Genomic DNA, 71,414 nt, shown 5'->3' with positions numbered 1-71,414 from the left:
AAGAGAGAAGGGAGAATCTCTTCCACCTGCCACTGACCAGGAGCGGGGCAAAAAGAGAGGAAGTGAAAAGGGAGAGCGGAGCTGCGGGCCCAGACGAGGCAGTGCGCCTATGTCCACCCGCCTCTGACCAGACAGTCAGAAGAGCTCGGCCGTCCAGCCGCTGGGACATTTAAACCCCGGGCTGGGGAGGCATGATCGAAGGAATGGGTTGGCCCCATTGGCTGAATGAAGTCCACCTGGGTCTAGTTTGGACTGCCCAGGTGTCCGGGCCGTAATTGGACCATGCCCAGTGGTCTTTCCGGGTGACTCACCTGATTCCTTCCCAACCCCCTCTAGGAGGGGCCTGTACAGGCCTGGGAGGGACAACCCCCTGTCCCTATGCCGGCTACCTAACCCATGGGGATTTTGTTAGGAGGGATGCCATCCGGGTAGTTTCACGGAGGTCCCTGCAGCCAGGGAAGAGAGCCCTGGAGAGCGTGTGGCTTTACCGCCAGCGGAAAGACGGGTGTGGTGTGGGCTGGATATTTAAAAGACACCCAGCTCTTTCCCTCTTCTGTAAAAACTGGGGGGAAAGGGGTGTTCTTGCCCAATAAACAAGGTTAGCACAGGCTTACTTGTGCTTAGTTGCTAATCTGTTTTTTTTCCCACCCATGTTTAAAAAAATCTGCTTCAGGGTATGGCTAGCATCTCCCCCGCCCCCACCCCCCACCCCCCCACCCCCAGCATTTTCCTATAGGACCAAAGCCCCTTCTCAAATCAACCGTCCCTGATAGGGACCGAGTGAGCATCCCCAGCCAGGTAGGCACAGGCTTCTTTATGCTTACTTACGAAGCTGTCGTGTGCAGTCTCACAGGAGAAAGTGGTTTAGACCTATATCAATTGTTCACTGCGGATGAGTGAGCAGGCAAAGCTCACGTGTCCTTTTGCTTATTGGATGATCTGCCCCTGAGGAGATGCTCCCCTTAAGAATGACAGCTACCATCAAACCATGAGGTGTGGGACCTCCCACTGCGGCCCTGTCAACAGATGGTGCCTGTGTCTACAAAGGAGTGGTTGGCGCACTGAGACATGGTCTTCCAGAGCCACGTGGTGTCTTTGAGGTCAGAACCCGCTTTGACAGTAGACAGACACAGGATTGGCATGGCTCATGAGGAAGCCCGGGACTAGCTAGAGGTAAGGATCAACACAGACTCAGAGCCATGGCGGCTGCAGCAAGAAGAAAGCTACCTCTCTTTACAAAAGGGGAAAAAATGAACAGAACCAAGCAAGTTACAGAGAACACAGAGGCAACTATTGGTGCTTGCAAAAAGAGTGATTGGAGACTAGAAACACAGAGATGCCCTAACAAGGAAGGGACAAACCAGCCAAGGTGCCGTATAGCACTGACAAAACATACAACATTCCTCTAGTTCTTTCAGGCTCCCCCTCCCCTGCCCCCCACTATCATGACCCCAGTGCTGTCTTACAAATCTGGATAGACTGGAGCATGTACACTGTACGGATAAGAACTGGAAACACACGGGATCCAGGACAGATATCCTCAGGGCGATAATGGGAGTAGCAATATCACGAGGGTAGGGGGAGAAAGGGGGAGCCAATCATAATGAGTGACGTATACCCCCACACCTCAGGGGGCCAAACAACAGAAACATGGGTGAAGGGAGACAGTAGACAGTGTGAGATATGAAAATAATAATAATTGATAAATTATCAAGGATTCATAATGGAGGAAGGGAGGGGAAAGATGAGGAACTGATACCCAGGGCTCAAGTAGAAAATAAATGTTTTAGAAATGATGATGGCAACCTATGTACAAATGTGCTTGATACAATGGATGTATGGATTGCTCTAAGGGCTGTAAGAGTCCCCCATAAAATTATTTATTAAGAGAGAGAGAAAAAAAAGAAAGAGAGAGACATTGGACTATAACATGGCTATGTGTCATTCCTAGAGAAACGCCAGTGTTTCCCTGAAGATGGGTGAATTTTACAGGCAAGAAAATCCAGTGCAGGCTAATCAAGATGCCATTGGCAGCTGAGATTGTCTTAAAGATCGCCATTGGTCAGGTTGAGCACGGAACATTCTAGGGGCCACCACTTTATTACTGGCGTTGTTATTTATCACAGGTATTTATTGTAACAGTTTTCTTCAGATGGCATACAGGTGAGTAGCTGTCCTGGCCTCCCTGCCAGTCACCTTGGTTTCATAGACCTTTGCCCCATGATACCAGGTAGGGAAGACACACGTGTCCACCACCTGCCCCCAATACTAGGAACTCTCTTTCTTACCATTTGTTCACGCCTGCATTCTTGCATGCCTGCGCAGATGTTTACTGGGCCCCTGCTCTGAGCCATGCACTGAGTAGACCAGGGGTCCTCAAACCATGCCCTGCAGGCCACATGCGGCCCGCCAAGGACATTTATCCAGCCTGCCGGGTATTTTTGCCCTGTTTTGGTTTTTTACTTCAAAATAAGATATGTGCTCATAGTTTTTTTTTTTAACTCTAGTCCGGCCCTCCAATGGGTCTGAGGGACAGTGAACTGGCCCCCTGTTTACAAAGTTGAGGACCCCTGGTAGAGAAAACACAGACGTTGGCACCTGTGCTCAAGCAGCTTTTAATCCTGCATGGAGACATAGAGGACACACAGCCATCATACAAACACACAATGACAAATGCTCCTAGTTAGACTTGCTGTGAAATAAAAGGAAGGGAAATCATGGAGGGTGAGCTACAGGGACTCAATTGACCACGGGTGAGCAGGGGATGGCCAGTGAAAATTTCCTTGAGCAAGAAACATTTATATGGGGGCCTGAAGGATGGACAGGAGTTGGCCCTGTAAGAACAAAGGGAACACACAACAAAGGGAATGACATTGAGATCCTGAGGTAGTGAGTTTATTGTGCCAACCTGGCCGATAAACACATGTGGGGTTAATCGAAGGGCGGAGGGATAAATGGCTCGGTGAGCCTCGCCTTTCTAGTTCTCGAGTCTCTTGCTTTGTCATGGTCGCACCAGGGTGCAGCTGCCTTACCAGTTCCCTGCTTTAGTTTGCAAGGCTCACTTCCTGCAAGACATCCCTGAGGAGAAGCCACATGGACCTACCCCGATACAGCCCTGGATGCTGGAGCAGCCGTGTGGAGACCCCTGCCAGTGCTGAGATGCTTACACATTCACTGACTCGGCTTTCCTCCTGCAGTCGGCATCACTGCGTCTGTTTTGTGAGATGGAGGAGGACTTTGTGGATTGGTGTTGGGCATATGGGTTAATGTTGGACTTGTGAGCTTGAGCAGCACTGGGTTGGGATGTTTTCTTGATGTGCACTTAGCCTTTATATAAAACTCTCTCTTATACATGAATTTCTGTACATCTGTTTCTCTAAAATATCTAGACTAACACAGATCCTTGGAAGTAAAAGACTCCAGGACTTGTGAGATGTTGCCACAAGGCTGGCCTGTGGGCAGAAGGAGGCAGGTGAAGGTGGAGAGAGGGGCCGCAAGGTTAGGTGAAGTGGGTCAGTCTTGAAAGGTTTTCAGCAAAAGGGGCACAAGGAACATGTTGAGATTTGTTTTTAGATCTGCCAAGTTAAAAATAAATGGAAATAGTAGAGAAGAGATATGGGGACCCGGGGTTGGGGTTGCCATGGTGGAAGCGGAGGGAAGTGGGCAGATGGAAGTACATACTGGCAAGGCTTGGTGAAGGCTCGGCGTGGGAGACACGGAAGAGATTGGTTGATTCCTCATCTACAGGGGAGCCAGGTGAAGGCGCCCCTTCGTGAGAAGGGGAAAGTTGGAAGAGGAGCAGCTTTTGGTGGGAGGAAGGGTCAAAATGTCAGCGACAGCTAAATGGCGTTTGAGATCACAACGTTGGCTCCATTACTCTGTCGCAATATCAAGAGACACCAGTTTACGGGCTTCTCCCTTTTCCTCTCGGTGTTGTACCAAAAAGGGAAATGACAACATGTACTGACTGAGCGCCCGCCACACGTGTGCCGTGTCAGCTGCTGGCAGTTCGGCCGGGAACAGGATCACATGGAAGGCGGCAGTACAGACTGGCGGAAACCTGGCTCCGGAGTCTTGTCTATATTTTACTGGATCTGGACCAGTCCTTCAGCACTGTAAGATCGGAGGGTAGGAATCCACCTCAGAGTCAACGTTGGACAACGTAAGACAGATCTGCGGTTGGTGATTTTTAGAACTGTGGAATGGGGAGAACTTTAGTCACCAACTAAATAAACCAAACCAGTTGCCGGGAGTCGATTCTGACTCATGGCGACTCCATGGGTTTCCAAGAGAGCTGGCCCCTAAGGGCTTCCAGTGGCTGCGACCTTCCCACACCACCCCCCACAGTGCCCCCGGGTGTTTTCGAACTGCTAACCTTTGGGTTAGTAGTCGAGTCCAAAATCTGTGTGTCATCCGGGAACCTGGTGCCTGGTAAGCTCTACATAAATGCTAACATTTTGGGAGCAAATGTTGAATGCTTTATGCCCTACTGGAGAAGGTAGACGTTGAAACATCGTGTCCACAGCGACGAGCTGCTTCTCTGGTTCTCGGCTGTGGAGTTGGCTGGATGGTCCCGCGGAAGCTCCCGCTCCGTTCACGATGGCCTGAGGAGTCTGCAGGGGTGGAACATGGCGCTTTGCGTCTCACACTACTGATTTCTCCACTTTGCTCCAAGGTCTCTCTCTCCTAGCTGGCAAGCTCAACAGTCTGAAAAACAGGAAGAAGGCGCTCTAGCCAGAGCAGGCATCTGTGCCTGTTGTGGAAAAAGTGTTCTCGTAGGGTGAAACTCCATCCTCCACGCCTGCCACTTCGTGCTCCTCAAAGGCAGAGCATTTCAAGTGTCTTAGCTGCATTTTTTAGTTCCCCCCCCCCCAACCCCCGTGGTTTGTCAATTTGAGCTGGTTCAGAGTGAATGGATGGAGTCTAGCCTGTCAATCAGGTGATAGCCCATGATGACTGTGTGGGCATGGCCTTCACCTGAGGATTCTGGGAATTCCAGTTTTTCCTCTTTGGAGATGGGAGACGCTCTCTACGGACTCACTCCCTGCAAGACATCCATGAGGAGAAGCCTCACGGATCTACTCTAATGCAGCCCTGGGAGCTGGAGAAGCCATGTGGAGACTCCTGCCAGCACTGAGATGCTTACAACGCCACTGGATCCACAAGACTTCTCACCCACTGGCCTGTATAAAATGGCCTGTGATCTTCCTGCATTTGGCATCATTGCATGTGTTTCGTGTGTCTGAAGGGGACTTTATAAATTGGTGTCGGACATATGGGCTAATATCGGACTTATGAACTTGATCTGGACTGAGCTGGGATGTTTTTTCAATATTCAACTGTTCTTGTGTGTAAGGTTCTTTCTCATACATATATGCATGTCTGTGAATGTGTTTCTCTGGTCTACCGGAACTAACACGCTCCCTTATAAGATCCTAACAAGTGTTTATAACGATAGTTGATGATGATTTTTTCCATGTTAGGCATTAGTTGTTGCTTTCCCCACTCTAGATGATGAAGCTTTGGCTGTCTCCTCTCTGCCCCTCCACCCAGCCACACACAGGCATTTTCTCTCTTGCTCTATCATCCTGAACCAAACCCAAACCAAACTCACTGCCATCAAGTTGATTCTGACTCAAATTGACCATGTAGAATTGCCTTGATGGGTTTCGGAGACTATAAATCTTTATGAGACTAGAAAGCCTCTTCTTTCTTGCACAGAGTGGCTGGTGGTTTGGAACCACTGACCTTGAGGTTAGCAGCCTCACTTGTAACCCACTACGCCACCAGGGCTCCATTTCACCCTCCCAATAGATTTGGGTTTATTTTCAGTGTTTATGCTTGTATGACTATGTAGCGACCACTAAACTATGGGGTGTTCTGTGCTAACTTGTCTTTTTCTGTTCAACTCTTTGTGTTTTCATAGTATTCTTAATTGTCATATTTTCCCTTTACTTCATTTTTAATCAGTTTGACTTTTCATCCTTAAGCTCTCAGTTGGTCGTGTGAAACTCATACTAATTTCAGTTTCTGCCAGAGACTTGCTGGCCAACTTCAGCTGTTCAGGGGCTGGTTGCCTTTAGACCTAGTGGGCAGCGCTGGTTTTGGGATCTTCCTTCAACATGAAACCGGGAAGTTCCTCTGCCTTTCTCTTGTATTGGCTCCTCTGTTTCCTAAAACCAGTAACCAGTTGTCATCAGGTCGATTCTGACTCACAGTAACCCCATCCATGTGTGTCAGAGTAGAATTGGGGTCCGTAGGGTGTTCGGTGGTTGATGTCGTGGAAGTAGATCGGGAGAGCTTTCTCTAAAACAGAGTCTCTGGAGCCTCCAACCTTCTGGTGAGCAACCAAGCATGCTAGCCATCTGCACTCCCCAGGGCCGCCTTCTCTGGTTCCTGGATCCTTTGCTTGCCTTCCTCCTGCTTTACGATTTTGTTTGGAATATTTTTAGGTTCTTCACTCTCTCCCCAGTGGTTTGAAACTTGGAACTTTGGCTCACATTTTTTGGCATGATGGATCTTGTGGTCACTTTTCAACACGGTACTGGGTCTTCCCTTTTAATCTGGACTCTCGTGGCTTTCAGAGCTAAAGATTTTGTGGAATCATTTTGCTGATAGCTCACATTCTCTCTAGATGAAACACTAAATTTTGTTTACTGGATTTCTTGAACTGTTTATCCATTTAAAATATATTTCTTTTAATTAAACTTTGTCACTTTGCTCTACTTTCTGGAAGGTATCACTGACTTCATTCAACTCTCTTAGGTTTCTTTCTTTTTTTTAACCCGCTTAGTTTTATTTCCAAGGATTCTTTTTGGCTCCTTGACACTGTCTCTTTATAGTGCCTCATTTTTGTTCCACTGGTTCAATATCTTCTCTCTCTGGGGCCATTTGTGTTAGGTGACATATGTTCTTCTCCTCCCCAGTCTCTTTCTTACCAGACACTTTCTCCACATCCCCCACCCCCCCGCCTCCCTACCAGAGTGACAGTGACTTTCAAGTGTAGTGAATCTTGGCCTCCTGCTTATAGTTCCAAACCGGGTCCTAGAAGACTGCTATAAGCAGATGACTGTGAGGTTTGCTATACCGCGCTCCAGCAAATCCCTACTACTTTCGTGAGTTCTTTTCACTCGGCTGGTGAAAGCTTCCGAAAAGGCTTTTCTTTTCTTGCCCGGAGATGTAGTGTTTGCTGCTCTAGCGGAGGAAGAAGGCTTTGGGAATTCAGCATTAGACACACAAAAGTTCAGTAGTCCTTTTATTTTTAGGAAGGTACCCTCATCTTTAACTAGGTCTGTGTCGCATTCCCCAGACAAGAACTCTGCAGTGGAAGAGATGTCCGTGCTTCCAGTCTTTTTCTTTCTTTCTGTTTCCTTTCATAGCTTTCCAGCATCCCGCCTGCTCTGGACGCCGCCTCCACCTCTCTGTCCAGAGTGATCCAGCGTGTTTCTTGGCTCTTCCCACTGCCACTTTCTTGAGTCTTCTAAATTATTAGCCCCCTTTCACCTGCCAGCTTCCTATGCTTGTGGCTATATTCTTTTTTTTTTTTTAATTCTTTTTAAAAAATATCTCCAAAAAAAATCATCACTGTCATTTCAGTGGGATTTTGGAAAGGAATAAGATTCATTCATGTTCTGATCTGATATCTTTAACTGAAAGTTATCACTTATTTATTTATCACTTATAAATATTCCCTGACTCCTAGTAAAATGTAAGATGCTCTCACTTAGAATCCACGAGCTACAGCTGAATACACGATCTGGCAGGTTTGGCCATCTGGTCCCTCTGTTCACAAGACAATAAGATGTAACACAGTAGACGGAGACACTACTGAAGAATAGACTCACCAGGAACTTAAAGACATGTGAAGGAAGAGGGGAAAATCGTATCTAAAGGCAGGTACAAGTCAATTTCTCCACCAGGCGAGAAGAACAGTAGTATTGAGGGCAGAGAACCACCTGCTGAGTCCAGTGCTTTGGTGAAACCCAGATAGGAAGCATTCTGGGTAGGGCAGTGGACTGTGTGTTGGGCTGCTAACTACAAGGTCAGCAGTTGCAAACCACCAGCCACCCCTCAGGAGCAAGATCAGGCTTTCCACTCCCATTAAGAGTCCCAATCTCTGACACCCACAGGGCTAGTTCTACTCCGTCCTATCGGCTTGCTGCCGTCGAGTCAATGCTGACTCACGGACACACTTGTGGGTTTCTGAGACTGTAACTGTTTACTGGAGTCAAAAGCCCAGTCTTTCTCGGGAGGAGCTGCCAGTGATTTCAAAATGGCAACCTTGCAGATCCCAGCCCAACACGTAGCCACTACCCCAGGGCTCCTCCACAGGATGGCTGAACTTAAATCAGCTCTATGGCGGTGGCTTTGGTTGGGGCTCTGGTCAAGCTTTGGTGACTTCATACTGTTGTGGCATTCATATGCCCCTGGCGGTAGCTGTAGCTTGAACCAAGAAAAATGATATAGGTAGCTTCCGACAGAAAGTCTGGCTCCATGAAGGATGTTGTGGAAATGAAGAATGCTGGGACCTTTCAGAGCGGAAAGTGAGTTTGTAATGGAGAGAATCTCTTCGGATTGAGTTCCTTGCAAGTGGCCACTGAGCTATGTTCTTGAACTAGGAAACGTGTTTGTGTGGACGAAGGAATAGTTCCTCTCGACAAATAAACAATGAACAACAAAGAAAGCATGTATGAGCCAAACAGCCTGCAGTCATCTGACACAAGGTCAGACACTACCACCTAGCTGGGTGACATCACTAGAAAGAGTGGGGGTGCAATCGGGACACAAAATATGACACTAATAATCCTAAATCATCCATAAAAAGTCAAATTATGAACATTCACCCCGACCATAAAAAAATGTTTTTAAAAGATTCATTTATATTCCGCTGATTCTAAGAAGCAAGAGAGGGAAAACACTTTAGAAAATATTTGTGCAAAAAATGTTACTTATTCTATCTAGTCATTTTCCAGTTTTTTAAACCTTTTTACATAGCTTACTTCACACCCGCAAATGTACAAACTTTGTTGGGGGAAAACACAAACAGCAGGAGGCACATGGGAATTTTTCCTTTATTGCAGATAAACACCAAGGCTCATCGATGCTTAAAAAAACTGTCCAAAATTACACAGCAGTTCAGTAGAAGAGTCATCAGCTTCCATGCCTTTTCTGTTGGACAATGTCGAGTCACACCTGACAGAGGCCCCCTTTGGAGGGGGCTCTAGATACCAAAGGCCCCCTTTGGAGGGGGCTCCATTGTAAAAGCCAGAGGTTGACTCTGGAGGACGCTACCACTGCCTTGGTGCCATTTCATACTTCCTGTCAGCTCCTCCTGGGTCTCACCCTGCTTCAGTTCCCTGTCTCTGATCCTGTGACCAGGTAGGCATGTCCAGCCACTTCCCCTCTTTGTCTCTGCCCTAAGAGCGGAGCCAGAGAAGATTCTGCCCCTCAGGAACTCCAGCGCAGAGCCCACTGCCGTCAGCTGGCTCACCACACTCCTTGGCCAAGTCATGGGCTGCCATTCCCAGCCAGCTTTTAGAATGAAATGAGCTTCTGCTTCTAACCAAAGCATTTAGAAAGAAAAAAACGTTATCTTTAGCGTGGAGCTGGCATTTCAAAAGATCTTCAGATTATTTATTTTCAAAATTAGTGATTTGCTGTGTGAATCTGAATCTGGGTAGACTAAAGAAACAAGTCCAGAGACACTCATGTGAGTAATAGAGAACTTGATATCAGAGAGTAATTGTTTATTAAGAAAACATCCCAGCCCAGTCCAGATCAAGTCCATAAGTCCAATATTAGTCCATATGTCCAATACCAGTCTATAATTTCCTCTTCAGGCTCACATGACACATGCAATGATGCTGAATTCAGGAAGATCACAGGCCAGTGAGTGGAAAGTCTTCTGGATCAGTGGTGGTGGGAGCAGCTCAGTGCTGGTGTGGGTCTCCACGTGCCTCCTCCTGTTCCAGGGCTCTGGTTCCATCAGTGTAGCTCTTTGTGTCTTGTCAGCAGGAAGAAGAAGCAGAGAGAATGTAGGTCTGGCCTCCAGTGAGCTATTTATCTCTGTAGTGCCTCCAAATGAGTTCATCAAGCAGCAACCTGATTGACAGGCTAAATCCCACCCCTTCACTCTTAATAGTCTCAAGTTGACACCACATTATGTAACTGCCACATTTGCTTTTCTTCAGGAATTAAGGCTTTCTGCAGGACTCTTCAACTTTGCTCTTCCTTACTATTTCAGTGTTCTTTCTGATGCCTCTGACTTCTTAGAAATTAAATAACTCTAACATATGAAAATAATAATAATAATTTCTCATTTATCAAAGGGTCGTGATGGTGGGAGGGTGGTTGAAGGAGGACAAAAGAGATGCTGATACCAAGGACTCAAATAGAACGTAAATGTTTATAAAATGATGATGCAACAGATGCACAAATGTGCTTGACACAGTTGATGTGTGGATTGTTCTAAGGGCTGTAAGAGCCCCCAATAAAATCATCTTAACAAACCCAAACATTAAATAACCTTGAACTTTGGTATATTCTTGATGGAGAAAGTTCCAAATTCCTTTCTATTTTCGCCCTTTGAATGTCCTCCTTACATTTTTGAGAAGTTGGCGGCAAGGATCCCAGAAAGTCTGGAAGTCTAGGGGTTGGAGAACTGGAAGGGCAGTTTGGGAGTCAACTGGGAGACAGAAGATGGACTACAAGAGTGGGCCTGGGAGAGAGTCGCATGTGAGTCAAGTATAGAGACCGTGCATGTGTCCTAGAAGTTACAAGCGTAGTCTCCTCGCATTTCTTAATTTGCCTGGCCTGAATGACGTATCACAATACATCTTCCCGTCCCATCATTGTTGTTAGCTGTCACCGAGCCCTGCCAACTCAGGGGGACCCTACGAATGAGAAACAAACCGCGGCCAGGTCCTGTGCCCTTGTCACGCTCACTGGAGTGCGTGAGTCCATTGTCCCCGTGCTCATGTCTGTCCCTCTTGTTCCGATGGCCCTCTAGTGAACCAAAAGGGATGTCTTTTTTTCTAGCAATTGGTCTTTCCTGGCAACCTGTCCACAGTCAGTGACTGGGGTTTTTTGAGAAGTTCCCACCCAACAAGCAGTTTGCACATGTTCTTCATGTATTTTTCACACAGAGGCTGTGCAGAGCATACTTTTACGATCTCCATGTTCAGATCAAGAAATGGCAGTGTCCACAGGGTGTCCAGGGCCCCGTAGCTGGACAGGATAGGGGTGAAGCCAGGTGTGTCTCCAGCACCAGTGCTCTCAGACAATCTTGATTTCTGCCTGGTCATCGGGAGTTTTTTGTTTTTCTTTAAAAAAAAATTTATAGGGGCTCATACGACTCATCACAATCCATACATACATCAATTATGTAAAGCACATTTGTACATTCATTGCCCTCATCATTCTCAAAACATTTGCTCTCCACTTAAGTCCCTGGCATCAGCTCCTCATTTTTTTCCCTCCCTACCTGCTCTACGCTCCCTCATGAACCCTTCATAATTCATAAATTATTATTTTGTCATATCTTTCCCTGTCCGATGTCTCCCTTCACCCACTTTTCTGTTGTCCGTCCCCCAGGGAGGAGGTTATATGTAGATCCTTTTAATCAGTTCCCCCTTTCCAACACACCCTCCCGGTATCGCGGTATCGCCACTCTCAGCACTGGTCCTGAAGGGATCATCCGTCCTGGATTCCCTGTGTTTCCACTTCCTGTCTGTACCAGGGTACATCCTCTGGTCTAGCCAGATTTGTAAGGTAGAATTGGGATCATGATAGTAGGTGGGGGGGTGGAGGTAGGAAGCATTTAGGAACTAGAGGAAAGTTGTATGTTTCATCGTTGCTACATGGCACCCTGACTGACTCATCTCCTCTGCTCATTGGGTTGTGTCTGATCCTCTGTGTCCTCCTTCCCAAGCCCCACATCCCTGTGCTTTCTCTCTACATCACAGACATCTTACTGTGTCTCCCTTTTACCTTCTGTCCAGGGAGTCGCCCTCCCTTCCACAGCCACGGTTTAAGAAGGGGCGTACGTCCCACAGCTCATGAGTAGATTTTGGAGTGCCTATATATATGGACCTTACAAAGACACGACACACAAAGACACACAGAAACCATTCACACGCATATACCTTCACACACAAACCCATAAACTCACGCACACACACACATGCACAAACACGTGCATAAACCATCCCCCCGCCAAACAGCTAAGAACACACACATAACCTACCTGCAAGCACATACAGAAACACAGGGATTAATATATACAAGCATGTAAATAAACACACAAACAAGAAACCATAGACACCAACCCAAATGCTCACACACACAAACACATAACTCAAATACCGAAAACATATAATGAGCCTGCACACACACACACACACACACACACGCACAGTTCCTCTGCAAACACACAAGAGCACGCACCCAGCCACGCACCCTCCTCGGCCCTGTCGCTGGGCAGTCTGAGGAGGCGTAAAGTGAAACCAGTCGGGACAGGAAGTGCGGCAGGAGGGTGGGCTTTGCTGGTGCTTTGGAGCCGGCTGTTGAGGGGACTCAGCAAACAGTCTACAGCTTCCGGAGCGGCTCAGAGGTAACTGGGGTGCCCTGGGACAGCTGAAGCGTGGCTGTGGACGTCTGGGGGGAGCACCACGCTTGTGCGTGGACAGTTGGGAAGTTGGGGCCCTGGGCCCTGGGCTTTGTTTACTTGCCCATCCCAGCCCACTGCCTTCGGACGGAGGCTTCCCCACAGTAGGCTTCTGGAAATGGCTGCAGGCCCAAGGACAAGTCCCGTGGTCTAGCTCTTTGTTCCTGATCTATAAACAAACTAGTTGGGATCCATTCTCACACACTCCCTTTTAGGAGTAACAGTTTGTGGAGAAAGAAGATGAGGTGGGTAGAGCAATGCACGTTGATAACGGGACATCTTTCCTTTTGCATGGGGGGGGGGGCTAGTTCTGACCTCTGTCCCGTGCATTTTTGTCTGGCGGGTCACAGAAAGTCCCTGTGTGTTGTGCCACACATGATCCTGGACCAGCGATCCGCTCCCCTTCGGTTTTCCTACCTGGGGTCCTGTAGAGGGAGGACTGCGTTGGAAATTTCTAAAGGTGTGGCCTGGGCCAGGCTTCACTGGAAAGGGATTGGCGCTGAGGCTGGGGGCAGGTCAGCGCCAGGCAGGTGGGAGGGGAGGTGGATGTCCTGCGAGGTCCAGGGATTTAAGATGAGGATGGACACTTCTTTAGTTGTAGCCTGAGGACAGACACAAAGACAGAATGAAGTTGGAGTCTCTGTTCAAAAGTTCAATTGTCTCCCAGTAACAGAAATGTGGGAGAAGGGAGACAATGGACAGTGTAAGATACAAAATAATAATACCAATATATAATTGATCACGGATTTGCAAGGGCAGGGAAAGGAAAAAAGAGGAGCTGATACCAAGGGCTCAAGTAGAAAATGTTTTGGGAATGATGATGGCAACATAGGTACAGATGTGCTTGATACAACTGATGTATGGAATGGGATGAGCAATAAGAGCCCCGAATAAAATGATTTTTTTAAAAAGTCCAATTCTCTGACGCTCAGGGTTTAAGCCTGACCACACTGTGAGGCTGAGTTAAATAATCATCTAGTCCCCCCAAATTCCCTCTCAACATGGAATTCACCTTAGAGTAACTGGACACCACAGCAGGAAGGAACCTGCCTAATAATCTAGTCCAACACCACCATCTCCCTGGACCTCTAGTGAGTTAGTATTGTTATTTAAATGAACTTAAATATTTTAAGAATTCAATTTAAATAACAGTAGTCGTGATATACTAGGTTTGATGTATTCAAACATGTCTTAAAGCGATATACTTCTCAGAGTAACTTATAGTCATTGGTAAACCAGCTAGAATCATCTCCTGCTTTCCTGGTGGTACACAGTTCATCCTGTTCCCCAGTGCAGAAACTGACGCCTGCATCTACCAAGTAACTTGCCCTACACCTCACAGTTAAATACAAATACCCTTCCCCAAATTTTTTTAAATAAAAAAATGTTTTAATCAATACTGATATAAATTTGGTATTATGAAATCTCCTAATTGAGTTTCCGTCCATTCTATACCATCTTTTTGCTTTGAAGCATATATTTCTAAGTATTCAGAAATAATCCCTAAGTGTCAAATAGATCATTGAGACTTCAAAACGCTCGTGAGTTGACTCCTATGGGCGGCGAGCCTGTTGACTAAAGCAGAACTCCTCTATCGGCTTACAAGCCAGGAGCATTTGCTGGGAGCAGAAAGCCTCACTCTCCCCCGCTGAGTGGCTATGGGTTTAAACTACCAACTTCTCAGTTAGCAGTCCAAGGCTTAGCCCACTCTGTCAGCAAGGGCCTTATAATTAGTATCCAAACTAAAAGGCAAACTCATTGCCGCCAGTCCACTCTGACTTAGAAGGCTCATAACAACCCTGTAGAGAAGAGTCGAACTATGCCAGTGGGCTGCAGGACTAGAGAGCCTCATCTTTCTCCCTTGGAGGAGCTGGTGGCTTCAAACTGCTGATCTTGTGATTGAGCGTCCAATGCATAACCCACTATGCCACAATGATCAAATGATCAATGATCAAAGCTTTTAGGGGGAAGAAATAATAGCCATGTTCTGAAATATCATTGGAATATTTCTTCCTATCTGTTTCTTCTTTTCCCTTCTTATGAAATACCTATTATTTGAGTGCTGGATTTTCTGGACCAACAATCCTGTTGGTCATTTTATTTTCTCCTACTTTTTAGGTGTTTTCTACAGTTCCATCTTTCAATATTTCTATTTTTGTGCGAGCAAAACTTGCTGTCTGAAAAGCTTCGTGATAAGGAGGCCTCATATCTGGAAATCTTCTACCTTTGTATACCTGGAAATCTTTTATCTGAGGTTTCAGAGGGAAAAATCCTGTTTGCTAATAATTTAGGAGAGAGGTGAGAACTCCGAAGTTAAATGTGTAAATCCCCACCTATCCACTACCACCACCCCCTTTTTTATTCAAGTCCCTTGGAGTCTCCATTTGATCCATGTCCTCCTCCAGGAATCCCCATGCTGGCAGCTGGCTCATCTGGGCGGGCGGCCCTGCTCGCTCTGCTGTTGGCCGTGGCTTTGTCCTGCGTTTGCTCAGCTGTGTCCATAGATGAGGCGCGGAAGAAGCTGCTTACTAGAGAGAAGATGATGCGGCTGGGGGGGCAGCTCCTGCTGCGGAAAGAAGAAGAAGCCGCCAACGGGAAACTCATGACGCTCAAAAAGGCCGAGATGAGCAAGGCCATGGAGACCCAGAAGTTCCCACCCAGCATGCACTTCTTCTGGGCCAAGGAACTCATTGAGGAAAGTGCAGTGTTCCACATCCTGAAGAAGATGCCCAAAGGTAGGGCTCCGGCGAGGGGCAGGCTGGGGGCCCTGGGATGACCTGGGGAAACTGGGGCTGCTGATGGAACGTCCCTCCTCCCTGTTCTAACTAAGGACAACATCTAAGGAAGTCCTCAGGGAGTAGCTGAGAATGCCACTCTGACCGCCCTGCTCCATTGTTCTCGCTGGCAAACCAGGAAGGAGTGTTTGATGGTCGCTGCTGGTTCACCCTGGAAACCAAAACCCTTGCTTCTGAGGGGATTCCGTTTCAGGGAGAGAGAGACAGAGGGAGAGATAGAGAGAGAGAGAGAATGAACTAGTGGGAGGCCGCTGGATAATACTGGTCTTCCCTAACAGAGCTGGAAAAGACAGTGTCCAGGGACCAGGGCACATGATTATTCTTTCCACATCTTCTCTTTTATCCCACTCTCCTATCCTTATTGTGAGACCAAGCTACCAACCAGGATATACTCTGATACAGTATAAACAGGTTTCCACGAATAGGAATTATAATCTTGGACTTATAGATAGCAGTTTACAGCTTACTTGTCCTTACCGCCTCTTATTTAGAAGTCATCGATAGAGATTAAAACTTTAAAAAATGGTTCAGTAGACTTTCTCCCTCCCGGCTGACTGGGAACATCAATCTTAGAGACATTAATCCTGAGACAGCGGCCGCAGCTCCGGGTACGGTTCCATGTCGGGCTAGGTGATGGTGGACCGAGGCGAGTGAAGGGAGTGTAAGAGAGGGAGGCCTGGCCTCTGAATGGAGAGCGAGAAGCTGATAGAGCCCCAGTTTGAACCCCCATCTTCTGATTCCACATGTGATCCTCTCCCAACCCACCCCTGGTTTCTGACTAACAAGGGCAGAAGATAAGGAAGTTCCACTCTTGGCTTGAACCCCCCAAACAGTGGCCGCATTGGGGAGACAATGACAAGAAATAAGTCAGGTCTTAGAGCTGGAGAAAGACGTGTTCTGTTGTTTCCCCCAGATGCACAGGCCCAGATAAAAAGCCTTATGCTTTCCACTGCTTCTCCAACCCTAGATTCGGGACTTCACCTCCTGAGCTCTCCTCCCCTTCTCCCCTTCCAGGGGCTGCCTTGCACCTCCATGACTTTGGCACAGTGGATGTGGACTGGCTGGTGAAAAATGTCACCTACAGGCCCCACTGCCATATCTGTTTCACTCCAAGGGGGACCCTGCTGTTCACCTTTGCCTACCCAACTCCCTCCAGCCTTAAGCAGGACTACTGTTCGAAATGGATTCTGCTGAAGAATTATAGAAGAAACCTGAAGAATGTCACTGAGTTTGACAACAGGTGAGTGGTGGTCCAGGTGTTGCACACCTGTCATGGGTAATGTGTAGCATGCAGGTGCGCCTCACTTGGAACAAATGCCTATGTAAAAATATTTTTAAAATTTTATTAGGGGCTCATACAACTCTTATCACAATCCATACATTATATAAAAATCTTGCCTTAAAGAAAATCGAGAGGTATTTTCTTTTCAATTTTATAGATAGATATTTTGCTTCACAAAAATGTCTAGGAATCTTTAAAAAACAATCTAGTACATTTTCTCTCTTTCTTTTTTATGTATAAGAAAGAGCTTTATATAAAAGAGTACTTGTATATTAAAGAAAACATCCCAGCCCAGTCCAGATCGAACCCATAAGTTCCGTATTAGCCCATAAGTCTGATACTAGTCCCTAAATCCCTCTTCAGACTCACACAGCCACCTGCAATGATGCAGAATGCAGGAAGATCACAGCCCAGTGCGTCCAAAATCTCGTAGATCCAATAGCAGTGGATCCATTTCCAGGGCTTTGACTGACATCAGCATGGCTCATAGACAGGAAGGTGAAGCAGAGCGAGGGGTCAGCCTCCAGTGAGCCATTTATCTTGGTTGCCACCCAATCAAGCTGCAACCTGACTGACAGCCTAAACTCTGCTCACATGTTCCTATGGGAGTCACGTTGGCATGAATAAAACCTATCACATCTTGCTATGTGACACTGAGTGGGTTCTCACTCACACACAGGGACCTATTGGCAACAGAATGGTCCTGAGCCCATTGTTGCAGCCTCTGGGTCCATTCCTATTGTTGACGGTCTTCTCTCCCTCCACCGACCTCCCCTTTAACAAGCATGATGCTCGCTTAATGAAAACACATCCAAAATGTGCGAGGTGAAGTCTCACCGTCCTCACTGCCAAGGAGCCATCGGACTGGACTGCCTCCTAAATAGATTGGTCGGGCTTCTGGCGGTCCACTCAATATGCAGTAATATTCACCAATGCCAAAGTTCAGAGGTGCCCACCCTTTTCTGCTCTGCCTAATTCACTGACCGGCTTTCACATACAGAGGACGCGATCAAAAATATCATGACTTGGCACTAATATGGAGAAGTACTTCATATAAGATTCGTGGTTTCTTGGATGATTAAAGTAGCAAATATTTTCTTTCTATTTTGACTTTTTAAAAAAAATACATTTTCTTTTTAATAAGTGTCTGCTGCGTGTTAAATCTTGCCCAGTCAGCAGTACTGTTACTGCACAGAACAAGATTTGTGTTGATGTCAGCGAGGCCCGAAGAAAGAAAATGCCCAGCTCCCAGCATGATGACAGTTCAGCATTCATCATTCACCACAGGGGCTGCAACAATAATCCATCTGGTAGACTGCATGACTTAAAAACACCATAAAACAACGTCTTAACAGGCTTGCATGGTAATGCTCTAACCAAACACCCAACCCCACTGCCATCAAGTCGATACAACTCAGAGCAGCCCTGTCTAGGAGTTCCAAGGCTGTAAATCTTTGTGGGAATGGCAACCTCATCTTTCTCCTGAGAACTGACTGGTGGGTTTGAACCACCAACCTTGCGATAGTCGCCCAACACTCACCTGACAGCACCACCAAGGCTCCTAGTAATAATAGGCAATATTATTATAAGTAATAATATATGATGTAATGTAAAGAAGACCAACATCCTCACAACTGGACCAATAGGTCACAGCCTAGTAAATGGAGAAAAGTGTGAAGTTCTCAATGATTTCGTCTCGCCTGGATCCACAATCAATGCTCATGGAAGCAGCAGTCGACAGAGCAAAAGACTCATTGCACTGGGTAAATCTGCTGCACCAGACCTCTTTAGACTTTTGAAAAGCAAGCAGGTGCCTTTGAAGACTACGGTGTGCCTAACTCTAGCCATGGTATTTGCCATCGCTTCCCGAGCATGTGAAAGTTGGAGACTGACTAAGAAAGACAGCAGAAGAATCTATGATTTGAATTGTGGTGGTGGTGCTGGGGAAGAACACTGACAGTACCAGGGACTGTGAAAAGAAAAATAATTCTGTCTTGGAAGAAGTACGGTCAGCATATTCCGTAGAGACAAAGATGATGAGACTCTGTCTCATGTACTTTGGACACGTTGTCAGCAAAGAGCAGTCTTTGGAGAGGGGCATCGTGCTTGGTCACGCAGAGGGGCAGGGAAAGAGGAAGACCCTCGGCGAGAGGGACTGACACAGTGGCTGCAACAATGGGCTCCGGCACAGGGACGATTGGGAGGATGGCGCAAACTGGGCCGTGTCCCCTTCTGTTGTGCACAGGGTCACTGTGAATTGGAACGGACTTGGTGGCCCTTAACAATTACAGAAATAGAATTCAATAATATCCGAAAGTAATCATGTTATTGTATGTGTATAGTAGTATGATAAGTAACAACTTATTTTAATTATAGAACAGTGTATTAGGTAGTCTCATGAAGTTATTAATCTTTGAATAATAACGTGAATAAGAAACGAAGCTCAACGCAGTAAAGGTGGCCACCCGAGGTCTCAGCTCATCAATGGATGTGGGCCTGGGCTGTGTGGCTCCACATACAAAATGATGGCCATTGTGCCACCCACAGAAGGTCCCTGGGTGGCTCAAATGGCTTCTGTTCAACCACTAACCTGTAGGTTGGCAGTTCAAAAGCACCCGGTGGTACCAAGGCAGAACAGCCTGCCTGGCAATCTGCTCTGCAGCGATGACAGCCAAGAGAATGTTACGCGTCATTCTTTAACACATGGGATCGGTGTGGGTCAGAATCCAGGCTATAGTCGTGGGTTTGGGTGTGGTCTTTTACCACCCAAGGGGAGCTTGGTCTCCATGTATGTACAGTGGTGTCAGATAGGCTACATAGATACAGGGAGAACTGGAGAACAAGGCTCTCCCTCTTAGTGAGTTCAAAACTAGAGTCTGCGGTGGCCTGGCCGCATGGTGGAGAGCTGGGATGTGGGGGCTAGCCAGCTCCCCACAACTAATCACGGGTTCAGTAAGCACAATTGTACGGTTAAAAAATATATATATAAAGATTATAATAAAGTCATAGGGAATAGGGAGAGATGGGAGAGAGTAAAATAAAGAAGTCAGACACATTTCATAGTAGCATGCTCACCTCCTGGATGGCCATGAACTCAACAGCCAGGTTCACGCACAGTGTAGGCAGAGAGGGCAGGCAGGGAGATTTATAGCTAACCCAGGCTTCTATATCTTTGGGGGCATGAATGCCCACTAATTACAGGTAAAGACATAGGTCACAGGAAGGGGTTGAACTATAGGCATAAGCGTAACAGGAAGCGGATGAGCTACGGATGTACATGTAACAGGAAGGGGAGGGACTAAGGGTATACTTGTGACAAGAAGGGCAGACCCTAGACTCAATATGGCGGCCTAACCTTGGTCACCGTTGAGTGGGCTTGACCTCCCAGGGCTCTCCTTCAGGGAAACAATCTACTACTATCCTTATCAGAAAGAAGCGGGCCCTACATAGCGTGGGACAGACTATAGAGTGATTGCTCTGGATCGCTGAACCTCTGACCGACTTTCGTTGACCTCTAAGTGTATCCTCATTTACCGTGTGTAGCAAGCAGCTGGGGGAGACAACTTGGGAGAAATCTTTCTGTATCCCACACCAGGGTGCCCCTCTTTGTCTTCTCCATCTCACCTCCCTGTGGCACTTCCTAGTTTGCTTCTGTGTGGGAGAGGCAAGGCCTGTAGAAGCCCTACAGGTGTCTGTATAGGGTGGCCTGACGTGACCTTCACATCTTCTTTATGTCCCGACAGTCTGATAAGGAATTTCACACTGGTGACCAAGAACCCCGAGCTGACTTACCAAGACCAATCTGCCATCTGGGCGAGGTTTGACTCCATCTTCCAAACCATCTCTGGCCTGGTCCATTACGCACCAGTCTTTAGAGACTACATCTCCCGCAGCCTGGAGGAGTTCTACCTGGACAACGTGATCTACCTGGAGCTTAGAGTCCTGTTGTTGCCGGTAAGCCCACCTCTCCCCCCTCCTCTGGCCAGTCTTCTCTCCCCTGCTCCGTGCTTGGCTTTCAGATCTCACCTTGTTGGTCCACAGAGTCCCGCCCCCCCCCGCCCCCACAGGTGCTGGTCAGAGGCCTGGTGCCCATGTGCTTATCCCTGGGCTCTCAGACAGATGGAGCTGGCTGGCCCAAGTGAAACTGTCCACAGAACCTTGTTGCCATTCATCTTTGCCTGGGATGCCCCTGGGGCCTTGGGCTCCCCAGTCTTGGACTCTTAAGAGTGCCTTCTTTCATTCCTCTGAGTCCCATCAGATGATGCTCTTGATCAGGAGATGGATGATGAATCTGGCCATGCCTCTAGCCCCCTCTACTGCGGTGGGTGAGCGCCTCAGGAGGGTCTTCCTTTGAAACAAGCCTGGTTACATTCTAACTCCAGTCTACGGGCAGTCTGTGTTGGGGCTGAATTGACGGCACCAGGTTTGGGTTGGGCAAAGCTGGTCACAGAAGTTGCGCAGAATTCATGTGCACAAGCAGGTTTCACACAAGGACATTGGTGGTTAGAGGTAGGTGAGTGGGTGGGGGTAGGGAGGGCCTTCTAGCAGAAGGCAAAGTGTGGTTGGCTGTTGGGCAGTGCGGGCTGGGACGCCTGCAGGGAGGATGGCTGCCTCCCTCCGACTCCCACTTCCCTTTTCCCAGCCTGGGCCCCTCTCTTTCTACCAGTGTCAGCATTGAGGCCTTGGAAGCTCCCCGCAGGAAGTCTGCCCGGGCTCTTCCTGCCGAGAGCCCCCCCCCCCCCGCCCCCGCCAGGCCACTTGCAGAGCTGCTTCCTGTCCGTTGAACTATGGAGCTTCCTCCCTAGTGGCCAGGCAAGCCATTCTGGCAGCCACCTTCACCCTGCTCTTCCTGAAGCACCCTCTCTGTGGTCCCCCGAGTAGTGGAATCACGTTGGGACTCAGGCAAGAAGGCGGAGCCACCCCCCACAGTGTACTCACACCACCCAACGTTAGAATTCAACCTTGCTTCTTCCTGCCCTTCTCCCTCCAAGCATCCCTTCTGTCCAGGGTTCTAAGTACTCACCAGGAGGGGGCTGGGGGCCGGAAGACCAAGAGACTAAGAAATGAACATTCTTGTAATATTTAAGACCCAGGGATGGGGTACAGTGTGAATAACAAAGAAGGGGCCAATATTACCTTTTGGAGATGCTCATGAAATCCTTCTCCGGGGTGGGGGTGGGGGGGTGGCAGGGGCGAGGGTGAACTATAAAAAACTGTATTCAAGTCAGCTTTTCCCCCCAGTGTGTTTTTGTTTAATGCTAGCCAGTGGATAAGGGAGTCGAGGAAAATGTTTTGAGGCTCACTGAAGGAGGGCCGTGCCATAGATGGGGCTGCTCCTGTCATTTAACTTCTGTGGGCTCTGGGAACTAGAAAATGAATCTATGGTCATGGTAAAGTCAGCTTTTTTATGCTTACCCACATACCTCTGTAAAATCAGGCAAATGTTTCAGGAAACAGTGGTATAGGAAATGACACTGCATTTTTAATGCTGGTTTTCACTTACACACTTTCCCGCCATCGTGTCAATTCTTCTGACACATGGCCGGAGAGGCAGCTTCCTCCAGGGGGCCGCTGGTAGGGCGGCTCTTGAAGGCCAGGGAGCAGGGCAGCGAGGAAACCACTGGGGAGCTTTGGGGTTCGCTAGGTCGGCGTGAGGCCTGCGGCTTTCACATTGAGCCTGGTGGGCATGCATTTGGGGAAGCTGATTTGGAGGGAGAGAGAGGCTGGAGCAAGGGTTTCCGGCTCCACCCCTTCCCCTTCTGCCGGGGCCCGAGTGACCAGGCCCGGCTGTGGGGCAGACACAGCGCGGGGACCCTGCGCGCCGCCTGTCCACGCGCCCCACGCCGCACCTTCACCCCAGCAGCACGCCTGCCTGGAAGGTGGGGCGAGGCCGAGGGGGATGGGCCTGACGATTTGTTCTGGCCTGACCCCCGAACAAAGGCTTCTAGCAGAGTAGAGCCGGTGCCTTAATGCCCCCATTAGCCAGAGTAGGGGAGCCATCAACACATTAACAACTAAAAACGGTCTTCCTTGGAATTCTTTTGCTGAGCCGCTTGAGCCCACCACCCCCCTTCCAGGCCGAGGGCCTAATTCAGAGCCCGGGGATGATGTTGATGGACTATCCCGGCTGCTCAGCCTCCTATTGTGTCCCTAATGCTCTAGAACAAAGGCTACTTGCCCGTGGCAACAGTTGCTGGGCGGGTCTTATCGCCAGGGCTCCAGCCCCTGCCCCCCACTGCCCGAATCTGAGGCCCTGGCTGGGTCCCTGCTAGTCTGTGGCGGGAGCTCTTCCCAGACCCGCAAGGATTAGCAACCGGAGACTGCCCGGCAAGCTTGAGGGAGTCTGCCTTCCGTCGGGGCAAAGCACGCCACCTTGATGGCCCTTCCCAGACGTTTTCCATGGATGCTGTCACTTCCTGTTTGACCAGCACCCCTGACTCCACCACCGCCACTGCCGCCTCCATCAACCGTCTCCACCGGCCCTACACCACCTTCACCACCTCCATCTCCATCTTCACCACCACCACCAGGACCTCCTCCACCTCCATCACCATCTCCATCTTCACCACTACCACCAGGACCTCCTCCTCCTCTACCTTCACCTCCACCACCACCACCTCCACCACCATCTCCACCTCCCCCACCTCCCCCACCTCCATCTCCATCTTCACCACCACCACCAGGACCTCCTCCACCTCCACCACCATCTCCACCTCCCCCACCTCCCCCACCTCCATCTCCATCTTCACCACTACCACCAGGACCTCCTCCACCTCCACTCTCTCTACCACCTCCCACTTACACCACCTCCCACCTCCACCACTACCACCACCTCCACCATCTCCACCTCCACCACCTCCACCTCCACCATGTCTACCACCACACCACAATTACCACCACCTCCCCCACCACATACTCATGCTTTTTCCGTGGATCCCAGCAGACACTTTATTGATAATCTCCCCAGACGTACAGCTAAAGTGTTTTCGGTGTTCACAGTGTTGTTTGGCAAAAACACTGACTGTTAGGCTGGGCCCTCTGGGCTGCTCCAGTCACACATGTGTTATAGTGTAACCGTGGGGTTTACTTGTCTACTGGACCCACAGCGTGAGGTGACGCCCAAGCCTGCTTGATGTCAGAATTCCGTGGGGAGTTTAAACACACCAGGTTCTCCCCCAGCGGTCCACCATCTCCCACACCCCATCCTGATCCAGGGTGCAGTGGTGCAGACTGAGACGTGAGACCTCCTGGGCCGTCTAGACTAGAGGATGGAGATGGGTGGGGTGGGTGGGCAGTGGGCAGAGGCTATTGGCCCTCTGCAGATGGCCCCCCCAAGCCAAACTCACTGCCGTTGAGCCAATGCCAAATTCTGAGTGATCCACAGGGCAGAACTGCCCCCTGAGAGTTTCTGACGCATCTTCCTCTCACTGAGCAGCTGCTGGTTTCAAACTGCTGATCTTGCAGATAGGGGCCCAACACACAACCACTACGCTACCAGAGCTCCCCCCTTGGATGGCCAGCCTCCTTTAAATACACTGTTGAGTGGGCTGCATTCTTCACCTTTTAAAAAAAATAATTTTATTGGGGGCTCTTACAGTTCTTATCACAATCCATCCATCCATTGAGTCAAACACAGTTGTACATATGTTGCCGTCATCATTTTCAAAACATTTTCTTTCTACTTGAGCCCTGGTATCAGCTCATTCCCCACCCACCCCCACTCCTCCCTTCCTTTCCTCATGAACCCTCGATAATTTATTAATATATATATATCATGTCTTACACCAAGCGCTGTCTCCCTTTACTCACTTTTCTGGGAGGGGGTTCATATGTCGATCCTTGTGAAGGCCTCAAACTGGCATCTAGGAGACAGTGAACGTGGGGCTCCGGGCGTGCCTCTGGCCCACTGCAGCGGCTCAGCTAGTGCTTGTGGAATGCAGGACACTCTAGCAGTGAGCGTGGGTTGCCTTCAACGCAGGGAAAACACCCGACCCAGTCGCTGTTGCCTTGGTTCTGATTCATGACCCCCATGTGTTTCCCGGGTCCCACGGGGTCCCACGGGCTTCCAGGCTGTGCGCTTTCCAGAGCAGGTCACCAGACGTTTGGTCTGCCTCACCTCGGGGTTAGGGGTAGAGTTCCTAATGGTTTCCATCACCCAAGACTCTGTAGAGTGCACTGACAATGAGATCTTAGAGTTGTAGAGCATGGTCTGATTGAGGCCATGGTGGGGGGGGCGGGGTAGGGGTGGGCAGGGTGTGGGTTACGCATTGAACTGCCAACCACCATGCCAACAATTTGAGGGGGCAGCTACCCTGTGGGAGAAAGATGAGGTTTTCCATTCTCTATAAAGATGTTCAGCTCTGGGATCCCAAAGCGGCAGTTCCACTCTGTCCTGTCGGGTGGCTATGGGTGGGAATTGACTCAATCACCTTGGGAGAAGCTAACTGTAAACCTTTGAACAAGTCTTTGCCCCTAAGTTTCCCTCCAGTTCCTTCCAGTATGAAAAAATGAAAGATTCCTTGATATCCTAGACAATGAAACGAACGTATCCATTTATGTAAGTCACATGTGGTTTGAGTAATTTCCCCCACAGATGTATAGTTTCTCAGTTAAACTACCATGAAACGTGGAGTTAGTCAAAATTGAATTCAATGTACTCTTCATTGAAGACTTACCAAATAGACAGAGCCACTGTGTCCCTGTACTTATAAATCATCAAATTCTGAATCGCCCACTCAACGTCCTAAGACGACTACAAGTTTTGAGGGTTTTTTGAGACCTGATGATGTGATAGATCTAGAATAACCAGGATAGTTATTATTAATAATAGCGATCACCTCCCAAACATGAACTCATTCGATCCATGCAACAGCCCTGTGAGGGAGGATTGATTTCAGACAGAGCCGATTTCCACCGGAGCCGGCCTCAAGAAGGCTCTCCAGAGGCTCCAGATTCGCTGCTTGTCTGTCCACACGCACTGGGGGTCTGTGTGGACTTGCACACCTGTCCCGACTCAGAAGGAGAGGTCTCCCACTCCTTCACAGGGGTGCTCTTGAGCCTTCAGAGCTGGTTCTCGGTGCCTCTGCCCAGCCTGCTGTTTCTTTTAGGGGGAGCCAGGGTCGCAGGGGACACCAGTAGACTAGGAAACGTCTCTGAATGTGGCTGCAGCGTTTGCAGCCCCATGGCCAGATTCCGACTTCCTGCTGCTCCATGCCATGGGAACCGGCAGTGGCGTCTGAGCCCTGGAAGGCAGGGGTCCTAGACTTCTGAGATAGCTCTGGATTGACAGGACTGATGGCTTGGCACCACTACCCGTGTGCAAGCCTTCACCCTACCCTGGATGCATCATTTGCATATCTCTGCATACTTGATTAACCAAACAGGATTCTCCTCTTTGGCATAATTATCACTTGTTGGATTTTTCCCCCCTTTTCTCTAAACACCACCCCAACAATGATCATCTATTCATCCATCTTCTGGAAATATGCCACGAGCAAACCTAGGTGGACAACACTGTTCTGAAACTACTGGTTATTTATGACGTGCCTGCCCTGGCTCAAGAGGGGGAAGATGGGGAGATAAAAAACTCCATGAACTTCACCTCAGGGCCCTCATAACCCCACTGGAGTAGCTGGGCAGGTGACTCGTCTATTTCAAGTAGCAAGGCTGGGTGGGGTTACAGTACATATTCATTCCTATCATTTTTGGCCCCAGGACCCCAAAATGTTGAGGATGCCAGAGAGCTTTAGTTTATAGCTACTGATACGTAGGGCATATGACACCCTGGTGGCGCTGTGGGCTAGGCATTTGTCTGCTAACCACAAGGTCGGCTGTTCAAACCCACCGTGGGAGAAAGATGAGTCTGCTCCTGTAAAGACTGAATTGCTATGAGGTGGCATTGACCCGATGGCAGTGGGTGTGTTTTGTCGTTGGCTTGTTTGGGAACCGTTTTTAAAGTGAAAAGATTTTTCCAAAAACACACGAGCACATGCTCCATGAACGGTGACAACTGTGACATCAGCACACGTCCTGCAGCTCCTGGACCACAGCAGACGACAGCGACAAGGGCCTTGGGTTTTGTCGGTCTCTGAACAAGTCTAAAGACCCACACGTCCTTAGGCCACACTGAGAAGCGCTCAGTGGAAGCAGAGGGGCCTCCTTCGGCAGGGAAGTTTGAAGGTTCTAGCCGAGTGTCTGGATGTTGGTTGAAGAGATAGGGCCTTTCCGAAGCAGGGAGCAGATCACCTGACTTTTGGTCTTCCACACCTCAGGGTTAGGAGTGGAGTTCTTAATGGTTTCTACCACCCAAGACTCCATGAAATGCATTGACAATGAGATTTATAGTTCTAAAGCAGCAGTTCTCAACCTGTGGGTCGTGACCCCTTTGGGGGTTGAATGACCCTTTCACAGGGTCACCCAATTCATAACCATAGCAAAATGACAGTGATGAAATAGCAACGAAAATAATTTTATGGTTGGGGGGGTCACCACCACATGAGGAACAGTATGAAAGGGTCGAGGCATGAGGAAGGTTGAGACCCACTGTTCTAGCTTATGGGCTGATGGAGGGCATGGGCGGGGTGGTGGGTTATGCGGTGAATGCTAACCACCTGGCCAGCAATCCGAGGGGGCAGCTACCCCGTGGGAGAAAGATGAGGTTTTAAGTTCTCATCATCCTAAGACAACTATAATTTTGAGTTGAACAGGAAAAACTCATTTAATAATAGGCGGTCCCGATCCTCTGGCTCACCCTGTGAAAGGTCCTGCCTGGCAGCCTTCCTGTTCGGTCATTCTGAGCATGTTCTGCGCAGACCAAGCCATCAGACAAGCTCTTGCCCCTAATGGAGCCCAGGGTCTGAGGGGTGGAGGCAAGGAGGAGGGCCCTAGTCAGCTTGCTGAGGGTGGAGGTGGGGGGCCAGGAAAGGGGGAGTGTGTGAGGTGCCAGGCTTTGTCTGCTGTCTGCTCAGCCCACTTGCCCCAACCCAGGCAGCACAGCCCTGGGAGATCAGGCAGCTCCGAGGGCTTGGGAAAGGGGAGAAGCTACGGAGACACCCACAGAGTGTAGGGTGACCCTGGTGGAGGTGACCTGGGAGTGCGCCAAGACACAGCAGGAGAGTAGTGGGTCAGGGAGAGGGCTCAAAGCCACCTTCTGCTCCTCAAAAGGAAGATGAGGCTGCAGCTCCTGTAAGATTTGCAGCCTTGGAAGCCCTCAGGAACAGTTCTGTTCTGTCCTGTAGGATCACTCAGGAGTCTGGCTCCCTCAAGTGGGGGGTGGGGTGTTATTTCTTATAGAAACCTGAATGGTAACATGATAGTGGAAGAGGAGGAGAGTAAAGGAAAGAGAGGCAAGAACTAGAAGGTAGAAGACATTTATAAAGGCATAAATATAGGCATGTGTATATGTAAATATATTAATATTTAATAGGGATATAGTTCTATGTACATATAGTTATATGCCAAGTATCAAGGTAGCAGACAGGCATTGAGCCTCTACTTAAGACTTCCCTCAACGCAAGAACACTTTGTTCTAACAACCTGGGATTCTGTGAGGCTCACCTTCCCAACATGATCTCTGAAAACAGAATGGGTGCATAAGTAAATGTGGTAAAAGCTGATGGTGCCTGGCTATTAGAAGATATACCATCTGGGGTTTTAACAAGAGGCTTGACCTTTCTGGCACTGATGACCTCCCCTGCGATCACGCGTCTCGCAAAGGGTCTCCTTCATCCCTCTTCCAAAGAGGAGGAGAGCAAACATAAGAAGAAGTGCCTGGTGCAGAGCCCCAATTCCTACTTCATGGCTGTCAAATGTCCAGGCTGCTATAAAATCACCCCCGTCTTCAGCCATGCACAAACCGTAGTTTTGTGTATTGGCTGCTCTACTGTCCTCTGTCAGCCTGCAGGAGGGAAAGCCAGGCTCACAGAAGGATGCTCCTTCAGACGGAAGCAGCACTAAAAGACCCTGAGTTGAGATGAGTGGGAAGCCATTCTAATCCACCCATTTTGGATATAAACAAATAAGAGGCTTGAAGATAAACAGGCAGCTCTAGCAGGGAAGCAACAAAGCCCACATGGAAGAAGCACACCAGCCTGTGTGATCAGGAGGTGTCCACAGGATCAGGTATCAGGCATTAGAAGACCCCAACCAAATAATCATTTCAATGCGAACGAGGGAAGTTGGAGTGGCGACCCAATGCACATCTGCAATCGGAAGAGTCCCAAGGAAAGGACCAGGCAGCCAAGGTGCAGCATAGCACTGACGAAACATACGACTTTCCTCTAGTTCTTTAATGTTTCCTTCCCCCACAATCATGACCCCAGTTCTACCTTACAAATACAGCTAAACCGGAGCATGGGCACTGGTACAGGTAAGAGCTCTTGACACATGGGATCCAGGACAGATAAAGCCTTCAGGAACAGTCATGACAGTAGTGACACCGTGAGGGTAGGCAGAAGATGGGGGGGAAGGGGGGGGCCACTCACCATGAGTGACGTATTAGTGCCCCCCCCCACTCCCTGGGGAGGACCAACAGAAACGCGGGTGAAGGGAGACAGCAGTGTAAGATATAAAAATAATTTATAATTTATCAAGGGGTCATGAGGGTGGAAGGGTGGTGGAGGGAGGGGGGAAAAGAGCTGATACCAAGGGCTCAAGTGGAAAGGAAATGTTTTGAAAAGGATGCTGGCAACACAGGTACAGATGTGTCTGACCACTGGATGGATGGGTTGTGATAAGAGCTATAAGCGCCCCAATGAAGTGGCTGATACAAAAGAAGCCACGCACAGCATGGTGGTTAAGGGCACTGTTTGGACTGAGGAGAGACATAAAGGGAAAGGCCAAGAAACCCAGTCGTTCCCCCACTCTGCTCTGCTACATGGCGGCGGGCGGCGGGGGAGCAGGCGGTCCTCAGGGTCCAAATCAACTTAACAGCCACGGGTGTCCGTGCACCGAGCACCGTTCTAGGTCGGTGAGGGGCCCAGAAATGAACACGACAGACAGACAGACAGACACCCTGCCTCGGACATGCATCCTGTGGGTGGGTTAGGGCTTCCCATAAAGCATCCTAGATTGAGCAGGGAAAGCATAAAGCCCGCCTGGCCTTAGGGACTACGGGCAGTTGGGAAAGTTCTCCCCCTGCCCTGACGTCGGTTCCCCCCACCCCCTGCCTTCCTCACAGGTGTACGAGCTAAACGGGAAGACCCACGACCAAGAGTGGAGCGTGAGGGCGTACCAGGAAGCCGCCGAGCAATTTGCCAAGGACCATCCTGAGTTCGTGGGACTCAAACTCATCTACTCAGACCACAGGTGGGAGTGTGGGATGCAGGTGCAGGACAGGCTGAGAAGGCAGAGGAGGGGAGGGGGGCGCGGTCGGAGGCAGTCAACTTGCTAGCAGGCAGCCATGGTTTGGTGTGCATGTGCATCTGAAGACAGGGCTGACCGCCTTCCCCAGGCGCGTTCAGAAAGGTTTACAGGCTTTAGCTGCCTCCTTAGCTCACCCCGTGAAACTCGTTTCTCATGAACATGTCTGGAGACGATGGGCAGTAGCAGTCAAATGGGGTCACTCCAGATGGGGCAAGGGGGGGCGGTGTGCATCCCGGGCGGCAGGGCCTCCAGTCACTAGTGGCTTTGTGCAGCGAGGAGTCCCTGGTGGTGAGAACAGCAGCTCCAGACTGCTAACCCATGCCAACCCACTCACGCACACTTAGACTTGGCGATCTGCTCCCAGGGGGTCACACCACGGAAAGCCCAGGATGCAGCTGTACTTTCTACACAGGGGTGGGGGAAGGGGGTCGCCACGGAGTCAGAATGGAATCCCCAGAAACTGATTTTCCGTTTGGCTTGGTTTTCCCTGCAGCCTCCCTGGCCCTCCTTGACTCCTCTCCTGTCCTTGTGGGGACCTAGGGCTCTGCAGGAGTGGGACCCTGTCCTGGTGTTCTCACCGGCCCAGGAGGGAGCTTGCAGGAGGGGGGTCTAGCTGGTGCCACCTCCAGCTCCATGGCACCGGTTGCCACCTCCAGGGCTTGGGGCAGAGGGGGAGCTGTGCGGGCTGGGCACAGGACAGGGGACAGTCCCCACAGAATTGAGCAGAGATCTTCCTCCGTCCTGTCATGGAGTCTTGCCCACCGTTTGTCCTGTGGTGCTTTTGTATTGCCCCCTGTTCTGGACCTGGGAGGGCAGAGAGGGTGTCCAAGGAAGGTGAGACAGCTAGCTCCGTTCTGTGGCTCTGGAGGCCACTTTGCCGAGTGACCTGTGGCCTTTCACAGGTGTCTACTGAACAGGACCCACTTCCAGGACCCCAGGACCCTTTGAGGGCGGCAGGGAAAGGCCATGTTGCTTTATCCACATGGGGGCTGACGGAGCCAGGGTCCTAGATAGGGTTGGACTACAGAGGAATTTCTCACCCACAGTCACTTAAAGGGACCACCATAGGCTGGCGGCCGGCCGGGCGGGGCATGCCCACAGTGGTGTGGAACGTTTGGGGGATGGGCAAGCCCAGTGCCAGGAGGGAACTGCTCCCTGCCCCTCGCTCGCTGGCGTAACCCTTGGCCTGCTCGCTCTCTGCTTCTCTCTCTCTCAGAACCAAGGACCCAGCTCTCATCAAAGCATCTGTCCGAATGGCCATGGAGCTTCGCAGGGCCTTCCCCAACATGGTGGCAGGGTTTGACCTGGTAACCGGGCTCTGGGCTCTGGACTCTGTGCACAGGAAGGGCCCAGAGGGGGGCAGCTCTCCATGAAGGGGGCGTGGGTTCTGGGAAGCTCAGGGCTCACCACCTCTAGGAGCCTGCAGGGCAGCCAGCCACGGGAGCGAGGAGGGCAGAAAGGGCTGGAGGCAAAGGGGCAGGCAAGTTCTAGAATCAGGAAGGAATTTGGGGAGTTGGGACAATAAATCAGGGGGCGTTCTCCCTTCCCTTGCCTTCTGACCCCTTTTCTAGCCCAAAATGCCCACCTATGTCTGACTCCGAAAGTCACACCTTCCCCGCTCCTGAAATACCCAGAGGGGTCATGCCAGGGGGCAAGACTTGAGATCAAGCAAAAATGAAACTCAAAGCAAAGCCCACTGCTGGCAAAGTGGTCCCTCTTTCTTCTTCATCCCATTTCTGCCTCACTTGTGACCATTTTGATGGTAATATATGACAGCCCAGTGCCCCATCCCCCACCCCCACCAAAAAAACCCAAACCCAAACCAAAAACACTGCCATCAAGTCAATGTTGAGTCATAGTGACTCTTTCTGGAAACAGTAGAATTGTTCCTTCAAAAAGCATGTGGAGGAGCGGAATAAGACCTTGGAAATTTCCCAGGAAATTTCGAAGCCCCCTTGAATACGTGACCTAAAAGCTGTCACTTGAACTGTTGTTAAGTGTTCGGCGCAGTGACATTAATTACGGTCACGATGTTATGTACCCCCCCCCAAAGGTGACCTCCCAAACCTTCCTCATCATCCCACACAGCAACTCACTACACAATCTCCCTCCCTGCCCGCCTATTCTTGAAGCTGCCCACCCAGGGCTGCTGCTGCTGCTGCGGGAAGTTGATGGTTCAACCCCAGCAGCCTCTCCCTGGGAGACAGGTGAGGCTGTCTGTTGCCTTTGAAGAGTAACAGGCTCAGAAACCATGGAGCAGTCTGTCCTCTGGGTTGCTATGAATTGGAATCGATTTGGTGGCAATGGGTTTGGTACTTAAGCTCCAGCCTTCCAACCAACCGGAGCATGAGGGCGTAGGTATGGGGAATCACTTGCCATTCATTTGGGCGCAGGCGGACCTCCTGGGAGCCTGGTGCATGCTCAACGGAGAAAGGGACCAAGGTCCTCCAGCTCCTGTTTCGCTTCGTGTGGTTCTGACCCAGGCTGCAGTGGAGTTAGAACATAGAGGGTCTACCTTGTGAAATGGCCCGAGCCAGAGCATCAATGGGCAAGGACTCACCGCGCACCACGTTGGCGGGCCATAGGTGCAAGGGGCCCATTTGCAAACACTTAAGTTCCTTTCCAGTCTACCCTCCATCCAGCTCTATTGAGTATCCATGCTTGTTTTATTCTACAGATACATCCTTCACTTCCACCCCATACCTGCCTACTTCTATCAGCCACAATTGGGCTTCTGTTGGAGGCATGCTGTTTATCCAGATGGCCTGGTGGTGTGAGGTGTTGAGCTGCTAACCAAAAGGTTGGGGGTTCAAACCCACCCGCCTCTCCAAGGAACAGAGCTAAGGCTGTCTGCTTCTGGAAAGATCTGCAGCCTCGGAAACTCAAAGAATCCCTTTCACTCTGTCCTTACAGGGTCACTAGGAGTCCAAATGGATTTGATGGCATTATTGGTTTTGTTTGTTTTTTGGGGGGAGGTCAGAGACAGCCCTATCCCCAGCACAGAGTTTCAGAGCCCTGGGGATATGTGTGGCTTCATCTGAAAAAGCAAGATTTTAGTTCAAGTTGCTTTTCTTGTGAACAGCCGAGCTCTAAGTGGCAAGAAGGACCCCCAGGTGGTGAATGGCTGAGCTGCACCTGGCTCCTCCTGGCCCCCGACTCCTGGTTGATGTGGTGTTGGTGCTCTCTGCCCCCTACTGTCCTAGTCTCTGTGTAGGGTGCTCTGATGGTGTGATGGGGTATGCATTGGGCTGTAAACCACGTGGTCAGTGTTCGAACCCACCAGCTGCCCCGAAGGAGAAAGATGAGGCTGTCTGCTCTCGTAAAGACTGAGTCTTGGAAACCCATAGGAGGCAGTTCGACCCTGTTCTATGGGGTTGCTATGAGTCGGAATTGACTCAATGGCAGTGAGTTTATCTTGGTTTTTTTTTTTGGTGTGTGTCTCATCATCTTTCTACTTCTCTGTCTCTCTGCTCTGCCTCTCTTTGTATCCCTCCTTCTGCCTCTGTTGCTTCCTCTCTCCATCTTTCCTTCTTCCATCTGTCTCCCCACTGTCTACCTGCAACCCCTGCAAGGAGCTCAGGAGGGCAGCAAAGGTGACCAGAGAAGACCAGGTGTGAGGGCCAGGAGCTGAGAAGATAGCAAGGCTGTGAAGAAGGGAGGGATGCTTTGGGAGCAAGGTTTTACTTTCGTCTTGTTCCCAACTCTGCTACTGGTCATTCTTAACGGGCAGTGTGGCAAGCTGTCTGGCAGGGCACCCAGGGCACGCCTCAGCCAAATGGGATACCTGCCCAGCAGGCACCCCAAGTCCCCTCCTCTCTGTCCTGCAGGTGGGACACGAGGACACTGGGCACACCCTGTCTGACTACCAGGAGGCTTTGCTGATCCCAAGCCTGGAAGGCGTTCAACTACCATACTTTTTACACGCTGGCGAGACGGGTGAGCCGACCGCCTTGGGAGACAAGCAGGTGCTACACACAGAGGGCTGGCAGGATAATTGGGCAGCAGTCATAAGACCACACTATGGTGGCCTCTGATTGTTTGATTTCCCAGTTGTCACCATGTCGGCTCCAATGCAGGGCAACCCCGCCCGTGTCACAGCAGAACTGTGGCCCCGAGGTGTTCAGGGGCCGCGCTGCAGAAGTAGATGGCCAGCCCACCCACCTTTCTTCCAGTGTGCTTCTGGGTGGACTCACCCTTCCGACCTTGGGGGGAGCAGCGGAGTGTGTTCAGGTTTCTATTTTGAGGGCTTTGATGGCGCAATGCTTAGGGGCTGTGGACGAAACGTTGGCAGTGCGGATGCAAAGAGAGACAGACCAGCGCGCCCCCTTAACGAGTCGCAGCCTTGGGCGCACTGTGGGGCAGTTCCACTCCCTCCTAACGAGTGGCCGTGCGTCCAAAGCGACTGGACACTGGGCTTCATACCCATGATCTCGTTTCTTCTGAACAGCGGCTCCGAGACAAAGGAATAAGCAGGACAATAATAGTGACTCCTCAGGAAGTGCCTTGTGTGGATCGGGCACTGAGCGTACTCTATTGCTAATTCTCACCCCAGTTCTGCTCCGAGACGGTTCGATCCCCACGTGGTGGATGAAGAGCCCAAGGCCCCTGGGTCACTGTTTCAGTGTTCAAGGGCTAGTCAGTGGTACCGGCTCAGTGGGAACCGCTTCTGATCCTCCCCATGCCAAAGCGAGTGGGTAGACCTGGAGCCACAGGCCTTCCAGAGTCACACCGTGGTAAGTGGTGGAAGAGAGACAGGAATTAGCCTGCTCTGTGGTCTGAGGGGTCTGGCCACCACTCATCAGTGCTAAGACCCTGCTGCAGCAGCTCTGCCTGTCGCTATTCCTTCTGAACTGCCATTAGCCAGCCACTTCTGGGTTCCCACGGTGCACCCTGTGGTCTCGGCCATCGTCCTGTACCTAAATGGTGTCAACCCTCTAGAAACAGGACAGCAATTTGGGGAAAGGCTGTTCGAAGGGAAACCTAGACTAGAAGACAGGTCCCTGCCCCTCCCACCCTGGCATCCCTCAGAGAGCCTAGGGTACCGGTCACCCTCTGAAGACCACGGCGAGAGGCAGAGAGCAGTGGGAAGCTTGTGCTTCACAACCAGCCTGGAACCTCGGTGCGTTAGGCCATCTCTCGGGACTCATGTGCATGAATTCCCTTTCCTGACATTTAAGGCAATTTAGATCCAATTTAGATCAACGTCTGCTCTAGGAGCTTTCAAGAATTGCTTGGGGGTGGGACGTTGGTGGGGGTCAAGCTGGAAAGATCCTACTCACCTGTGTGGAATCATTACAGAGCAGTATGAAACTGTGTAATGTGGAACTAATCAAATTCCAGGGTGCATGGTCCTAAGAGAGGACTTGAGTATTTAATCCATGGGCTGTAATTCATTGTGTCCCAACAGAAAATGTCCTTATTTATTTTCAAGCGAGAAGCAATCTTTAAAAAGAAAATACTAGACCAAGAAACCAGAGAGTCTACCTAATAATATGCAGACCCTCACCAGCAAGAGCAACGTTAGGTTTTGCTTCTAACAGAAAAAGAGAACTTTCCAAATTTCACATGAGGCTCAGTTAAGATGTGTTTGGCTGCAGAAATAGGTCTATTTATTTTTGGTAGACAGGTTTATGACAGGGTCATTTATTATCTCACATAGCAAGCAATATCTGCTTCCCTCCGTGAGCGGGTGAGGTTGCCCCATTTGGGAATGACCACATCATAGCCCCTGGTGGGTGTCCCCTGATTAGGGAGCAATCTCCAAAAGTTCCCCAGCAGAACACCTCACAGGTCAGGGCTAAGTTCGCCATAGCTGCAAGGGAGGCGGGAAATACCCTTGAAAGAAGACCCTGCCTGCAAGGATGGCCGGTGTGTAGACAGCACTGTGACCTCCGACCGGATCATGTCCCAAGGTGTAGACAGCACTGTGCCCTCAGACCGGATCATGTCCCAAGGTGTAGACAGCATGGTGATCTCAGACTGAACCATGTCCCAAGGTGTAGACAGCACTGTGCCCTCAGACTGAACCATGTCCCAAGGTGTAGACAGCACTGTGCCCTCAGACCGGACATGTCCCAAGGGTACTAGCAAGTAGATTAAGTCAATCCATAATTATACTGACTTTGTGTGTAACAGAACTTGCGAAGCAAAAACCCTAAGTCTAAGATCCCCAGAACATTGCTGAGGGAATACACAAAGGAGGGCGAAAGAAGATGGGACTTGAGCCTGGTTTGGAAACTGGGTCGGACAGACCAGGGCTTAAAGCCCAGTCTGTTTGTTTTCCTTCGTTTTAAGCTTTATGGACAGAGAATTCACATATCATACAATTCAAAGGTCTAAACGTATTTTTTAACAGTTGTGCCATCACTGCCGCCATCCATTTTAGCGAAACTCAGTTTTCTCCTTCCAAGTGGAATGTTCGCAGCCCATTTATAAAGCCAGACTTATAATTTTCTCCATGGTTCCTTCTCTCCCCCCCCACACACCAGAGGAATATCATGTTTCTTTAGCATTATTGTAAGAGAAAATCAGATCGACTGCGTATGTGCATATCCACAGTATGCATATAGATTTGATGTTAGCATCTCTTCCTTTTCTTGCTGGGGTGGGACACGGAGCTTCTGTTTATGGGTCCGATACGTTTCTACTGAAGGCTATCTCTCCATGCTCAGATTGGCGGGGGACTTCCATAGACAACAATCTTTTGGATGCCCTGATACTGAACTCCACCAGGATTGGACATGGATTTGCCTTGAGCAAACACCCAGCCGTCCTGGAAGACTTACGGCAAAGGGACATACCCATAGAAGTCTGCCCCATTTCCAACCAGGTAGGTGGGCTCCCTGGTGCTGATACAATATGACCTTTGCCCCCAGCCTCAACCTCTGCCCTGTTTCCCAAGCTTTTTTTCTTGTATGGTTTCTCTCTACATAACGTTTATGTTTTCTATATTCCTCAAGTTTCTCACTCCCATTCATAAAGATTTTTTTTAATACCAAATCCAAAACCCACTGCCATCGAGTCAATTCTGACCCGACTCATCAGGACCTAGGGTTCCCGAGGTCGTAACTCTTAATGGGAGGAAATAGTCTCATCTTTCTTCAGAGGAACGTCTGGTGCGTTTGAACCACTGACCTTGCCTTCAGCAGTCTAAGGTTTCCTAAAGATTTTTAGGACTGGCCTATTGTCTAAGTCACTTATAAGGATGCGGCGGCAGTGGAGAGCCACGGGTGGGATGGAACTTTGGCCTAAGCTGGGGGCAAGGCTAAAGGGACGTTGACAAAGGCCGTTGAAGTGAGAAGAAAGGGAGATATCTTAGATCCTGTGAGCAGCTATCTGTTTAGCTCTTCTGAGCAGGACCAAGAAAGAAGCAAACCACAAGTGTGCGGTGATGGTGACACTAGAAACCATCAGGAAGTGCGTGAAGAACGCATCGACTTTCCTGGTGTCAGGAGTCATCCCGACATTCAGACCAGTGATGGGCCTAAGGAAGTAGCCGATGAAGCTCCACGTCTCATCTCCCTTGGCATAACCCCTTTTCAAGATCCAAGTTCATCTTTCTCCCTTCTCTGCTCTTGGACAGGTTCTGAAGCTGGTGAGTGACCTGCGAAACCACCCTGCGGTTGCTCTCCTGGCCACTGGGCACCCGATGGTGATCAGTTCTGATGACCCAGCCTTCTTTGGTGCCAAAGGCTTGAGCTATGATTTCTATGAGGTCTTCATGGGCATCGGGGGCATGGATACTGACCTGAGGACGCTCAAGCAGCTGGCCATCAATTCTTTCAAGTGAGCATCCTTGTGTATTTCCCATGCCTCCCTCCTCCCCCTGTCATGTCCTTTTTCTGCTTGAGGTATATATATATATCTCCACAGAAGTTAACAGAAGAATAAGATATATATATATATATATATATATTTCCATAGAAGTTAACAGAAGAATAAGATATATATATATATATAAATCCACAGACGTTAACAGAAGAATTAGTTATATATATATATGTTAACAGAAGAATAAGCATATATATATCTCCACAGAAGTTAACAGAAGAATTAGTTATAGATATATAATTTATTTAGGGTAGAAGACTGGCTGTTCACTTTGCCCTCCCGTGAACATCTGAGACCTTGTCCCAGTCCCTGTCTTAATCCCCTCCCTTCCCCCGGAGCTGACCTGGACTCTCCTTCTCCTGCAGGTACAGTGCCCTGTTACCTTCTGAGAGGAAGAATGCTCTGTGGATCTGGGAGAAAGAATGGAATAAGTTCATAGATGATCTGGCCAAGAAGTGAGCAGACAGCCACTCCCCAGCTGTTCATGGCCCCCTGGCCCTGACCACCAGAAACACTTGACGCACTGACCAGACTTACCTTTTGGAAATGGTCTTTCCTCTCGAACTGAGTGACATCAGCCATCTCGGATTTTCCCCTTTCCCGGGCCACTGCTTCGAGATCCCTTCCCCACGTCTCCCTCCTCTGTCTCATCTCTGAGCCGGCCTTCCTCAGAGTCCGTCTGCAGTTTCTTCTCTGCTGTGCTCTAGCTCCATGCGCCTTCCCTTCACAGTCCGACCCATTCCCACGCTCGCAAATGCCAGTGATGTGCGGATGCTTTCCGATGTCTGGACCTCAGACACCTACTGTGAGTGATTCTGAACTCCGGCCTTCTTTCTGTCAAACGGACTCCTTTCCTGTCCTTCCTTTCACAGTAATTGGCACCTCTCTGCACTCCAGTCAGTTGGCCAAGGCCAACATTTCCAGAGAAAGGCTTGACACTACTTCCGTCCCTGCTCCCCACTTCCAGTGCATCATGAAATCCAGTGGGATCTACCTTCCGAATCCAGTTCTGTTTCTACTGCTCTGTGGAATCCGAACCATTATCACTCCTTGCCTCAGCTACTGCGGTGCCCTTCGACCCCATCTCCCTCTGTATTCTTTTGTCCCTCTGGTTGATTTTTTTCCACCGGGCAAAGTGATTTTTTTTTTTAACAACTCAGGTGAAATTCACATAATTAACCATGTTGAAGTATGCAATTCAGTGGCATTCAAGACATTCATAATATATGATCACCAACCCTGTAAAATGACTTTTTTTTTACTTTTTAAAAATTAAATTAAATTGGGTTCCTTCACTGCTTCTGATCCAATGCACTTAAAATCGCATGTCTCCACAGGGTTTGTGGCCCCGGCTTACTCTGCCATCTTCCCATCTTCCCTTGGCGTCTCGTCTCTGTGATCCGGAGCGCTGGTCTTTTGTGCCTCGCCTGTACAAGCTCTACCTCACTGTTCCCCACTCGCTCTGCCTGAAGTGCTCTTTCTTCTCCCTTTTGCCTACCTCCTTACATCTGTTTGCTTGTTAGGCTTCAGCGTTTATGCTCCTGTCTCAGAAAGGTTTTCCTGACCCCCCGTTAGACTCTTGGCACCTCCTTCTTTCCCTTCATGCTGCTTATCATGACGTATGTATCCCTTTCCATGTCCACCGTCTCCCCTCCCCCCAGCAGACTGTGAGCCCCATGTGGGTAGGCACTAAACATGTATGTCGTTCACATCATGAACCTGAAGCAGTGCCCCACTCCTAGTTAATATTCAGCTAAAAACAAACAAACACACACAACTTCCTGAAGGACCACTTGTGTTCTGTGTCCGCTCAGCTAGTTGCCGAGGCAGGAAGGCGCAGAGGGAGAGTGTCCCCAAATAAACGACCTCATGCGTTTACAGTCTTCAGGCTCCTAGTCTAGAAGCCCAGGTGGTTGGGCTGCGATCCACGTGGTTGGCTGTTCGAAACCACCAGCAGCTCTATGGGAGAAAGACTGGACTTTCTACTCCCATAAGCAGTTCCAGTCTCGGGCACCCACAGGGCATCCCTGTGGCTCAGCAATGACTCCATGGCTAGGAGTTTGCTTTGGTTCCTAGTCTGGTCTGGGGGAGAAGGAAGGCAAGAAGCTAGCCCTGTCCTTCTGCTAAAGGAGCTATAGGAGAATCAGAGAACTCCTTACAGGTTCCAAGTGGAATCTGATGTCTTCCCATCCCCCCCACCTCACCTACACTCCAGGCAGCAGCCAGCACTCGCTCAGTGTCATGCTACTAGGAAGAACTAGAGGCCCTCCACACAGGCTGGGGACAGAGGTGGAACAAAAGGACCTCAGGGTCAAGGCCCCTCTTGTTCTAAGGGTCTTGGATTCATTGCACTATGCCCTCCAAGTAGAGGTCTGTCTTAGCTTCCCACTGGGCAGACTTAGATGCACTCAATGGTGAATTCCAAAGAAGGCCAGACTTACTGGTTAGGTAGCAACTGGTCGGACACCCGAGATGCTCTGCAAGACAGAAACTAGGCCTGCCCTTGGGGACCCACTTTGAGTCGAGCAGTCAATCGTCAGGCCGGTAACGTGGATAACATCATCAGGGAGACATGCCCCCTCCTCAGTGCAACCATAGGACACAGAAAGGGCAGCCTCTACCTGAAGCAGAATCAGGAAGGCAGGCCAGAGGCGGGAATGAACACCGGGGGCCCAGAAAGGCAGTGCCGAGGACGAGACTGGGGGGCTGCGACCAGGGTCACTAAACAGAAGGTGGGCTCGCGGGGTTGAACGGGCGCTCATTTGCTCCATCAACTCTTACACCAACGACAATAACATGTTCCTATATGTAAACCTATAGGGAAGAGAATGGAATTTTTTCCCCATGAAATTTTGGAAACTCCCTTATATATACATGCAGGAACCCTGGTGGTTTATACATGGGGCTGCTAACCTCAAGGTCAGCAGTTCAAAATCACCAGCCGTTCTGTGGCAGGAAAGGCAAGGCTTTCTACTCCTATGAAGACGTACAGCCTCAGAAACCCACAGGGGCAGTTGTACCCCGTCCCATAGTCACTGTGCATAACATCGATTTGACAGCATTAAGTTCGGTTTGGTTTGAGCACGCATGCACACACACACACGCTTCAAGAAATTCCTAGGGAAAACAAATTTTGAAGGCCCTTCATGTATATATAGAGAGAGCAAAACCCCAAATATAATTAATTCAAAAATAATAAAAGAACACAGTTAGAGGTATTTCTTAGCCCACTCACTGCCATCTAGTCAATTCAGCTTCATCGTAAGCCCCGTGGGCCAGAGAGCTGCTGGTGTGGGTTTCCCGAATCATAGACTTCTCTCCCAGGAGGAGGCCTCACCTTTCGTCCGCGGAGTGACTGCTGGTTTCAAACCGTTATCCTCATGGTTATCAGCCCCCTCGTAACCACTGTGAGGCGGAACCAAATCAGTGGCAGTGAATTTAGTTTGGATTTGGTGGTGCAGTGGTTAAGGGTTTGGCTTCTAACTGAAGGATCACTGGATAGAATCATCAGCCACTCCCAAAGAAAGGTGTGCAGTCTGCTTCGGAAATCCTACGGGGTGTGGGGGAGGTGGTTCTGTTCAGTATGGTTGTTGAGTCAGAACTGACTTGAAAACAACAGGTTTAGGGAATTATTATTTTGTGAGCAGGTGGTTAAACTCTGTTTTGTTCATGGGTAGGTGAATCTGCCCTGCCTATGTCCTATGGCTTGAGCTGCAGTCAGCACAGGGAACAGTAGGGGCTTTCTGGGATGCAAATTTAGGCAGTGAAGCTGCCAGTCATCCTGACTCCCAGTAGGTTCACGCCCAGCCCTGGGGTCGATTCTGGCTCCTTGTGACCCTACAGGACAGAGTAGAACTGGCCATGCGGGTGTCCGAGTTTATGGGAGTGGAAAGCCGCCTCGTTCTCCTGAAGAGTGTGGTCAGTGGTGTTTTTGAACTGCTGACCTGACAGCCAGACAAGTAGCCTACTAGGCCCGCAGGGCCCCCCCAGCAGGGAAGAGGTGGGAAACACGGACCTCGCCGGGTTCTGAATCATTTCAGACTTGACGTTGCCACAGTAAAACAAAGAAAGCATGGACTCTTTGTCCAAGATCGTCAGGTTAACATCGGGTGAACACGCCATCACGTGTCCCTTGGCATGCTCTCTCTCCATGTATGAGGGGGCTTCAAGTTTGTAGAAAAATGGAATTGAGAGAGCATAGAATTTTTCCATGAACTTTTTGAAGGCTCCCCACCCCCCGCCAGATACAAACATCGTCTTAGTTATGTATCACTGTTAGCACAAATAGACCACACGTTGGTGGACTTAACAGAATAATGTTCACGAATGACTTGGGGTGGGGGTGGGGTGGGCTGGGGCTAAAAGACAACGTCAGGGGCTCAGCCAGGTAAGCAAGCCTCTTTCTAATGTCTGAGGGGCTCTCCTAATTTCTGGGCTCTGCTGGCAAGGAGCCCTGGTGATGCTACGGTGAAGTACTTAGCTGCTAACCGAAACGTGGGTGTTTTGCACCCACCGGCCCCTCTGCAGGAGAAAGACGTCGCAGTTTCCGTAGAAAGATGTCTGTTTCCATCAAGACCGGCAGTTTTGGAAACCCCGTGGGCCAGGACTACTCTGTCCTCCAGGGTTCTCACGCATGGGAGTTGACTCAGTGGCATCAGTAGGTGTAACCTACTGGCAATCCTTGGCACTCCCCTGTGTGTACTTCGTTGGTATCTGTCTTCTCCGTGTGTGGCACAGTGGATTCTTTGATGTGGCTCTTCTGGCCAGAGGGTGTGTAATTCCCATCAGATGACTGGTGGACACACACACATAGGGTGCATACACTCTTCTGTGGGGACTGGACGATTTCGCAGCCCTGGTGGGTATAAGGTGAACCATCTCAGAAGGAGGGACAGAGCATTGCACTACTATCAAGAAAGAAGAGCCAGGAGGAGCGCCTGTGCTTTGGACCACAGGATTCCTGTGTATTGAATCTCCTAAACTCGGGCTACAGAGCTGTGACACCAGGCACGTGGGGGGGGGGGCAGGAGCAGTGACTGAGGTAGCAGCACTAAGAGCAGCGGACCTGCTGGCCCACAGAAGATGAATGCTGAGTGCCTTCAGGCAGGAGGCTGGCTTGCAGAGGAGGCTGCCTCCAGGCATTTAATTGGGGGTGCTAGGCTTGCTGCCTGCACAGAACCAGAGCTGAGCTCTTTGGGCTGAGGTTAGTGGTAGAATGGGGTGCTCCTGGGCATTCATCAACAGTGCTAAAGAGCTTTGTAACACCTAAGCTGGGCAAAGGTGGAGGGGCCCAAGACTGGGAGATCAAGGACACAGAGAAAGGCATCCGTGTAGGCACAGCTGAGGAGAGGCACTCTTGACCAGAACTTTTTCCTGGGCATTTCTGAACCTGAATTGTGATCTAGTAACACGCACATCTTACCAGTGTGGTTTTGGCGTCTGAGTTCCACGTGGTCATTGCTTGCGATGAGTTATTGAACCCAGCAGAGACATGTGAGTGCCTTGGGAGGGACGCTGGTGCAAGAATAGGTCAAGGAGGTTAAGGGGAGCACCAGGTCTGACCTCTGTCTTCTAGGCAAGGACTGTGTGCTGACACCGAGTTTGAGTCGCCTTCCCCGAGTGACGTGAGAGGAGGCCAGACACCACCTCCACGGTGTGTTAACACAGGTTCTGTTTTCTTTTTATAACTTGGAAGCAGCGCGGCTTAAGACCCACTCCTCTAGGGTTTCCTTCACATGAAAGAAAGTTCTGCTTCCAACCCGGTTCACAGGACAGGAACAGAGGTCAGGACATCATCTTTGGGGAGTCAGCACACGTGGATCATGGATACTTGTGTGGCTGTCCTCACTAGACGCACACCCCGTTCTCACTGTCAACATGGTCAGGTGAGGGTTACTCAGGTTGCTGTGTAACACCAGCCTTATGCCAAGGAGGAGGAGGAGGCACCAGAGGCAGGGCACGTGGAAATGCTGCGCACCCAGCACCCTGTGCTCTGCACTCCAAGGCCCTGCTGTCTGGTGCTCAACTGGCCCTGGGGCAGCGCGAGAGGCACAGTTGATGGCTTGGCCCGGACACCTGGTGGGGCTGAAGGTCACCATGGTTAGTGAGGGTTGTGGGCAGGCAGAGACCAAACACTGCTCCGAGAGACGGAAACCTGTGGGATGTGAAAAAAAAACCTCCATGACCTTAAGCGCCCCCCAATTCCACTTCTGTACCCCGCCAGCCGTCTCCCCCTGCAGCCCTGTGTAATGGCTTCTTTCTGCTTCTGTATGACCTTGCTGGCTGGCCACCCTGTGAATCCATGACCCTTCCTGATAAAATGCTCCCCGGCTCAGTCTCTGGATAGGAATCCACTGAGCCAGGTGCCGGTACAATAAGGTTCTTCCTTTTGCTATCACCTGCGTGGCATTGGCAACTCCTTCAGGGCGAGTCTGGTACCAGCTGCTCATGCCCCTGCCCTTCACAGTCACCCTGTCCACAACCCCCGAGGAGGAGCCAGGGCTCTCAAACCCCAGGGGTTGAGCGACAAGATGCTGGGCTGGGGGACTGGGAACCTGAGGCTGAGAGTGGAGGACACGGAGCTCAACAGAGGAGGAGGAAGAGGAGGGGTGGCGAGCTTCTGCCGTAGACCCCAAGCCCCCAGGTACCCTGAGTAGTTCATGACCCTTCCTGCTGGGGACTTGGTCCTTCCAGAGCATTGAGTTCTGAGAGCCCAGCTCCCCGTCTCCGCCGTGGCCCCTCCAGCAGCTCAGTGGCCTTCTCATTGTCACTCCCTCAAAGTCTGCAACTGTGCTCTCTCAAGAACAGCTTTCGGTGGCTCTGGTGGCAGGATGGGACACAGCTGCAGTTGCCAGGTGGCCTGGAGTCTGTTGGGATTCACAGCGACCCGATGAAACACCACCCAGTCCTGCACCGTCCTGTCCTCCCCGTTGCCCTCACGTTTGCGCCCACTGCTGCAGCCACTATGTCCCTCCATCTCTCAGGGGACTTCCTCTTCCCACTGCCCCTCTGCTCTACCTCACCGGCCGTCCTTTTGCAGGCACCGGTCCAAGTATGGGAGGTGGAGTCCCGTCAGCCTGGCTTCTAAGGAGGATTCTGGCCGCCGTCCTTCCAGGACAGGTCTGCGTGGTCTTGTGCCAGTCCATGGTACTTTCAGTATTGTTGGCCAGCAGCAAGATTCAGATGCTTTGATTCTTCTTCGGTCTAGCTTGGGTCAGGCTCACTCGAGTCCTCAGGGCGACAACCTTGCTGTGTAGCACTTTAAAGATGCCTTGTGCAGCATCTCTACCCAGTGCAATTGTGTTGCCTCATCTTTTTTTTCAACTTTTTACCCAAAACCATTTTATCGGAGCTAAAAGCGATATAACATGCAATTCCATAGTTCAATCACACAAAGTAGAATTGAACTGCTACCATAATCCATTTCAAAACATTCTCTTCCTTCTTGAACGCGCGCGCACACCCGCCTCTCTTTTGATCTTTGTCTGCTGCTTCCATGAGCATTGATTGTGGACCAAGTGTTCCAGGAATTCAAGGCATTGTCTTTGCAAAAGAAAGGTGACTGATTTGGAAGACACGGGCATCACGGGAGAATTTTATTAAGAAACTCCTAAGGAGGAAGGGAAAGCCTTCCCGGCCAGCATGGCTGGTCTCTGGATTTCTTGCTGCGCACAGGCTGACTCTCCAGGAACTTCCTCCCATGGGGGAATTTATGCCCCGGGGTAGCAAGGGGTTCTGGGAAACGTAGTCCCAAGATAATGCACAGACTCCGCACACGCCCTGCCCAATCTCCCCCTTTGCTCCTTGTCCTGTCTCACAAACAAGGCGCAATCCTGGAGAACATCAATCTTGTCCTCCATTTGTCATGATGCTGCGTACCGGTCCAGTGGTGAGGAGGTGGTCTTCGTTACGTTGAGTCAGAATCCACACCGAAGGCTTGGAGCCTTGATCTTTAGCTGCAAGTGCTTGAGCCCTCCTCACTGTCAGCAGGCGTGGGGGGGGGGGGCGCCTGCACGGTGCAGGTGTTAATAAGCCTTCCTCTAATCGATGTGCCACATTCTTCACATAACCCACTTTCCTCATTTGCTCAGCACGCAGATGAATGGATGTGGTGAGAGCCTGGTGCACCCCTCCTTCATTTTCAACCCTGCAGTGGGTACTTGTTCTGTCTGTGCCACTGCCCCTTGGTCCCCGTACGGGCTCCCCCTGAGCACAGTGACAGGTGGAACTCCCATTCTTCTCCCGGCCCTCTTCTGTTCCGCAGAGATGGGAGATGGTGGGGAGCAATATATAGAATCGGCCTGCTGCAGGGCTGGCTGCTTCAGGGGTGAGCCCAGCAGACACGGGCGCTTCTATGGGTTGGAAGCTGGACGTAGAGAGGAAAGAACTCATCTAATAACTTACAATAACTTTCACATTAAATTATTATGATCATAAATGTAAACGTCAAATAAGTGGGTAGGAGAGGTACACATACACACATTTCAAAGAGTTTGTGGGAAAATCCTATCACCTTTTAATTCTCTTTTTCCACGAACTTTTTGAAGCCCCTCATAGACTCATATGTACATATATGATCTGTATGTCAGTTTTTGTTTCGGTGGGACATCCTGGCAGCTAAATCAGAGAAGATTGATGAAATATGGCCATCTCAGATTCTGTGGGTCGCACATTTGGGAAGCTCCCTGCTGAGCAGTCTGGCTTGGGGTCTCTCATGAGGCTGCTGTCAGAGCCACAGGGAGGGGCGGAGGAGCTGGAAACTCTCTGTGTTCTGTCTTCTCAGGGTTTGGGCTTCCTCAGAGCATGGTAGCCTCAGGAAGCCAGTGTGCTTAGGTGGGGGCTGAAGACTTTCAGGGTCAGTCGGTTCCAGGGAACAAGGCAGAAGGACCATCGAAGTTGATGAGCTTCTCTGGGAATCCAGAGAGTTCTACCTCTGCCATACTCTGTGGGACAAGACAGTCACAGAAACCTTCTAGTTTCAAGGGGAGGGACAGAGACCCTATGTCTAATGGAACAAGGTCAAAGTTACCCTGTGACGCGGCATTCGGGACAAGAGCTAATGTCCCAGCCACGCTTGGAAAATAGAATCATCAAATGGGAGCTTTCTGATTCCACCACCACTGTTTGATCAGTTCACAAGCACTTTCTTTTCTTATTTTGTTATCCATGTGGCTCAGAGATTTTGACTTGCTGCAGTGAGTTATAGTTTATTTCTATCGTTATTAATTTTTTTTTGGTATTTTCTTTTTTTATTTTTAACAATTTATTGGGGCTCATACAATTCTTATCACAGTTCATACATATACATACATCAATTGTATAAAGCATATCTGTACAGTCTTTGCCCTAATCATTTTTTTCTCCTCTTTTCTTTTTTTACATTTTATTAGGGGCTCATACAACTCTTATCACAATCCATACATATACATACATCAATTGTATAAAGCACATCCATACATTCCCTGCACCAATCATTCTCAAGGCATTTGCTCTCCACTTAAGCCCCTCGCATCAGGTCCTCTTTTTTTTTTCCCCTCCCTCTCCTTTTATCGTTACTGATTTTAAGGCTTAAAGCTGCCCCAGATTTAACTATGGAAACCTGTTAAGCTGGCTCCGGCGCTCTTTTGATAGATTCCCTCCCTCCTGAATACTTACTTTCTGTGTGAGTCCCGGTGGACTAGAGAAAGAAGCAAATCCAGGGAGACTCATATGTGCATAAGAAAGAGCTTTATCTACAAGAACAACAGAATACTGAGCAAACAGCCCAGCCCAGATCAAGTCCATAAGTCTGATATTATCCCATGAGCCCTATAACAATCTTTAAAGTTCTCTTCAGACTCACGAAACACACGCAATGACGCCGAATGCAGGACGATCACAGGTCAGTCGGTGGAAAGTCCATGTGCCTTCTCAACAGGAATGTCTCACAGGGAGTGTGTGTGTGTCCAGCCTCTAGTGAGAGCCATTTATCTCCTTAGCACCTCCAAATGAGGTCATCAAGCCGTGACCTGATTGACAGGCTAAACTCCACCCCTTCACTCTTTTTTCTGCCCCCCTTCAGTCTTGAGTCTCAAGTTGACAACAGATTATGGAACTACCACACTTTCTGACACAATAAGATGTTCTAAGTTCATTTTGAACTTACCCTGCCCCACTCCTGAAATCATCCATTGCTCTCTGAAGCATTGATTATTTTTAGGAGAGAGCAATATTTAGAAGGCATAGTCTGGACAGTAGATGTGCTCATTGTTGTAGGGATATCTGTACACACAAGCACACATGCATACAAATATATATATATATATATATAATTTCTGCCATCATGTCGATATCAACTAGTTGCAGCCATATAGGACAGGACAGAACTGTTCCTGTGAGTTTTTGAGACTGTAACTATTTACAGGAGTAGAAAGCCCCATCTTTCTCCCGAGGAGCAGCTGATGGTTTTGAACTGTTGACCTTCTGGATCACAGCCCAAGGTGTAACCACTATGCCACCAGGACCCCATTAGTAAGTGCAAAAGTGGATTGGCATAGAGCTGTAGCGGTCCAGGCACGTAAGCTGGGCTTAGGAGCCCTGGTGGCACAATGGCTACTCTGTCCTATAAGTTTGTTCTGAGTTGGAACCAAGTTGACAATAGATACAGGTTAAAATTGAGTTATCCTACTAAGATTATCAGTGTTCTTTTCACATTCCTAATATACGTGTCTTCTAAGAGTGGTGATCCTTGTCTCCCTGTCTGAGAAAGTTATCAAGAAAACCTTTGGGAGCTGGAAGAACGGCTGTGGTATCTGGAGGAAGGAGGGGATCCTGGTGGTTAAGGGATAACGTGCCTGGTTCCTAACTAAGAGGTTATTAGTTCGAATCTACCAGGAGGTGCCTCAGAAGAAAGGCCTGGAAATCTGTGTCTGAAAAACCGGCCACTGACCATCGCACCACGGGAGCAGACTGGCTCATCTTTCTCCCAGAGCAGCAGGTGGGTCCAATTGCCCATCTTTCAGTTAAAGGCCCAACTCTGAGCCCAGCAGGCACCCTCAGGGCTCCTGATGGTTGGGAGAGGCTCACAGGTCATTTCATCTAACCCACTACAGGTGATTGATGGGCTGGGGGCCCAGAGAGGGGAAGTCTCTCTCCCAAGGTCACACAGTAGGGGTGGCAGGTTTCCTGATTCATTGAAGGACCTAAGGCTGTTTTTTCTCCTTCTCAAAAGGGCTTCTGGCTTCTCTGGGTCCACGCCCCATTAAGGGTTCCGCAACATCCTGGTGGGGGCAGGTCAGGTCTGGGACGCTTCTGCCCCTTATCCAGTCGCCTCGGAGACACCCTTCAAGCCACCCTTTGCTGGCTTCGGTCAGAATTGCATCAGGGACACCCTGACCCCTCCTCTGACCTCTGGCTCTCCTTTGGCCAGCTCTCAGCCCCGGAAACAGTCTCCGTTTCCTGTGCCCCCTCCCCAGGGAGGAGTGGATTCTTGCACCACCGGTGGCCTTTCTCCCTTTGTCCACAGTCCTCTGCAGAGTGTGCGCCCCAGGAACTCCACCCCCACACGGACCCCTCCCCACCCCCAGCTTGCAGACAGCTGTGGTCCTCAGAGAACTCAGCGACTGCCATTTAATGGGAAATGGCCCGGGACAGAAGCGTGTGGAAAGGAAATGGCGATTAGACGGTGGCAGGAAAGACCTTTCCCAGAGGGGGCCTCCTGCCCATCACCTGTAGATGGCCCGCAGGAGTGCGGGGTGCTGCTGGCCCCTGGTGGCCATTCCTGGAACAACAGGGCTGCTGCGGTGTGGGCTCAAGGGCGTCTGTCCTCTGCGACCCACCGAGCCCACTGCCATTCCGACTCACAGCGACTCTGTATCTAGGGCTTGAGTCTGTACATTTTTATGGGTGCAGACAGCCACATCTTCCTGCGCCCCGGCCACGCCGTGTCCAGGACTGTAAGTGCGGGGCGGAGTAGAGAGCCTTGTCTTTCTCCCGAGGAGCTGCCGTCATTGGGCTCACAGCCCAACCAAGGGGTAACCTCCACCCTGCAGTAATATTCTCATGACACAAACTGCGTTAGCGAATTTCTAGGACTGAAAATGGTATAGATGTATAAGTGTGCTTTACACAATTGCTGTGTGTATGGATTGTGATAAGACTGGTATGAGCCCCAATAAAATGATTTAAATAAAAATATATATCTACAAAAAAAGAGAGAGAAAAAGGTATAGATGAAAGCAAAATCATTCCTAAACCTCCAACAGCTGAAGGTGAGCCTTGTTAGCATTTTGATCTCTTTTATATCCCTTTGGATGTCACACGGCGTCAACGTCTCTGTCTCACTCCTGCTCCTGGCTTCTGCCTGACTGAGACCTTTAAACCAAGAATCCCCTGTTCTAGGACCCCAAGCTCCTGTTATCTAAATCTTCCACCTTAAGCCTCCTGGTCCTCAGCTTTCCATCTTAAGACCCCTCTGCAAAGCTCCTCCCAGTTTGGACTGGCCTTGAGACCTGTGCAATCCATCCTCCTTCCACTCAGCCCAAGGATCACCCAACGGGGACGTGCGTTCTGACCCACTGCCCTTTCAGAGCCTATTCTTCAAGTGAGTGGTCAGTCTAGCCAGAGAACATTTGGAGAACATGACTCACCAAGGAGACCTCTCTTGATAGATGTGGGGACGGTGGTACTGCTGGGGGGTGGGAGAGTGGAGGGGCAAGGAAGCCATAATCTCTCAAGTCTAAAGGGATGAGACCGCAGTGCCCCCAATTCTGGAACCATGTGGTATTTTGGCCATGAGACCCTGAGCTGGATTGAACTAGATACAATTTTAAAAGTTTTACACATGCACACACACATGTTGTTACCAACTGTGGAACTGGGCCAGGTCATTACACACAAGGGAAGGAAGCACCGCCCCGTCCCGTGAAATCCCGTGGTGCGTTGCTTTTAGCACTATTGTGGTGCACGGGATTTTCCTTGACTGACTTTTTCAAACCAGTTTTCTTGGCATATAATTCGCATAAGCAACAACTCGATAGTCCAATCACTTTAAGAAGAGTTTCACAATCAGCTCCACCATCAATTTCAGAATATTTTCTTCTTTCTGTTTCTCATTGTTATTGGCTCCCCCACCCCCTACCTCCCCTGCCCCACTGATAAAGAAACCATTCATCCAGTTACTCTCGGTAGATTTACCTCTCCTGGATTTCAAATACAGAAAAATGTACAAAAACAACAAACAAACTCAACAACAATAACTAAGTGAAGCAGAAAAAGCTCCATCAGAAAGCAGAAAATATTCAAATCTAGAACACATTTAAAACGGGCCAAAAAGGAGCTCAAATGAATGGATGTAAAATTTTAACCTGGCTAAGATAAGATAAAATAATAATTTATAAATTATTAAGGGTTCATGAGGGAGGGGGGAACGAGGGGGAGGGAGAAAAGGAAAATGAGGAGCTGATTCCAGGAACCCAAGTGGAGAGTGAATTTTGAGAATGATGAAGGCAACGAATGTATAAGTGTGCTTTACACAATTGATGTATGTATGGATTGTGATAAGAGTTGTATGAGCCCCAATAAAATGATTTTTAAAATTTTCTTTTAGCCTGGCTGCATCTGCAGTAGTCCACTTTCCAGAGCACTCTGGATGGCAGCGAGGCTGCACACATCCCGGTCTGTGCATCAGCGGGATTCGCTGGAGCATTGACTGATTGTTCTTGCCCATCCTCTCTTCCCGCCTCGGCAGCATAGTGGTTACGTGGTGGGTTACGATCTGGAAGGTCAGCAGTTAGAGACCACCACAGGAGAAAGACAGAGCTTTCTACGCCCGCAAAAACACTTACAGTTTCAAAAACTCAGAGTTTGGTTTGGGCTTGGGGTTGGTTTGAGTTTGGCTGGGTAGACCAGTTTCTCCTTTGGCTTTTTGGTTGGCTTTTTCCCCTTGTGCTTCTGAGCTTGTAGAGACCAATCGTGGGACCTGAGATGACACCTTGAAGGTTTTTAAGACCCCAAGCATGCCTCACTACCGTAGGCTGTGGAATATAACTTTGTGAGCTACGTGATGCCAACTGACCCAGACACTCTGGTTCTGATCCTTGAGGCCTAGACATGGAATTCTGCAAGCTAATCAGAGGCGAATCAGAGCTCCTTGTTGGGAGAAGACTGTTGGCGACAGTGAAGGCCCCACTGCGTTTCCAGAGTCCCCAGGGGCATTAAACCTCCCCGGAATTCCTCCTGGTCAATACCTAGGCATGAGAAGAGTCTTGCCCGCAGGCAGGGAGCATTAGAAAGTGGATTCAAAACAACAAAAAGAGAGCTCTGGACACACGGAATCCAGGAAGAGGAACCCGAATAGAGATACCAGGAGGGGGGGGGGGAAGTGGGGAGAGGAGGTGGGGAAGGTGGGGAGGAAGGGGGAGATGAGGGAAATGATTGACACTTAACCACACACACACACCCCTCCAGGGGGAAGAACAGCAGAGACCTTGGGGGAAGGGAGACAGCAGTGGGTGTGAGAGATGAAAATAATAAACATTTATAATCTATCAAGGGGTCACGAAGGTGGTGGGGAGGGACGGAAAAAAGAGGCGCAGATACCAAGGGCTCAACAGAGAGTAAATATCTAGAAAAGAAAGATGGCGACCTATGTACAAATATGCCTCCTGACACAATTGATGTGTGGATTTTTATGAGTTGAAAGAGCCCCTAATAAAATGATCGTTTAATAAAAAAATTTTGAAAAGAAGAAAGAAAGAAAAGAAAGTGGATTATGTCCAGGGCTCTCTAGCCAGCCTGGGGAGGGGCCATCTGTCTCCCACAGGGACCCCTGGGCATGTATTTGATAGGGATCGCCTCGCTGGGGGGTCATGAGTCATGCCCTGATTGCCTTGGGCAGAGACGCTCTTTTATTAAACATCTTTTTCTTTTAAACATTTTATTAGGGGCTCATACAACTCTTATCATAATCCATATATCAAACATCTTTTATCAAACATCCTGAGCATGATCCCACTGCCTCTTCTCTCCCTCCCCCTTGGACTGGGATGCATTGATGTGCTACCAGCATCTGTTTGTAAACGCTTTCTTCGAATTCCTTGCCTTGTTTACTGCATATAAGTCAACCCGACTATCAGCTGAGGCACCTAATTTTACCACAAAAACCGCATTAAAAAATGTTCTGGACAACTCAGCTTATACACGAGTATCTACGGTATGTATCCGGATGACTGTTGACCCTTGGACACCATTATGACCTCATGCTGATGGCCCCCCTCATACAGACGACATCTTGTCTTTGTCCTGTTCGGTACTGGTGCTGTTTGGTGGCCCGGAATTGGTTCTGACCCACACAGACTGTATGCACAAAGGCCTCCAGGTCCCCAGCCACCCGCCTCCTGGAGCACGGCCTTCCTCTCTCTGCTGGCCCTCCACTGGGGAGCTTTGGTAACGTCCTGAGCTGGGAGCACATGGAGAAATGCGACAGGCAGGGGGGTTAGTCCCTAGAGGTGGCTGAGAGCAGGGAGTGAAGGGGGTGTCCCCAGGCTTGGGGCAGGGAGGGGTGGGCTGAGAGCCCAAGATCACAGACAGTTCCTGGTTCATTTGCACATCACGCCCTCCCTCCGGATGTAGAACTCTCTCTTCTGGGGACTCCCTTCCTCCCTGAGCCCCCCACACCCCCTGTTCCTGGGTGTTGGATTTGAAAACTTCCCTTGACCAATCATGTCTAACCTCTTGCTCCATTTCCCCCAGCCCTGCCCCCACTCCTCACCTGGCCTGTGTTCTTCATAGGCAGAGCAGCCCTGGGCTGACCCCGGAAGGCGGCTGAGTGCCAGGCCAGCTGGCAGCTCTCACCCAGGAGGAACCTTCTGCTGCTTCCTGCCCCCTGCCCTGCAGGAGCTCTCTCCTGAGGGCCTGCACTCGCTCCCCTCTTTTCTTGGAGGACCTACCTCCATAAGGGGCAGACACAGCCTCCATTCTCAGCAGGATGTCACTCCTCTGTGGGCCTGGGGCCTGGGGTGCAGGTGCTGAGGGGCGGTGGCAGGGTGGACGCAGCAGCGGAACCTGTGAGTCGGAACCAATCCACCTGACAACATGACCACAGCAGCATTTTGGGAAGAGGAGCGCAAACGACCAGAAGGTCGTCCTGGAGATGGACTGACACCGTGGCTCTCCCATCAGAACAAGCATGAGGTACGAACCACAGGAACAAAGGTGAAGGGAGACAGAGGACGGTGTAAAATATGGAAATAAAACCTAATTTATAAATCATCAAGGGTTCACGAGGGTTGGAGAGGGAAGGGAAAAAAGAGGAGCTGATACCAAGGGCTCGAGTAGAAAGAGCATGTGTTGGAAATGATGCTGGCAGCATATGTACAAATGTGCTTGATACAATGGATGGATTGTGATAAGAGCTGTAAGAGCCCTGTGGCAGTTACATAATCTGTTGTCAATTCGAGACTTGACAACAAGGGGTGGAGATTAGCCTGTCAATCAGGTCGCAGGTTGATGACTTCATCTGGAGGCACTAAGGAGCTAAATAGCTCACTGGAGGCCAGGCCTACACTCTCTCTGCTTTGTCTTCCTGCTGATAAGACATAGGGAGCTACACTAGAGCCCTGGAGCTGGAGTCACCCCGTGGAGACCCCTGCCAATGCTGAAATGCTTACAATGCCACTGGGTCTGCAAGACTTCCCACCTACTGGCCTGTGACCTTCCTGCATTCGGCATCATTGCGTGTGTTTCGTGAGTCTGAAGAGGACTTTATAGACTGGTATTGGACATAGGGTCTAATATCGGGCTTATGGACTTGATCTGGACGGGGCTGGGATGTTTTCTCAAGGTTCAGTTGCTCTTGCCTATAAAGCTCTTTCTTACACACATGAGTGTCTCTATGAATTTGTTTCTCTAGTCCACCCAGAGTAACACAAGCCCCAATAAAGGGATTGATTAACATAAAAGAACAACCCTTGTGAGGTTGGCACAGGGCCCAGCGGTGTTTCGTTCTGTGGTGCACAAGGTCAAGACGGGCTGCAACCAACCCAACAGCACCCACCACCACCACCACCACCAAACAACTGCCATTGAGTTCATTCCAAATCCCTAGGTATCTGAGGCTGCACAGCTTCACGGGGGCAGGAAGCGCCTCAGAACGGACGGTGGGTTTGAACTACTGATCTTGTGATAGCTGTCCAACATGTAACCCACCTGAGGGGTTTCAACACTTTGTAGCAATGCTCCCTGGCCTAAGAGTGAGTGTCACCTACTCTGCTCCAGGGCGGGAACCAACTTGGCCCAAACCACGTGCCAACATCAGCATCAGCCCTCAGTTGGATCTCTGGCAGGTCCCGGGAGGGGCACCACCTCCTTCCCCAGACCCTCGACAGATGCACAGTGAACGGCCCAGATGGTCTTAGAACCCAACCCACGTGACTCGACCTGGAATCAACAGGGCCACACCTCATGCCTGATTTCTCCCATGTAGGGGAGACAGGCAGCCTGGCGCCTACCTGTACCTCAGGTAGGAGTCTCCCCGCCTCACCTGTGCCTGTCTTTTGCTTTGCCTCTGGCCTTTTTTATTCCCTGCCTTCAGCTCTCAGCAGTTCTGCCTTCTCGCTTGCTTTCAGGACAGGAGCAGCGTATCGGCCATTTACCGGAGCCCCCATGGCATAGTGGTCAACCATCGGGGCCGCTCACGACAGGAACAGCAGTTCAAAACCACCAGCCACTCTGGGAGAAGGAGGAGGTTTTCTACTTCCGTGAAGGAGTTGCAGTCTCGGAAACCCACAGGGGAAGTTCTGCCATGTTCTGCCAGGTCGCTGAGTTGGAACTGGCCTGATGGCAGTTTGATCAGTGATCTACACCGAGGGGTGGATCTTGGGTCAGCTCTCCCTTGTCTGATGTTGGCATCTTCCGGCAGGGTCCCAATGGTGTGGTATCACAGATGTGGTCTCCAGCCTCCCAGGTGCTGGAGGGAGTCTGCGAGGCCACTGGGCACCAGGAAGCTACAATAGAAGGGGACAGCGACTTCCCCAACCAGCAGCTGGTCTGGACCGGGAGCACATTGTAGGGATCCCTAGTGAGATAGTTAACGTCTATTGTGCCAGCCTGGCCGATAAACACATTTGGGATTAATTGAAGGGCGGAGAGATAAATGGCTCCAGCGAGCCTTGCCTCTCTTGTCTCTTGCTCTTTGATCATCGAACCAGTGTGCGGCTGCCTTGCTTGTTCTGTGCCTCCATTTGCAAGCTACACTACCTGTGGGACACCTAACCCGTGGACTATGTTGCTGTATTTGAGGTTCCTTCAAACCTGCTTCGCCACACCATTGGAATTTACATCTCTTGAGCTGGGGACTGTTAGACCCTGTCATCTGGCTCACTGTTGGTGATCTGCCTTGCTGTTTGCTGCCTGTGTCCAGATAGCCTGAATTGCTCTACAGAGGACTACCCGGCGGCCCTCAAGACTTGAAGGACTGCCAGTGTCGCACAGCTGTCTCATGGGAGTGAGTTGCACTGAGCCATTTGTACTGCTTAATAGATGAACTGATTATTTATGTTATCTATGTATCTATATAAATCTACACATATAATTATTAGCATTCTGATTTTGTTTCTCTAGAGAACCCTGTCTAACACACCTAGTCTGGGGCTGTTGGAAAGGAGGATGGAGAGATTTTTTTTGATGGAGGAGTTTTAAGGAGACCATAAATCACCACCCTTACCTTCTTGCCTGGCTTTACCCATGTTGAAAACCAGACAGGACTGGTCAGAATCAAGCTCACGGCCATGGAGTCCATCCCGACCCTCGGCGAGCCGTGTGCTACAGAGGAGACAGCGGACGCTTTTCTCCACCGTCGTCCTAACCGAAGTGGAGCCCCAGGCCTTTCTTCTGCGGACCCAGCACCGAGGGAAACAGCAGCACCATGGCAGCGCCGGCTTGGTGACTGACCAAAGCTACTGCAAAGACAAGATGGGCTCGCCAGAGCTCTGCCCTTGAGGGACAGAGGCCCACCCCTTGGCACCCGTGTCAGACCCCACCTGCCTAGGACAGCTGGTCCCCAGACGTGAAGGGACCCGGCCACATATGCTCAAGTCTCTCTTCCAAGCTCACCCAGCTGGTGAGTCCCTTTCCGTCTTCCTCAGGTGGGGAGATGCCAAAAAATGTTATTAATAGAAATTCCTTTTCAGAAATGATGAGCAGGGAGGAGTATTCCCTGGAGATGAACCATCCTCCGCTTTCAGGATTCCCTCTTAGCAAGACTGGGGGACAGGGGCTGGAGGAAGGTGTGTGTGTGTGTGTGTGTGTATCCTGCAATCTCGTTACTGACCCTTTCTTCCCTAGGGTCAGCTATCCCTTCTTCTTGCCCCTCTTTCTTCCAGCCACGGCCACCCAGGGATTCCTCCTCCTTTCTGGTGTGCGACAGAGAATGTCAGTCATGCTCCGGCATTTCCTGCACCCCTCATGTGTGGAGAGGACCCCAGCAGTCTCCATGGAGTTGATTCTGATTCATGATGCTGCAGAGCGGACGTGCTCTGTGCGGGGTTCATGGCTGTGACCTTTCTGCGGATCACCAGGCCTTTCTTCTGAGGCACTTCTGAGAGGGTTTGAACCACCAACCTTCTGGTTAGCGCTGAACGCTTAACCCTGGACAAAAACTCAAATGAAATCCACTGACGATGAGTCAACGCCAACTCACGGGGACTGAACCAGGCAGCGTGGACCTGCCGTGGAGTCTCAAAGACTGTACTCTTTGTGGAAGCTGATTGCCCATCTGTCTTCTGCAGGGCGGCTGCGGGGTTTGAACAGCCCACCCGTAGGGTAGCAGTTAAGCATTTTACATGACCCAGGGCCCCCTTTTGGTGGGTAGAAAAGGAACCCTTGGCTTTGAGCCAGGTAGAAGACCAAATTTCCCCAGCCTCCTTTGCAGCTAGTGTGGCCATGCGATGAGGTTTGGTGAATGAAGCGGAAGCGGAAGTAGACTCTGTGGCACTGTTGGAAATCCTAGCTGTAGGGAGTTGGCAGGCCCTTCTTTGTCTCTTTTGTTTTCAACGCAGTGGCCGGCGCGTCAGTGGCCGGCGCTTCAGTGGCCGGTGCTTCAGTGGCCGGCGCTTCAGTGGCCGGGGTCAGCCACGAAGCAGAAGCCCTAGCTTCGGAGCTGAAGAAGCAGCAAAATACGAATCTAGACACCAAGCAAGGTCTGGAGCCACGGTCCCAAGGCTGTGTGACTAGCTGTCAACCGTGTTCACAAAAGAAAAACAGGGTCCCCCGCCCCTTACTGGAACCACTGCTCAATTCCTATTTGAACCTTGCTGTGTGTAGACAAACCAGATCCTAACCAACCCAGTGTGAGCGTGTGCACGCGCGGGTGTGAGCGGCTGTGTGTGTGTCTGTGGACGGGGAAAGCAGGAGTACAGCTTGGGAAGTGTGAGGGCAAGTTGCTGTGTGTGGCCAAAGGGCTCTGACTGGTGGTGGCCGTAGAGAGCCGGGTAGAACGGGCTTTCCAAGGCTGCTCCCCGGGAGGGGCTGGGGACCTCAGGTGCTGATCTTCGGGTCAGCAAGCAAGCGCTTCACCATTGTGGCCCCCGGGCTCCTTCAGGGGGAAGTGGCATGGATGGCGACTTACTCACTTGTCTGTTAGTATTCATGAAGCACCCCGAATGCACGCAGCTCTGTGATACACGAATGAGGGGGGTACAGGAATGAGATACAGACCCGCTTTTGAGGAGCCTAGAGTCTAGGGCAATGAGCTTCTCTATGTGTGACCAGCTGTCCATTTGGAATTTTGCTGACAACATAGCTTCCCTTCCGTCATCTGTCCAGAAGGACCAGTCCACTTGCGATCCTTGCCGGGAAAGGCTGCAGCGGAGAGGAGTCTTAGGAAGCACGTGCGAGGTGACCTCCCTGCCCACTGCCTTCGAGTTGCTCTGACTCGTGGCAATGCCATAGGACAGAGCAGAACTGCCTCACGGGGTCTCCCAGGAGGTAAGTTTTATGGAAGCAGGCTGCTGCCGGCAAATGGCCCACCTTTGGGTTAACAGCTGAGTGCAGAACCGCGACAGCAGCCGGGCCCCTGAGAAACACAGCATCAACCCCCAAACTCACTGCCTTTGAGTTCATGCTAACTCAGCAGCCCTGTGGTTGTTTTTTTTTTCTTCCCAAGACCGTAACTCTTACAGGAGAGCAAGGCCCGTCTTTGTCCCACTGAGCCATCTTGGGAGCAGCTCAACGTGTAACCCACCATGCCACCTGAGCCCCTGAAAGCGCCACATAGAAGGTGCACCACACCAGATTGATGAATTCAGTAGCCGTGCTGCAATAATATCGAGTGGGTTTGAACCACTGACCTTTAGTTTACAGCTGAGCACTAACCACTGTGTTGTCTGGTCTCCTTAAAACATCATATCCAAAGAGCTCACTGCTCCCGAGTCTGTTCAAAGGCAGAGGGACTGATATAGGGTCCCCAGGGGGTAGGTCTTTGTGAAAGCATGGTCTTTTCTCCTGCCGAGCAGCTGTGTGTGTGTGTGTGTGTGTGGTGGTTTGGACGGTTGGAGAAGCTGCCCAAAGCCCAACCTGCAGCCCAACCCCCAAAGTTCCTCAGAACATGATATAGAAGGTCCAATGCATAATAGGCCAACTCCTCACTTATCATTGACCTGAATATTCGATATTCATTTCCGGTAGTTAAACGCCCACTATCTGCTTACTTTGCATGTTACTGATACGCATCGGCTTAATATCTGATTACTTTGCCCATTAGTGATGTAGGTCCTGCAGTGATCAACATCAAGGTTTGAGGTGAGAGTATGGCTAGCTATGATGATAAAGGTTATGAGTCAACTTGGCTAGGCCATGATTTTCAATGGCTTGGCAATTACGTAGTGATGTTATTTGGCAGTTATGTACCGATGTAGTCATCCTCCATTTTCACTAACACCAGTTTGCACACAGCAACCTGATCTTTAAAACCCGACTATGTCAATAAGTAAAGAAGTAAGTAAACTCATTAGGTGTGATGTGCTACAATATTGCCTTTGGAAGAGCCCTACTGCTCCCAAGTGCTGGGCATAGTGGTTCTGCGTTAGGCTTGCGATCCACAGAGTCAGCAGTTCAAAACCCCTGGCTTGCTCCCTGGGAGAAAGATGAGGGTTTCTACTCTTGTAATGGATTACAGTCTCAGAAACCTATGGGGCCAATTCTACCCTGTCATATAGGGTCACTATGAGTCAGCATGCACTGGATGGCAGTGAGGTGTTTGGTTTGTTTGGTTGGTTTTTTAATCAAGATAGACAACAGAGCACATTCTCTCAGAACCAGCGTATATAAGATAATTTTAACCTGACTGGTTGTGTTGTGTTGTGTTGTGACTGGGAAACAAAATACACCTACGTCACATTTATCGACTCTGGTTATCTGGTATTTTGCATTTATGGCAATAGTGAAAAATCTACTTAAATCACCTAAAAGCCAGGTGAGGACCCCTCCTGGGCCTCCAGTCTTTGATCTGCCCCCACCCCCACCCCATAGTCTTGGATGAAAATAAAATTAAAAGAGAGCCAGACCAGCAAAAAGCAGACTGGACCGGGGCGGGGCTGGGGTCTGGGGCAAAAGGCGTGGCTTTAGCCTGTGCACTGTTCTGAGGCCTCACTGAATCCTGGCCCCTGCAGGCCTGTGGTGGAACTGCAGCTTGGAGCCATGAGTCAGTGGAGCAGGGGGCCACAGAGGGCCACAGACAGGTGGCCACTATGCTGCAGGCCCTGAGACCGGCCATTTGCACACGTGGGGACCCTGAGACCAGTGGGTAGTCTTCCTGGGTGGTCTGGGCATTTCTGTGGAGAGCAGAAACTCTGTGGGTGGGCATGGGACAGGTACCCTCCTGGCTACAAATCCTGCCCCTACCTGTGGTTTGAAAGGGCACAAGCTGACCCGACTCTACATGGCCGAAGATGAGGCGCAGAGAAGAGCCAGCTTCATTTAGATGGTGGCGGCTTCCAGGGAGGAGGGAGCCCCATGGGGCAACCTCCAAGGTCACGCCTGGGGCCTGAGGCACTGTGGCCACTGTCTGTCTGCATGGCACCAATGATGTTCTCATCACCACTTGGTCTTGAAAACCTAACCATGTGGACAAGGGAGGAGGGGGTGTCAGGATGTGTGGCAAGGAACTGGTCTGCCTACAATTTAAACTATGGGGTCTGAGTTGGTCAGCAATGGCCAAGGGAGAGAAGGAGGTGGTCGAGGGTGAGCATACCTGGGACCGGCCTGAGCCGGAGGGAAAGTACCGGATTCAGACTCCAGCCATTCCTCCCAGGACACTGTTTCTCTGCTGGGTCTGACAGTCCCTGGCAGCGGCCACACAGAACTCACAGACAATACTCCCAATGGTGGGAGTTTATTAGGGAAGCGACATCATGCCAGGATTGGAAAACGTGAAGGAAAGAGCCATTGGTCCGCAGCATCTCTTTTCAACCATGGCAGCAGGCATGTCTCTCTCTCTCTAGTTCTCAGCCTCTCGGCCACATGGTCGCTGGACTTCTGCCCTGCTCAGACAAGTGTCACAAAGCTCCTGTCTCAAGGTACTCACTTTACTCCTGCCATGGGCCAGGAAAGCAGCCCCTCTGTCTCATGACCTCTGCGGCCACCAAGGTCCTTCTTCGTGGCCTCGCCTGTGACCACTTCTTCATGTAACCATCCTGGGCAACAAGGCTCCTCCTCCCACTGGGCGTGGGATTCTCTCTCTCTGCTTCTGAGTTGGCTCATTTATACCCAGAGGAATAATGAAAGTGGCCAGTCCCCTCCTCAGATGCCTCTGCACCTTATTTGTATGCTGTCACCCAGTCATTTGGTGAGAAGTACAAAGACTTTGAATAGAAGAGCCTTATTAAGTATGTTCATCTGGGTGGACTGGAGAAGCAAATCAGAGACACTCATGTGTGTATAAAAATAGCTTTATAGACAAGAGCAGTTGAATATTGAGAAAACATCCCAGCCAAGACCAGATCAAGTCCATAAGTTCGATACCAATCTATAAAGTCTTCTTCAGACTCACAAAACACATGAAATGACACTAAATCAGGAAGATCACAGACCAGTGGGTGGGAAGTCTTGTGGATCCAGAGGCAGTGTAAGCATCTCAGTGCAGGCAGGGGTCTCTGCCCGGCTTCTCTAGCTCAGTGCACTAGCATAGCTCCATGTGTCTTGTCAGCTGCAATGTCTCCCAGGGAGTGAGCAGAGAAAGAGCGTGTCTCCTGCCTCCAAGGAGGAAGACAGGAGTTCCCAGAATTCTCAGGAGAAGGCCATGCCCACACAGAGGTCTCATTACTGTATCCTGATTGACAGATCAGACTCCACCCCTTCACTCTTAATCCTCTCAAGTCCCACATTGACACCAGATTATATAACGACCACACCAAGAAATGTCACTGCAATGGTATTTAGTCCCCAACTAAAGAAAACCCAGATCTGGGCAGACCTACATGAAAAATAGACAACACACCTGGTCCAGGTTAAAATACCTTTGGAGACAAAAGATTACTGAATGTGACCCATCTCTGATCACCGATTAGTGACCTATTGCTGTGTTAACACATCACTCCCCAAACTCAATGGCTTAAACCTGCAGCAAACATGTCTGGCCCTGCCTACTTCCCTGGATTAGGAATTCAGAAGTGGCTTCACTAGGGGTTCTGCTTTTGAGTCCTCCATGAGGTTTTTGGGTGATGTCTACTGTGGGAAATAGAAGGATTTCTCCCAAGTTGTCTCCCCCAAATATATATCAAACTTAGCTGCTTGCGAAAGACTATACACATGGAGCTCATCAGAAGTAGGTCAGGGGTTATTCTCCCTGAGAGCTGTCAGCCATCTAGACCAAGCACTCACCACTGTTTATCCCACACCAAATAGAGCCCACTCCCTTCTGATAAGGATAGTAGTTGTCTGTTTCCTTGTAGGAGACCCCAGAGAGGTCAAACCCACCCAAGGATGACCAAGGTTAGACTGCCATCATGAATCTAGGCTCCACCCATCTTGTTACATGTATACCCCTAGACCTTCCCATTCTTATGGGCACGCCCCTAGCTCATCCCCTTCCTGTCACGCTTGTACCTATCATACATCCCCTTCCTACGATGTGTGTGCCTATTGTACTGTCCCTTCCTGTGATGTGTGGTGGCCTGCAATTACGCCCCCCTAAGAGATATAATGTTTGGTTAGCAATAAGCAGGGTCCTCCACCCTCGTCTCCGGGGTTTCCAGCCTCTGGCCCGGCTTTCCAACCTCCTGCCCAGTCCTCGAGCCTCCTGCAGGGTCTCCACTCCACCTTCCCTCGGCTCACACTGTGTGTAGACCTGGCTGGTAAGATCATGGCCATCCAGGATGTGAGCATGCTATCATGAAATGTGTCTGACTCTATTATTTGACTCTGTCTTCTATCTCTCATGCTCTCGATGACTTTCTACCAGGCCTGGAGGACCCGCTTTGACTGGCCAACTGGTTCTCTCCAATTGCCTGAGGGCGGGAGTGCTCACCTCACTGGCCTCTCCACAGCACTGCTCCAGAGGCCTCCGTGGCTGTTGGCTTTGGTAGAACACGTGACCCAAGAGAGGGAAAGGGGGAAGCCGCAATATCGTTTATGAGCTAGCCATGGAAATCATGCACCACCTCGTGGGACCTATGTTATTTATTATAAGTGAACACAGCCTACACTTAATGGAGGGGCATTAGAGTCCACCTTTTGAAGAGAGTTTTGTTGGATAATTTGTGGATATATATATATATATATATATATATATATATATACAAAATAACCAGACCAAGAAATCTTCTAATTACTATAGCAGTTTCTAGGCAGGTTCATAGCAGGAAAAGGGAGCATTCCAATCCAGGAAAGCGATTGCCTGGTCTTGGCACGAGGGACTCCATTTTGGATCCAACACCTCCATCTTAGCTCTCACACTCACCCCCCGCTGCCCTTCCACTCCCTCGGGGAACACCCCTCTCGGAATAACCACAAAGAAAGGGCAGGATGACCGTGGTCAGCACAGAATGTGCTCAGAACACCAGGTATCCCAGGAAGCCCGCTAGCTGCACCTGCTAACAATAGAACCCCCCACCCCCTGCCTTCTTTCCGGCATATAAAAATTGCGCCTTGGCACCTATGGGGCGCGGCTTCAATAGCTCAATACCCTGAGTTGCTGAACCCGCCCGCAAGCTCCTCAATAAAGCCTGCTTCTAAAACACTGCCAATTGGATCTTTGGTTCTGTTTCGCGCCCCAATAAACCTTACAGCAATGTCCTTTGGCAGGGCTTATATGTGAGACTACTGTGCTTCAGGCTCACGTGAGCCCGCCAGTCTGCAGACCTCCCACCTGTAGGTAAATTGGCATCGCTCAGATCTCGACCTTCAAAACTGAGGCTTAAAGGGTACTGCTCATCTGAGAGCCCCATCTACCCCTGCGCTTGTTAGGCAGCTTAGCCTAGGGATTGGGAAGTCCATTGACGCATGCCCAGGAGAGCCTGCATAGGACAAAGCTGGATTTTCCCGCCAGTGGGCTCGGATGGACATTGCACTTGGAGCAGCCCACCTGGGCCAGGTGATTGCAATTCAGCCAATGGGAGCGATCTGGGGTCGTTCACCACGCCTCCGACGGGAACCCTTGAAAAGGCAGGGACCTGAAGGGAAAGGGCTTGTCTGGTCGTCTTCTTGGGAGGAGGGGGATCCTTGCGTGACCTGGGGCAGTCTCTGCCAGGCCGCATGGTCAGAGGAATCCTATGGGTGCCGCGTAAAACCTGAAGCTTCTTTTAACTCTCATTAAATTCATTTGGATCACGAGCTCGGCTTCGGCGTGAAATCTTTCTCGCGCGGAGTCAAGGACCGAGGTTGGAATCTAGCCGAAGAGAGAGACCTAACAAGCTCAGCTTTCCCCCTCCTTCCGGTGTTAAGCGTCCATTCTGAACTATATCTAGGAACAGGTCAAGGGTCTGCAAGGGGCCTCCTGTCCACTTTAGTGGTGGACAATGAGACTTCTCTTTTCTGCTGCAAAATCCCCCGAACTAAGGCTCACCACAGCCTGACCTCACTGTGCTCGGGGTCACCACACAAGTACTCTCCTGCCTCTCCGTTTCCAAAGTCCGTCCTTTTGTTACTCGTCCCTGCACTTAGCCCAGGAGCCGGAGCGGAGGCTGGCATATAACTGTGCTCGGTAAAGTGTTTGCCGAAGTAACTATGTGTACCTCTCTCAGCGAAGAATGTCCAAAGTTCCGAGGCCTGCCAGAAGTACAGACAAATCTGTCTCGGCAGACGTACAGCCAGAATGCTCTTTAGAAGCAAGGATGGTGAGCCCCAGCTCACGGACTTTGGACACATTATCAGGAGAGACCAGTGTGGGGGACCAGCCTCCACAAGCGAATGGATCCTAAGGGGCAGTCGTGTAACTGAATTATAGATACATCAGACAAGACATGCAAGGTCTCCTCTCTTCCCATGACAGGACAGAGAGAGAGAGAGAGAGAGAGAGAGAGAGAGAGAGAGAACGCAAATGTATTCTCTCCCAGCCTTATGCAGCGACGTCACACACGTACATAACAGGAAGGGACTGTACTAGGGACAAACACACAATGGGAAGGCACATACATAACAAGATGGGCGGGCTCTAGAGTGAAGAGGACTTCACCTTGGTCGTCTCCGAGCTGGCTTTACCTTAGGTGTCCCTGAACTCTTCTCCAGGGGAGCACTCTATGATCCGCAGCGAAGGGCAGGGGCAGTACTTAGGCTGGGGTTGTTCTGATGACTTGTGGTGGCCGGCCACCTTCGTGCAGACAGGCTTCAAGCAGTTGACCTTCAGGCTTCTAGGAGCAACCCCGTGCTTGCGAGCAGCAACTTAAACTTGGCACTCGTACAGCGGGACGTGGTGGGGGATAAGTCTGATTTAGGAGAACGTGACGGGGACCCACCTCCAACTCACGGGCATGAAAGCCTCCCTCCACCAGTCTCAGCCTCCCCGACACTTCCTTAGGAGCGAAGAGAAATTGTCCTGGTTCTCAGTGTCCCTGGAAAAAGGACATCATGCTTGCCAAAGCAGGCGATCAAGAGATGGATGGAGCGGCACGGTGACTGCCACCATGGGCTCCCACGGTACCAGTTGTGGGGAGGGTGCAGGGCCCGGTAGTGTTTCGTTCTGTTGCACGTACGGTCGCTGAGTTGGAAGCAACTTGAAGGCCCCTACCAACAACACGGCCTCTCACAAGACACGATTTCCTGCCTTCGTAGAAAGCACTGCGTCCGCCGGTGCGCTGCTGCTAACCGGCAGGACCAGTGGGAAGCCAACAGGCGCTGCGCAGAAGACAAGACCTGGCGGGGCACGCGGCAGTCTGCTTCAGTAAAGACACACAGCTTGGCAAATGCGGTGGCAGTGTTGGCTAAGCGTTAGACGGCTCACCTTAAAGCCAGAGGTTCCACCTTACCAGCTGCTCTGTGTGAAGAAGATGAGACCATCCAGCCCTAAAAAGATGCAAACCTACAGAGTCATCCCGCATCGGAGTCAACTCGATGGCACTGGATTTTTTTCTTTTTAATGAGTCAGTTCTACTCTGTCCTGTAAGGTTGATATGAGTGAGAATTGACTCCAAGGCTTTGAGTTTGGTATTACAGGCCTGTCTCAACTTCCCCATTTTAGGATACAAAAGAGACCCTGGATTTCTTTTTTCTTTCTTTCTTTCTTTCTTTCTTTCTTTCTTTCTTTCTTTCTTTCTTTCTTTCTTTCTTTCTTCCTTCCTTCCTTCCTTCCTTCCTTCCTTCCTTCCTTCTTTCTTTCTTTCTTTCTTTCTTTCTTTCTTTCTTTCTTTCTTTCTTTTTCAGTTCAAGGATCGGTTGTTGGCCTTTAGGAGTGTTTTATAGTCCAGTCTGTTGGGGCACCACGCCCTGGCCCTAAAGTCCACCTTCAGCATTCCCTGGGGACCTTGCCGCTCCATTCCCTTGCTGTTCCGCTGCACTCCCCCAGTGCTTTGCCTCAGTGTGGCGGGATGAGACCCTGGATTTCAAATATGCTTTGAGGAGAACACATATTAAGTCTTAAGCAGGACAAAGACAAAACAAAGATACATCCACCAGACAAAGGAGACCATTAGCATGAGGTCATAATGACATCAAAGATTTACAGACATGGAGCACCAAGGAAGCCTGTGGGAAATGAAAACTGGCACGAGTGTATGAGGACGAACTCAGCATTCATCCGTTGAGTCTGGGAGGTTGCAAACACATGGTCACTGACTATGTACTTGCAGGCCGACTGCTCGAAGGAAGGTTATCTGTCTGAAGGTCGCCAGCCATTAATTCAATCACAGGATTATCTGTCCCGCGCCCTTTTGATAACGATAATAGGTTGCTCCCCTGAGGGAGCCCAAAGGCACCTAAGGTCAAGCCAACTCAGACGACCAATTAGGTTCCCATCTTGACTCTAGAGCCCACCCATCTTATTACCTTTGGGACTTCCTGTCACATGGGCCCCCAGACGCAGGGGTCCTCAAACTTTTTAAGCAGGGGGCCAGTTCAACTGTCCCTTAGACCCGTTGGAGGGCTGGACTATAGTTTGTTTTTTTTTAAACTATGAACAAGTTCCTATGCACACTGCACGCATCTTATTTTGAAGTAAACAAAATGGGGCAGAAACACCCTGTGGCCTGGAGAAATATCCTTGGTGTCAAGGACCCTTAGAGGGTTTATGAGCCTTGGTTGGAAACATTCTCCCTCAGCGCAGATCCGGCTCTCACGGCATGGCTGTCATGGAGGTGAGTACTTGCGAGCTTCATCCTGTCTCATGTCTCTTTAATTTTACCCCTCAATAACACAACCGCCCCTTGAGCCCATTTGATTGTGGGGGCTGGTCCCCCACAGAAGCTGTCACAAAGTTACAGGTGGGGATCCAGAAGCAGGAACGGGGTTTTGATTGGGACGTGAGTTGCCAGGTGCTGTCAAGTCGGTTCTGACTCATAATAACCCCATGCAGAACAGAACAAGACACGGCCTGGGCCTCTCCATTCTTACCTTTGAGTCCACTCCTCCTGCCCATCTCCTCGAGAGTCTTGCTCTTCTTTGCTGCCCCTCTACTTTACCAAGCATGCTGTCCGTCTCTAGGCACTGGTCTCTCCTGATACGATGAGTGGTACGTGAGAAGTCTTGCCACCCCCGCCACCCCCCCTTTTAAGGAGCATTCTGGTTGTCCTTCTTCCAAGACAGATCTGTTTAGTCTTTTGGCCGTCCATGGGACTTTCGATATTCTTTGTCAGCACCGTAACATAATACATAGATTCTTCCATCTTCATTAGGCAATGTCCAACGTTCACATGCGTATGAAGCAATTGAAAAATACCTGGCTCGGGTCAGGCGCATCTTAGTCCTCAAAGTGACATCCTAGCTCTTCAACCCATAAAAGAGGTTTCAGGGAGCAGACTTACCCCGTGGGTGCATCCTTTGATTTCTTGACTGCTGCTTCCACGAGCATCGATTGTGGATCCAAGCAAATTAAGATCCTTGACAACTTCAAATTCTGCCCCCCCCCATTCGATTTGGTTTTCTTTACACTGAAGGAGCCCTGGTGAGTACACATTGGGCTTCGATCCACATGGTCGGCATTCATTTCGCAACCATCAGAGGCTCCGTGGAAGAAAGCCCGTGCTTTCTAGTCCTGTAAACATTAGTCTCTGGAGTCCACAGGGGGTCGCTATGAGTCAGCTTGACTTGATGGCAGTGCGTTACACTGGCTGTCTGTGGGATACAGAAGGATTTCTCCCAAGCTGTCTCCCCAAATATATGCCAGACAGCTGCTTGGGAATGACTATACTTGGAGGTCATCAGAAGTAGGTCAGGGGTTATTCTCCCTGAGAGCTATCAGCCATCTAGAGCAAGCAGTCACCACTGTTTATCCCACAACAAATAGGGCCCACTCCTTTCTGATAAGGATAGTAGTTGTCCGTTTCCTTTTAGGAGACCCCAGAGAGGTCAAACCCACCCAAGGATGACCAAGGGTCCGCCCATCTTGTCACATGTATAACCCCAATCCCTCCCCTTCCTATTGCATGTATGTCCCTAGACCACCCCTTCTGATTACTGTATTACCTATAGTACAGCCCCTTCCTGTGACGTATGTCCTCACCTGTAATTAGGGGGCTTGCATGTCCCCAGAGAATATAAAAGGGGCCGGGGCTGCCATTAAACTCTCTCCCTCCACGTGGACCATCATGAGGGGCAGAGGTGAGCATGCTACCATGAACTGTGACTGATTCCCATTTATTTCTATACTTCACTTCTATCTCTCACGCTCTCTATGACTTTACTATGATCTTTACTTATTATCGCTGTACAATTGCGCCTACCGGACCCGTAATGATGTGTTAGGGGCTGGCTTCCCCTGACAGCTGTCATCTATATTGAAGGGTGTAGTCGCAATGGAATAGGCTGTCCACTTTGGAGCAGCGAGCTACTGAAAAGCTTGAGGAATGGCTTAAGTAGAAACTGGAAAAGCTCACCGCCATTGAATGGAGTCGGACTCAGGTGGACTATTCACGCGTCTAGTCTCTCGGTCTTCACACAGAACCCAGCAATGAGGAAGGCTGCAGGGACTTCACTGGACATGAAAGAGCAGTGGCATCCATGGCGCACTCCTCGGCTGACGGTGCTGTAGTTTATTGTGCCAGCCTGGCCGATAAACACAAGTAGGATTAACTGAAGGGCAGAGGGATAAATGGCTTGGTGAACCTCGCCTTGGTTGTTCTGTGCCTCAGTTTAAAGGGGTACACTACCTGTGGGATGCCTAGCCTATGAACTGTGTCGCTGTAAGTTGAAGTCCCTTTAAGCCCACACGATTGGAATGTTCATCTCTGGAGCTGGGGACTGACAGTTGATGACAGTTGGTGACCTGCCTTGCTGTTTGCTGCCTGGGTATATATAGCCCAGCTCTCTCTACAGAAGGGGACTGGCACCTGGCAGCTCTCAAAAACTTGAAGGGCTGCTAGTGTCTCTATCTATCTGTATATTATTTAACGGTTTATTTCTTGAATTATAATATCTATCTTTATAAATATATTTATATATAATTACTAGCAATCTGGTTTGTCTCTCTAGAGAACCCTGTCCAACACAGACGGCCTAGAGGACTTGAACACTGCATTAGAGCTTAAATTCTGAGCACCCTGGTGGCAGAATCGTGTAGCTGACAGTGAAAGCCCCAAATCCATATGCAGAGTCCTCACATGGTGTGCTAGGCAGGGTTCTCTAGAGCAGCGGTTCTCAACCTGCCTCATGCTGCGACCCTTTCATACACTTCCTCCTGTGGTGGTGACCCCCAACCATAACAGTATTTTCACTGCTACTTCATAACTGTAATTTGGCTTCTGTTATGAATTGTCATGTGAATATCTGATAGGCAGGATGTATTTTCATTGTTACAAGTGGAACATGATTAAAACTGATTAATCATAAAACAATATGCAATTATATATTGTGAAATATTTATTTCTAACAACAAATAAATGAAATGTTGTCTTGAAGCATGGTGTAGCATGGGTAAGTCTTCACGCAGGGTACTCTATGTGGACTTGCTTGTGGGTGGATCCACCTGGAGATGGATAGAGTGGTGTCTCGGTTCCTAAGACCATCGGAAATATGTGTTTTCCAATGGTTTTAGGCAACCCCTGTGAAAAGATCATTTGACCCCCAAAGGGGTTGAGACCCACAGGTTGAGAACTGCTGCTCTAGAGAAACAAAACCTAGACACTTATGAGTTTACATATGTATGGATGAAGGAATCTAACAGCTACTCAGTCCACACAGCAGTACAAAGGGCTCAGCTTCAACTCACAAAGACTGCTGGGTCCAAGGTCAAGGAAGCAGACAGCTCAGCCTTCCCTTGGGCAATGCAGGCAGTCTGCCCACAGGCAGCAAATAGCAGGGCAGGTCACCAACCTTCAGTAGCTCCAGAGTTTAGTAAAAGCAGGCCCAGATGGCATATCGAACTCAAGCAATGAAAGACGACGGAATCCACCAGCCTCAAACTCAAGTGATGGATGCACTAGCAGCATGGTGAAGCAGGTCTCGAAAGAACCTCAAGCTCTAGAGACCAGATCCATGGGTTGGCTACCCCACAGGTCGTGTAGCTCACAAGTTGAGGCAGAGAATTAGCTAAAGCAGGGGCGGGTCTTGCAGAGCCACTGATCTCTTTGCCCTCCAAATGGTGACCTTATTAATCCCACATGTTCCTATTGGACGGGTTGGCACACGTGGGTTAAGCCGCCTTTGAATTTCTTCAGATCAGTAAAACTCTGGAGCTCAGCAAACCCTTGGATGTCTTTATGACTTCATGCTAATGGCCTCTTTCATCTTTGTCTTTGTCCCCTTGAAGACTTAATGTTCACCTTAAACTAAGGTGACCAGATTTTAACATTAGTAAAGCGGGACACCATTGACGGGGATGGTGGGAGGGGGTGGTGGTGTTCTTGATTAAAAATTTGGTCTATAT

General features: G+C 50.0%; 1 protein-coding gene across 1 annotated transcript; it reads left to right on the top strand.

The window, feature by feature from the left end:
- The first annotated feature begins 12,510 nt into the window (after positions 1-12,510).
- ADA2 (adenosine deaminase 2) lies at positions 12,511-39,717 on the top strand. Its single transcript, XM_075553158.1, has 10 exons — positions 12,511-12,610; positions 15,070-15,399; positions 16,474-16,699; positions 20,485-20,695; positions 29,919-30,046; positions 31,320-31,410; positions 33,931-34,039; positions 36,775-36,932; positions 37,686-37,888; positions 38,299-39,717. Exons 2-10 carry the CDS (start codon positions 15,078-15,080, stop codon positions 38,390-38,392), a joined length of 1,542 nt encoding a protein of 513 aa, XP_075409273.1. The 5' UTR covers positions 12,511-12,610; positions 15,070-15,077; the 3' UTR covers positions 38,393-39,717.
- Positions 39,718-71,414: the final 31,697 nt, after the last annotated feature.

The sequence above is a fragment of the Tenrec ecaudatus genome, chromosome 6 (genome assembly GCF_050624435.1).
Source record: "Tenrec ecaudatus isolate mTenEca1 chromosome 6, mTenEca1.hap1, whole genome shotgun sequence".
NCBI lineage: Eukaryota > Metazoa > Chordata > Mammalia > Afrosoricida > Tenrecidae > Tenrec > Tenrec ecaudatus.
Note: the sequence above shows the minus strand (reverse complement) of the source record. Positions and strands in the feature narration are given on the sequence as shown.

Excerpts from the sequence above, each read along its gene's own strand:
- ADA2 (XM_075553158.1), top strand. The coding sequence starts at position 15,078 with ATGCTGGCAGCTGGCTCATCTGGGCGGGCGGCCCTGCTCGCTCTGCTG. Across the intron at positions 30,047-31,319 it reads CTCATCTACTCAGACCACAG|AACCAAGGACCCAGCTCTCA; the intron begins GTGGGAGTGTGG and ends TCTCTCTCTCAG. Across the intron at positions 31,411-33,930 it reads TGGTGGCAGGGTTTGACCTG|GTGGGACACGAGGACACTGG; the intron begins GTAACCGGGCTC and ends TCTGTCCTGCAG.